General features: G+C 40.5%; 2 protein-coding genes across 3 annotated transcripts; both read left to right on the top strand.

Moving 5' to 3' along the window:
- Positions 1-12,435: 12,435 nt before the first annotated feature.
- tekt3 (tektin 3) lies at positions 12,436-19,548 on the top strand. Its single transcript, XM_042507784.1, has 8 exons — positions 12,436-12,481; positions 13,171-13,763; positions 14,447-14,530; positions 15,634-15,704; positions 15,836-15,979; positions 17,097-17,319; positions 18,834-18,988; positions 19,332-19,548. Exons 2-8 carry the CDS (start codon positions 13,194-13,196, stop codon positions 19,546-19,548), a joined length of 1,464 nt encoding a protein of 487 aa, XP_042363718.1. The 5' UTR covers positions 12,436-12,481; positions 13,171-13,193.
- Positions 19,549-28,687: 9,139 nt separating this feature from the next.
- pmp22b (peripheral myelin protein 22b) lies at positions 28,688-42,526 on the top strand. 2 transcript variants are annotated; one of them, XM_042507764.1, is made up of 5 exons: positions 28,688-28,856; positions 33,421-33,511; positions 33,741-33,834; positions 38,117-38,257; positions 40,314-42,526. In XM_042507764.1, the coding sequence occupies exons 2-5, from the start codon at positions 33,434-33,436 to the stop codon at positions 40,472-40,474; spliced, it is 474 nt and encodes a 157-aa protein (XP_042363698.1). In that variant the 5' UTR covers positions 28,688-28,856; positions 33,421-33,433; the 3' UTR covers positions 40,475-42,526. The 2 variants fall into 2 exon arrangements, with proteins under 2 accessions (XP_042363698.1, XP_042363697.1); XM_042507763.1 differs by lacking the exon at positions 28,688-28,856 and adding an exon at positions 32,647-32,782.
- Positions 42,527-72,089: the final 29,563 nt, after the last annotated feature.

The raw sequence follows: 72,089 nt of genomic DNA, 5'->3' as shown, positions 1-72,089 counted from the left end.
AAACATCATCGTAATAGTTTGAATAGACTTTAATGAGTGCTAATATGATCCTCCAGGTTGGGGATTTAGGAGGTTGCAGAACTTGAAATACCGCTAAGACATTTTTACAGCTCCACTTTCTGTGTAGTGCCCAAATTGGGAACCATGCGGCCATAATTGTCACATGCCGATTCTATTTATGATGTCTTGGCATCTCTGCTGAATGAATGTCATGCCAGTGACCCACAGTTTGAATCTGATAAAAACATCCTACACCCTGGAGCCCAGAAAAAGGTGGCAAAATTGCTAAGCAAAAATGAAGAGTTCCCACTGCGTCCATCTTTGACAAGGTTGCCAGGAAAGATAAATGAATTTCTCTCAAGCTCCACTAAATAAGTCGACAATAGCCCCATTCTACTTGAGTCCAAATTTGGGAAAAGGGGAACAATTTGAAAGCTTGTGAGGAGCTGTCAACCAGATGCCGTTGGCATTTCAGAGGGGGAAGGAGGGTGCAGGGGTTGGAAAATGCCTCTGAACAAAAAAGCCATGGTTTTAAATGCCTTTCTCCGCCTTGTGGCAGTAAATCTGAATCTTCCTTGGCCTTTTGTTTGGCCGGAGTGAGCTATTAGAGAAGAATTCAGACAGAGTGTGTGCGCAAATGAGGGAGCTTTCAGTTATATTTTATGCAAAAATTTGTTTCGTGGTCAAGTGCACGCTGTATATTTGCACAGGCAAAATGAAACTACAATTGACAATGGCACTCAAACTAGAGAAACGACAAACCAACCATTCTTACATTTATTACAGAGGTCACTCTGGGGGTAAATCTCACTTTTTCACACATGCTGTAAAGAATATTGGCATAGAAAACCACCAAAATAAAATCAATGTAAATGCTAACAATGTATCCTCTGAGTCTGATTAGAAGCTGCTAAATGGCAGCAGGGGTTACATTGCAGCAGGGTGTGTCCCCCTGAAGGCCTTACATGAGAACATGCCTTTGAATCCACCTGATATCTCACTTGATGCTCTCTGACCTTTGGCAGTGCGCAAAGAGAATGCACAACGAGGGAATGCAGTAGCCGCAGCTGTGTATATGTATGTGTACTGCATACCTGCTGTCACTGTGCAGTGCGCATACTCACAAGATCACGTCAAACTCAGTCTGGAGCATTTTTTTTCTTATCCAATCAGAAATTCAAGTTGACTGTGGGTGTTTCAGCATTAACTTAAAGGGTGAGTCCTGTATTTTTCAACCTATTTTCCCATGTTTTGTGTCTAAGGGCCTTATTTAATGACTAGAATTAACACCACACAGTTGTATGCCTTCCTTATCCTGTTAGAAATTTGTGCAAAATTTTGTCATAATCAGCATATGGATTCTTGAGTTATGGCCAAAAACATGTTTTGTGGGGTCACACTGACCTTGACCTTTGACCTTCAATCACCATATTCTAGTAAGTCCATTATTGAGTCCAAGTGGACGTTTGTGCCAAATTGAAAGAAATTGTCTTTGGGTGTTCTTGAGAGTTCACAAGAAGGAGACATAAAAGGATACAATGACCTTGACCTTCGATCACCAAAATCTTATCAGTTCATTCTTGAGTCCAAGTGGATGTCCAAATGCTAATTTGAAGTACAATCCGAAAACAAAATGCCTCAAAGCTTGATCATCGTGGGCACAGAAGCATAAAAAGGATCTTGCTCTTTAACAAAAAGGTCTGTCTCTATGGGGATCCTCTCTACAGAGTTTCCAGACTCTTAGAATCACAATCTTAGCCTGTCTGTGGCAAAAACAAACACTTTTAGTGGATGTAAACTGACTGTGTTCACAAGCCTCAAGTGGTTACACTGCAACCTATTTCAGCGCTGCTGGCTGCAGCTCCCTCGCTCAATACTGGACCAATTTAAAAATTTGTTTCCATTAGTTACTAAGACCCATGTTGGAATATACAGATACCTATTAAAAAAAAACGTCTCTTGTGCCACCTGCTTTCAGCTCCCAAGCTTTCTTGTCAGCGTTTTAAAGAGTCAATGTTGAAACAACATGCAATAAAAAGAACTGTCACATTAAACTTCCAAACTCAGCAAAAACTTTAGTAGGACCTTCACGCCAAAGAAGAACAGAAGAGCTGTTCTGTCTTAATCGTGGAAAGCTTCTCCTCTCTGAGACAACGGTGTGTTTGGAAATGCTGTTAATCATGTGGCAGAGGCAGCCACAGTCACAGAGTCCATCTGGACCAGCAGCCCCGCTCCCAGTTCCAACCCTTGTTCCCATGCTGCCAAGGTCCAGCTGTGCACAGTCTCCCATCAACACTGACAGACACCTCTTTGTGCGAGAGGACATACGACCGGCTATAAAAAGGGTACAGAGAGAACTGTGGAACATTTAACAAGTATTTAAAGGGACTGATGGTGGAGGAATATGCAGAAGGGGGAGACGGTGTGTGAAGAAAAAAATAAGGAAGCAGAGGAATTAAGACGTAAACTTCGCTGTTTCCTTCCTTTCTTTATTTGTCCTTTTGGCGCTGATGCACGATAGCACATCCGCCGGCCACATGCTGCCTCCTTTCACACCCTCTCTCCTAAGTGGCACCAACGTGAGAAATTCAGGGTGCTTTCCTCATGATTAAGGCTCATGATATTCCTCCGCCTGTAAAATGCATGATCATGAGTCACTCTACAACCATCTGAGGTTTCTATCATTCATGTTCCCTTCCTGTCCTGCCCTGATGACAAGCACAAGCTGTGTTTTCCCTAATTTGGGGTGGAGGTCCGTGTGTGAGAGAAATACACACACCCAGGATGAATAATTCAACTCCTGAGTCAGCACGGAAACATTAGACCTCTCTCCCCTTTATAAACGTTTGGACCGAAATAGCTACAATTACAAGCAGCAAGACAGTTGTAACCTCAAAGCACGTTGTTAACTCAATTTACAGAAACTTGGGCTGCTTTAAAATCCTCATGTAAGTGTAAAACAATTTGTAACAAACAATCAGTATGAGGATTTTTCCAAGGTTTTTGGGCACACAAATGAAGAAGTTAAAGGAAAAGTTTGGATATGTTGAAGTGGGGTTATATGCGGTACTTACCCAGAGTCAGTATTTTACATACAGTAGATGTCAGTCAATGCCGTTTGTCGAAAAAGGCAGATGTATAGACACAGAAGAAGAATCTTAGCGGCTCATTATGTGATATGTAGAAATTCAACAGGCAACTCCAGCTGTTTTATAGCTCTGTTCAAAGCCAGACTCCACTGACAAAAAACAGTAATTAAACATCTCTAAACACTGGAGCTGCTGGTCTACTGCCGTCTCAAGCAGCAGAACTGTAACCAAATCAGAATTATGTCGGTCAGATTTAGCTTTTCAATTTATCATTAATTTATTATTCATTTAATCGCTCCAACTCGCTCCAACTCTTCGGTAGTGATGGAAATACAACGCCAAAGCTTGCTCAAAAGTCCTTCCAAACTCAGTCTGCATCGAGTTTAAAATCCTGAGAGAAAGAGATATAATGAAGAAGTAATCAGCATAACATTTCCACTGACCTCCATGCTGGTTTCTACTGTTTACTAATCTGTTCTCCGGCCCATCCATGACATCGTGACAGAACAGAAAAAAAAACAAACAAAAAAAAAACAAAGGCATACTCATATGCGTAACAGTTCTGGTCTACTAGCAATTTGAAGGCAGTCTATCACCTATTTGAACAGGTTTTCCTGCTTTAAAAAACTGCATACATGCGCTAATTTTGGTGAATAAAGGGTATTACTGATACTTTTAGGTGGGACTTTTTATAGGTGGTTTGCTGCTGACCCATCCACACTAGTATAGTGTTTAGCTTCCATGTTGGTACTTCTGCCTGCCTCTCTAAACTGAGGGCATGCTGGACAACATCTACAGTGCGTATTGCACCGACTATGGATAAGTACCTTATACAACCCCACTTCAAAAAATCCAAACTATCCATTTAATGAAAAGCAATAACTCATTTGTTTTGTCCAGTACACATAGGCTGCAGTCAGGCAAATTTCTCTGTGTCAATTGCAAGCACTCAGCCAATCCTGATGACTCATACCTTCCAACACTGGCAAAGAACCAGTCAGAGATTAAAACATGAAGGACTTCATGCGCAAAGAGGAGTTCTCACTACCTGTGGCTGACCAGCAGAGGTGCTGTCTTGTAGCACATGAAAACACAACAGGGGTCTTCAAGCAAAGAGACTGGATTTATGAATGGTTTGAGCTGAAGGACACAGAGAGGATTACTTCACAGCTGTATACCAATCATCACAAGCTCAAAAATGATTACTTCCTCTTCATAAATCGGACACAACCACGTTTCTTTGAAATGATCTTCATGCTGTATGACAGTGAGACAGGCAGAGATTCTGATCAGTGTTTCCTCTCCTGTCCTCTCCTGTCCTCTCCTCTCCTGCCCTGGCCTGCCCTCTCCTCCGCTCTGATGCGCGCCACAGAGTGGCTCCAGTGGAATGTGATGACCACGGATCGGACAAAGCCCTGCATTCATGGCCCCTCGTCCCACTCTGGAAGTTTGCGACTGGGAGCCTTGATCACAAAGTGGGGGGTGGTCAAAGTCCATACACCCTTCGCCTGTCCTGTCAGACGCTCGCTGCCCTCCCCTGCATCACCACATGACTGTCGGCCGCCACATCAGCCGCACAGGGAGTAAAACAGTGATACTCAATTTATGGACCACAACCCAAATCTGGCCCCTAATAGGGTGCTGAGTGGCCCCCACACTTTTTCTAATTCACAGGAAGAATATAGTGATTCACACTAGGAATTGTTCTTATACTCTTAGTATACATAAAGTGCCAGAGTGTATAAAACAACATCAAAATTTAGATTTTTTTTTCATCATAAAAAGTGCCAGTGGAGGATCCCCAACATCCCTCTTGACAGAGTTCCTAGCTGAACCCCTAATGTCCTAAAAATCCTAGGAGCGTCCTAAAATCCCAGAAATATCCTAAAAACCTTGAAAGAAACTAAAATCCTTGAAAAGTCCAAGAATCCCCAAAACCCTTTAAAAACATAGAAATGTCCTGAAATCTGTAAAATGTCCTACAATCTAGAAACGACCTGAAATCCTAGAAACATCTGGAAATCTGACAAACATCCTAAAATCCTAGAAAAATGTATGGGGCTGCTGCGACTGGCCCCTGGCCTCCTGTCACTACGCAAAAGTGGCCCCCAACCAAAGCAAGTTGAGTATAGAGGATGTAGATCCCCAGAACAAGTGCTGAGGTAGGAAACTTCCTGTTATCTCTATCTTTAAAAACTCACAATAACAAGCAGCTTGGGATGCTTCCTGCATGTGGTGTGACATCATAGGAAGGATAATTATCTGAGCACAAAAGGTGGCAAGAAGAGAAATTCATCCTGGAACATCTCTTAACTACTAAAAGCCCAACATCCATTAATTTCAATGGTTGCATGGGAGATTTCAAACAAAGGCAGAAAATAAGGAGAACAAAATTAAAGCTAAATCTGTGTGTTTGTGCACATGAAAATATTACTTCGATGCTGGTTCAGAGACTTCAAACCAGATAACATATACAAAGCTCTACATACATCATCTGCTTCCTGCCCTCCTGCCTGTCTGTCTATACTTCCTCTAAGTATCTAATACAGTATCCATTTGCCTCCTTTGTGAAGCTAATATAATAGAGCCAGAGTGCCTCAGAGGCCTCTCCACTAACCTTGTATCAAACTACTAACAGCAGTTACCATGCAACCTCACACAAACATGCACAACGCATGCAAGCATGTTAATGGCTTCTTATTGCTATGCAACCTGTATGTGTGTAGCTTGATAGACTCAGAACTGTACAATGACTACAAATACATGCACAAATCTGCTTAAAATGAAAGGTGTGGTGATATCCTAGATTGTTCTAATCATCAGCAAATCCTATCAAACGAAACAAGTCTTAAATCTGAATCCAAAGCCTTATTGTTCTGTAGAACAGAAATCCACTGCTCTCCAAAATTTAGAAATAGCCCAATAAGCTTTCACTGGGTGAAAGGTTTCTTCCTTATCATGAACATGAAGACTGTATTTTATTTTGAAGCGCTGTCACACACACTGTCTTGCAGCTATAAGTACTGAACTCAAATCTGTGGTTGAAAATAGTCCCTACCAAACTCACCATGTAATTCTTTTTGAGTAATTCTTGCTAATAAAAAAGTATTTCTTTGACTGATATTACACAGATTTCATGGGATTTGTTTATAATGATGAGAATGAATGATTTTACGGTTGTATGTCTCTGTGAACCAGTCAAGTTGAAGTTTACATCCTTGTCTTTCCAGACTCACGTGTAGACATGATAGTTGACAATGCTTCATATAAAGATGTTGCTGCAAAGAAGCTACAAATTGTACAGTATGGATGCTTCACACACACACAGCAGCACAGAAGATCTACACAATCAGCACAGTTTCAAAACTGACACCCAAGATTAGTGTCACCAATTCAGTGTCTGACCAAATGTTTCTCCCTCTGTTCCTGAGAAAAGTGTTTTGCAGATCATAATGATGATAACATCTCACACTTAATTCTATCCTTTTAAACATTTGTGTGACATTTTTGTCATCCCTAGTGTATGTATTTTTGAGTTATGGCCAAAAACATGTTTTGTGAGGTCACAGTGACCTTGACCTTTGTTCACCTAAATCTAATCAGCTTATCATTGAGTCCAGGTGAACATTTGTGCAAAATGTGAGGAAACACCGCCAAGGCCTTCTTGAGATATCATGTTCACGAGTTTGCAGTGACCTTGACCTTTGACCTATGACCACCAAAATCTTATCAGTTCACTGTTAAGTCCAAGTGGACATTTGTGCCAATCTTGAGAAATTCCCTCAAGATGCCACGCCCATGAAAATGTGACTGATGGACAGACTGACAACCCAAAAACATGAGCCTCTGGCTGTGGCTGTTACTATTGTGGAAGCATAAAAATATACAACCTTATAGGTTTTATACTTAAACTAATGATACCACAAAATGTAAAATGTATGATCCAACAACTATGAATTAAAAAAAAAGAAAAGAAAAAAGAGAGAAAAAAGGGAAAACAAACATAATCTGCTATGATTGAACACTAGTAACCACTAAATACCATCACACACTTACAAGATTCTCAAACTACTGGAAACCAGCCCACACCAATGTTGGCTTTTTCACTTGAAAAATGACATCATCATCATGAATACTGACACAGCGAATTATATATGAGCCCTTTTGGAGACTTGTGAATGCTGCTTAACTGACAAAACAAAATCCAATTGTCTTTCTAGCAAATAAAGTTATGGTGCATTCCAATAGGGGGGTCCCACTTTTGTCTCTAAAGTTTTTGCATTTCTGCTGCATTTTTGCACCACCCCTACAAGAAATTTCTCAGAAAAGTCAGATTTTATTGGCCCACGAGGTCAAATTCTGACTACACCAAACATACTTGCCACGACAGGGTAAAAAAAAGGCCTCAATGATAACTGGAGGACTAAAAAGAGGTAGAGGATAGATGCATAATGAGGAGAGGTGGCTCATTGCTCCAACAGCAAACAGTCAGACCACACAGCAGCTCCGTCTCACACCACTGGTGACGACCTGAGATGAGCCCTCGAGGCTCCTGTGATTTTCCCATCTGGAGGCCCATTACCTCAGTGGGGGATCTCTAATACTGTCATCAGATTTAATGGTTGATTTCCTCCCCTGTGTTCCTCTCCAGGTGTGGCCACCCTCCTCACAGACTGCTCCATCCACAATTCATGAGAGGAAACTGATGCCAGTGCAATGGCCTGTATACTTCGACAGATACAAAGAACGCTGCAAGTCAACTTTATTGAAGTGTGCAGTTTCAAAGCACGGTGGGATTAAGAGGAAGCTGTGGTTTGACCAGGGCGCTAGATTAAGAAGGAAGCGTGTCAGGTTGACACAGAAAGTGGTGGGTGGGGGATGGGTGGGGGGGTGAAGAAGTGAAAACACCAGAGGCCGGAGAGGGAACAAACGAGGACTTGTTTTCTCTGGGTGTAAATGTTTAGAGAACACTTCTGACCTCCCTGCCTTGTCTATTCTTACCTGATAAGATGAGGGTCAATGGTGAAAGGTGAAGGATGTTTCAAGGACTTGGGAAGTCTAAGTGTGTGTGTGTGTGTGTGTGTGTGTGTATGTGTGTGTTGATTTATATGTCAAGAAATGACAGAACTGTTGATGAGTTAAGGTGCAAAGACTGCATAAAACAATCGTAATACACTGGGCTGCTATTTTGAAGCCTCAGGTTCAGCGTTTTGACCGTCACCATCTTGGATTTTTGAAGCCAGGATGAGAGCGCAAAGCTTACCTTTATATGCTAGCTGCAAGCTTGGTTAGCTTATTTTTTTCAGCTATGGTTACTGTAATAATGCCAATGCTAATTTTTGATGGTTAAAAACAGGCTAGAAATCATTACAACACGAACATCCAACTCCCCTGAAGATCTTTTAGTGCAACCAAACGGCAACCAAACCAAAGACAAAAATGTTGAAATTAACTTTCATGAACTACTAGTAAAAACAGCAGTAGTATAGTGACTCCTGGATTTATGATGTTACAGTATTTAATGTTAAAAGCTAACACTCCAGATATTTGTTTCGGTGGTTGGTTGCAGGATGCTGCCTGGTAGCTTATTCGTGCAGACTGCATGTGTTCATATTTGGCAGGCTCTGTAATGCCTGCAGCTCCACACTCAGGCGTTTACAGGTGTCACAAGGCTTTTATTTACTTTATGTGTGTTTTAAATCACCATATTTGGAGAGAACTCTGCTCCCTGATTAAAAGTGATCTGTGGTTTTTGGAGACATATATGTAAGCTCTTGTGTGCTGTCACCTGCGAACGCTGGCAGAAAGCTCAGTGTATCATTTATTTTGTCTCTTTCCAAATGTGTGCATTCTCCACATCTCTCATTTAAGTCAAAATGAGAAACATCTAAGGGCCAAACACCTCCGCCAAACCGCATGACATGAATTATAGAAATCATGATACTTTTCCCTTCCTCCTTTGGGTCACTTTGCTTCCCCAAAGTATACAGTTTAACTGCTAAGTGGCGACAATACCACATACGGAAAGGGAATCATTTCTTAAATGCTGGATTTTTCAGGCAACATTTAATCATAAAGCTCTTATTTATTGTTTTTTAATTTTTCCTACGGGTATTACAGCCTTCAGTTCAGTATCATTGCGCTCTAAGTGGAGTGGACAGCATGCTTGCCTCCTAAGACATTTCCACTATGCAGTAATTCACAACATACTCTCATGGGCCACAAGACAGGGGTGTATATATAGGCCCCTCTAACATTTCCCTCACGTTCTGAGGCCGGCGGGGAGATCGACTGGGAAACACTTTTTTCAGCGGACACTCGCAGGGGAGGAATTTCATACGAGGGCAGGCTTTTCATGCTTTTCTGGGGCGTATTTATAGCGGCTGAGGTCAGGACATGTGTGCGGTGGCCTTCTTTAAGCTGGCCATGTTAAGTGATGCTGAGGCCAAAGGGGTGGAGCAGTGCCATGTTATTCCAGTCTAAATCTAAACCTTAATGTTTATGACAATAGGAGCAGACCACGAGGTGCAAAATAACGCGTGGAGCGGCCTCTTAAAGGCCCTCCACGTTTGAATGCTGGACACTGAGGAGGTTTCAAGGCAAAAAACTTAAACCTGCAAGCCAATCACATAGCAATCATTAGAGAGCTTGAGAGCTCATGGTATGCAAGTGGACAGAACAGATACTTCACAGTTACATCTAGAACTGGAGCCCAAAGAATAAATTTGAAGGCTGATCATATCCCTAGTCTCGATACAGACCACAACACAAAAATCTAACATGATTTTGGCACCATTTAGAACAGGAATGAGCTTCAGAAATGAATATGTGTAACCATATATACAGATATTTTTCAGATGTTTTTCCTTTCCATTTTTTTAAAAATAATTCTCTTCGCATGACTTTTGCTTTACAAAACGTCCACATTAAAACACAAAAAGGACTCTAAACTTTCACTGGCAGGAGCTGTCTGCAGCTGTCTCCCCTTGTCACAAAGGTAGTGAAGTGTTCAGGCTAGTTTACCTTTTTCTAAACATCAACCCTTCAATACAAGGATGAAGGAGCTCAGTTAAACATATGAGTGATGCTCTGGACACGCGAAAGCTTCCTTTCCACTCTTCATTGACATCGATCCCACTCTGGGAATTGTCCCAACATCTGCTAATCAGCCCAAAGACTGTAAAAATACGTAACTATTCACAACATTGTTGCTAACACAACGTCAGCAAACCAATGGTCCACTGTTATTGTGTCTAGCATGTGCTTATTGCACAAAGCAATGGTTTTAGTGACCTAAGACACAGTTTCCATCTGAACCAGAGGCCAAAAAAGAGGAAATATTAGTTTACAAATATTTCTGACATTTTTCATGTCGACATGTTGAAAACAATAGTTACTGACATTGAATAGTGCGAACTTAATTAATTAGCCCAATTTAGATCATTTATTTTGAGTTTCCATCTATAAAGCAATGGTTTTAATTATTTGTTAATACACCTCAAATACCCCTGAATACTTGGTCAAAAGGGAAAAAAATGGCTCAAACATAATAATATATGATGACAAAATGTACATGTATCTAACATTTAATTTATTCTTGTTAATATGTATTTTTTATTTGGACAAAATTCAGTGATAAAGACAGACCACCAGAGTAACTCCCGTCTACAGCTCTGCTCGTCTCTGTAGTGGAAAACCAGGCTATCATCTGTCCCGCCCTGTCCCTTCAGAACAGATTAGTGTAAATGATCCTCACTTCCAATGGTAGGTAACACAACACAGATTATTATTCTGTGCTACAGGGGTTTGTGTGGACTCTTCCTGTGGCATGAATCATTAAACAGGCGACTGTAATCCATACAGACAGCTCGCTTCTCAGGGTGACGGCGAGCTATCTGATGCTGCCTGGCGACCAACTGAACTCCTCTGCTTTGGAGACAAAGCTCAGATTGCTCGCCTTCAAACTACTCCCAACATGTTGTGTTTATATCTGCGTAGGAGGCTGTTTCTAATCGATGTTATGTATCGATGTTCGCTATGTTGCACCACCATGTTTCTACAGTGGCCCAGAAGGGACAAACCAAACACTGAACATCTGGGTCTTAGCTATCAGCAAAAAAAGGAGAGCCCACATTAGCAGGTGCTGGTCTAGCGGACTGTCAGAGAAACACTTCAGCACTTGTTGGACCTGTATCTGTTTTATTCAGTGTTTTTCCATTGTCCCTCCAGCATTTCACGATGCTGCGATCGCAACAATTTACGCAAATTCAGGCAATCCCTGTGAAATCTGCACAGCCTTGCAATTTTGTCCAATCACTGCAACTTTACTGTTAATATCACAATGTCATCCTATGTAACTGAAACTTAAGAAAAAAATAATGTTACAATAATAATGATTAAAAAAAACATCTAAAAATATTGCAACTTCATTGCAACTTTTTAGAAAAGCCACCGCAAAATCAGGCATTTCAGGATGCTACAATCACAAAAACAGCCCGTGAAATCCTGGAGGGACTTAGAAAGGGACGTCTGGGGATATTTCAGCTCATAAAGGCGTCCTGAACATTACACAGTGAGGAAATTCTAACTGGGGGTTCATGCTTGGCACATGAGAAAAGTTTCAGCTGGTTGCAATCTGCAATACTCCCCACTAAATCCTACAGGCTGCTCATTTAAGTAGAGAAAAAGAACAATTTGCAGAGCAGCATCAAGTCCAACATGGTCACATAAAGAAATTCACAGCAGCACAACAGCAGAGGGATTATAATGCCAAGCATTTGTTGTATGTGCTTCTATAGATGTCTCCTATAAAAACAGAGTAAAATCAACAAAGCGGGACGGTCAAAGCGGTGGCCAATTTTATGTGTAACCACTGTAGCGGGCTAATTTCCCAATAAACTACCATATAGACAAATGAACTCGCGGCCGTGAACTCACTAACACGAGGTTTATATGCTGTGTCCATTTGAGGAAAACAGTAGAGTGGGCTCATTTGGAGTTGCAGAGAGCATATATCCAAAAAAGAAAAGAAAAATTACGAAGATACAAATCTTATCTATACTGTAGTGACATTTTTATACAGTTTATTTACACCATACAAAGTAAAAGCCACCTGCTCACCATTAATTTGAAAATCCCAGGCAGAGTGTTTCAGTAGCCTATAGCAACTGCCTCTGTGACAACAGAAATCTTGGACCGGCCAGCTCCTGCAGCCCAGGACGGTGCACCGCCACCATTGGCTGGCTGAATGAATGACTCGCAAACTTGTCTATCTATTATGCATGACAGTTTACCTTTACTGCGTTCTTGAGCTCATTTCCAGGTAAGCAGAGCTGAGAGGGAGCCAGATAGCACCGAGACTGTGCATCTAAAGAAAAGCTCTAATCATCTTGGTAAGTTGTTTCTTTTCCTGTCAGTTTATTTTAGTTTCTATTCACTATGAGCCATCTATATATTTTTAATTTTGTGAAGTACACAGCATATGAGTTGGTTTTTTTACATTATACTTGTCTGATCCATTTATCTAAAGTATCGAGTCACTGACAAGTCACAATGCACTCGTCACCATATTTTAATGCCATTTTAACAACAGTTAGTTGTTTTAGCTGTTTTAATGCATGAAATTTACAAAAATCATGAATATTTTTTAAAAATGGTTTGTTATGGATTCCAGGATTTCCATGAGTTTGCAAGGACCCATAATATTGTTTTTTCCTTGCCAGACTTGCAAAACGATTACTGCAACAATTTAATCACACACAAAATAATTCCATTAATTTTCCAAAACTTTCAATGGTTTTGTATTATTCCATAACTTTTCCAGCCCTGGAAATGTGACTGTGAAATTCCATGACTTTATAAATAAACCACCACAGAATGCACCCAGATAAAAACAGTGTTCATGAGTGGAGCTCACATCTGAAAAGTTTATAAAAACAAGGCAAATATGTACAATTATTTTGTGGGAAGACAAAGTGGTGATCGCGATTAATATTTGATCATGTGAAGAAAAGTCGAAAAGTCTAAAAATTTAAGATGATTTGTAAATACTTTGTGAATTCTTTTATGCACTGTACTCCAGGGGCAGCCCAAAGAAAGTCAAAAATGGAGTTGATTGGATCCACCCTAACAGCCACATATGCTCGTCCAAAAACCAGCCACTTCCTCCCCGCCATCTCCACCATGGCATCCAGCTATCGCAACACCCAGCCCGCCTTGACCATGAATCCCAGTGCCAACCTGTGGAGGACCAACAACTATTTCAAGAGCAGCAGCGCCATCCCAACACCCTCTTCCTTGCAGCGAGAGAATTTAGATCTGGTTCGAGCCAAGACCATGTTCTACCCATCCAACAGGACTGCGCTGTCCACCCGCTACACTCCCGATGACTGGTACAAGTCCAACATAAGCAACTACAGGGAGTCCGAGTCGTCCCGGAAAAGTGCAGAGAGACTGAGGAAAGACACCATCAGGCTGATTCAGGAGAAGGAGCAGCTGACCAGACGGTCACAGGAGAATACCAGCAAGAACATTGGCGAGCGGCTCAATGACGTCGTCTTCTGGAGGTCTGAGCTGAGCCACGAGATTGACAACATGGTGACGGAGATAGCAGCACTCACTGAGGTTAAGAGGAGGCTGGAGAGAGCCTTGGCAGAGACTGAGGGGCCTCTTCAGGTGAGGGTGGCAGGAATAAATGAGTGTGTGTTACCTTGAACTTTTCCTCTCTGGTAAGTCATATCTGAATTTCTGAGTTGCTATCTCGGAACATTTTGCAGGACATATTTACATTTCTACAAAAACAATTTGCATTTGCCTTGAAATCTTAACACTCGGGTCAAGCTTTTGTTCACTGCACTCACACAAACATTCATGCATAACACACTCTCAGGGTGTGTCACAGTACCTGTGGTGAAACAGTTTTTGACTTGTGTTCTCGGTTTAGTTGTAGCAACAGTATCTGGTCCTTCATGACACTTTAAAATGCACCAGCGCTTTAAATTTGCAGGGTTAAACAATTATTTAGGTCACCTCAGTGCCCTGGTACAGAGAGCCACTGGACATTTGTCTCACGCAGAGTGAGTCAACTTGATCTGGCTGGAGATCTCATGACACAGACACCTTGTTTGACGAAGATCATGTGGCGTTCTTAGAAACTTCTCCAGGTAGCTGTAACTGGAGAATGCAGCTCATATGTTTCACCATATATGCATAAAGGGACACATACTGCACTTATATAACATACCTGCTCACCTGATTAAATGTCACAATGAAAAAAATACTGCATATTGAATGACTTTCAATTATTCTCCTAATGTAACCATCTCAGCTTGTTTTAGTCACCATCACTTTGTCAATAGGTGTCTCAAGAGTGTTTGTACCACAGAGAGAAGCGGATGTCCATCGATCTGGTGCATGACGGCGTAGAGAAAGACCTCATAAAGGTAACGTTGAAGGAGAACATTGATAATCTACGATATGTTATGTCCATGGCCAAGAAAAAGTTAAATTTTTATGTATGAACATCAGCTACTCTTTTTTAAAGCCAGATAGGAAGTCTTAAAGTTGTGATGTCATCAAGCACAAAGTCTGGAGCTGCTCTGTAGATGTTTAATAGGAGACTGATTTAATGACTGATTTAATCAACAAGAATACAACATATATAATCAAAATACAGTCCTAGTGCATACAGGTGACCCAAACGCCTGTTCAAAGAGGTTCGTCTTAAACTGGCTTTTAAGACAAACTAAAGAGTCAGTACTTAAATCAGTACAATCAACAGGATTTTATGTGCTGTATTGTTTGCTAGTGCCTTTTATAAACCAAATCTACACAGCACAGAAGCTAAAAATGTACAGATGTGGACAAAGGGGACAGCAAAACATCGATTAGCCACCTCAAAAATCCATATAACTAAGTTAAGGCTATATTTGGAATTTTGTCAGTCCTTTACACACTAACTGATGGAGGCCGCGGCAGACAATAAACTCCCATGTTCTGCGAAGTAAAATTACTGATTTTCTCAGTGGAGTCTGGAGGCCTGAGGATAATGCCTTCAAGTTGGTCTTTTTCAGGTGGCTAAAAACGAACCAGATGTTGTAGCGTTTGCTCAGAACCATTTCCTTTTACGCAGGACAAGCAAAGGATTTCTACCTGGAAGTTACTGTACACAAACATTGTGATTCGCTCGATCTTACTGTACTCTCAGTTCTGAAACAGAAGATGTAGCCATACAGTCAGAACATCCTCCTGGGTGCTCTCAGTGCCATCTAGAACGTCTTTACCGATTCAAAGTCTATGAAGAAAGTTGAGACTTTATACTTAAAGCCATCACAAATTTGCATTTAGCACTCTAGTTTTTGATCAGGGAAAGAGCTGTTCATATTAGAAATGTATTCAGACTGTCCTAGACCAGACGAATAACATGTATGAATCTTGAATGTGGGAGAAGTTCCCCTTTAAAGCAGGAGTGTGAGTATGTGTGACCTCTGCTACCAATCTTGGAAAAGAAATAAGCTGACTTTGTTATTACCTGTATTGCAACAAGGAAGTTGAAGTCATCAAGTCCTGTCAGGAACGGATGCGGCGACATCTGGACAGAGCCATTGCTCAGCTGGCGTGAGTCTGAAAAATCAATTTATGAAACATTACTAAATGCAGGATTCTGTTTGACGACTGCTTCCCGCTGTGAAGTCTGACAGGCGTTTGATCTGTCGTTTTGTTCCTGACTGCTTGGTGGGTTTCCTCAGGTCAAACCGAGCGGCTCAGCATGAATTGGAAAGAGACATGAGTGACAAAGTGACGGCTCAGAGGATAGATGACAGGTGTCACCATCTGAGGAACACATCAGACGGCATCGGCTACTACAGAGGGATCGAGAGAGTGGACCCCTCGTGAGTTTTATGTGATCAAATATTAAATGCTCTGTCTCATCATGTAAAACATCTGCTAACAATTTCTGTTGTGTTTGTTTAAACCAGCATGTAGCACAGACTGGGCTGTTTAGTTGAAGTGTCAATCACAGAAAAGCATTTGACAGTCTGTGAGAGTCAAATTAGTTGGCTGCTGTCCTGTTTTGAGTCTACAGTCATGTTAGCAGCTCAGTGAGGCTGTTCTGAAGCACAACAGCTCTTCGACCTAATTTCTAACATGAGCATGCTAATATGCTTTCAATGACAATGCTAAGATGCTGATGTTAGGCGGGTACATTGTTTTACCATATTCACCATTTAAATTTATCATGGTAGCGTACTTACATTTGTTAATTAGCACTAAACACAAATTACAGCAGAGGTTGATGGAGATGTCATTGGTATTTAGTATTTGGTAGGGTTGGGTACGGGCACTCAGTACCTTCATTAAGGTATCAATCGAATTTACCTAGCACAAAGTAAAACTAATGCAGTCAAGTGGTACCTGAATTCAATCCTTTTTTTTGCCAGATCTGTAAAAAAAAATCAAAGTAGAAAAAAGACATCAAATAAAGTCCTGGTCCTGGTATCACTTTGAGGTTACTGGTATTTCTATTGGTATTGTAATTTTTTAAAACAATTCCCAGTCCTAGTATTTGTTCAAAAGTATTGGACCAATATTTGTCCAATACGGTCCAATTTTGACCTGATAATCGCTCTAGATGAAAAATTAAGTGATCACCAGTTATGTTAAGTATAATGTTGAGTTATGTCAATTCATTCTGAGAAGACATGAATGTATGCAGCAAATTTCATGGCAATCCATTCAATAGTTGTTGGCACGTTTGACTCAAAACCACATATATAAACCTTAGTATGATGGTAAAGGAAAAGTCAAGGGGTCAACATAGTCAATAACCTCCATCCTCTGGGAATAAAGAGTGTTTGTTAAAAATGTGATGAGAATCTGTTGAAGACCAAGTGACAAACCAAAATTGCCTTTGCTAGAGCCATGCTGCCAACATGGATAGAAAGTACGTGACAATGTTTTTGCCCAATACAGCACTTCCAAAAAGTTGTCCTTCTTTCACCCTGTCAGACTTTCTTTGCCGGACACGTGGTCCAAGTTCACAGACGACAACATCCTGCACTCTCAGAGCGAACGAGCTGCCTCACACAAGCTGAGGGACGAGATAGAGATCCTGCTGAACATCACGTCAAACGAAATGTGGAACCAGTTCAACAACGCCAATGTCGCCTTCACGAACCGCATATCAGAAACCGCTGATGCTAAAAACAGCCTGCAGACACACCTGGCTAAGGTCATCACTTTTTCTGCACGGTCTCATTTCAACCAAAGACAAGTCTTGTTTTCTCTGATCATGTGTTTGCTCTTGTGCATCATCTGACTGGCTGTTGCTAATCTCATATATTATAATATATAATTATATTATTAGATATATTATAATATATATAATATTTTTTGTTCACATTTATGACTGCGCTCAAGAAAATCCTGCGTTTGCAGTAATTCACAATTGTTGAAAATACTTGTTTAAGTTTCTGTTTCATATCACACATGCACCAGGTACATTGTATAGACTGGCCACAACCAGCTCCACCATATTCTGTCTGATCTGTATTCCACTGATACCCCTTCCCACCAACATGGAAGTGGTTCTGGAAATTCATTTTGAACAGTTCAGAGTGTTTTGACCAAAAATAATTTGGATAAGGACCAGAAAAGTTGGTTCTCAGCTAGAACAAAACAAATATCATGCTTGTTGTTTGGGGGGAAAACTGTACTAACAGAGCAAAATCTAGAAATGTTGCTACAGCTGTTTACTTCTGTTGAGTTTTGTGGAATGTCCTCCGTTGACAAACATCCTCTTTTTGCTTTGGTTCAGGGCAAAATTGGTGGAAATGCGGGCTGGTTAAAGATAGCACCAAAGTTCAAAGACACCTGAACAGAAATGGTTCAAGAACCAAAGCTAATTTGGTAGAGAAGGGGTTTGAGTGCACTTTTCTAGTTATGTTTGTGTAAAACGCACTTCTATCTTGGTAATGTAAGGAATCAGAAACAATTTTTGATTTTAAATATATATATATATATATATATATATATATATAAGTGGCTTTAAAGAGGCAATCAAATCACATGGCTCCACCTTCTTCCATGAGTGGGTAACTAAATTTGCCATTTATCAAGAAGCGATCATGTGTTGTCTACTAACAGTACCTGTGCTATATTCAGCACCATCTGCAAAAAAGTGGGCCAAGATGGCGTCGTGTGAGATAACTATTGTCTGTGGCACGGCTTGTAGTGGATTATGTGCATGTTTACTGTAAAACATTCCTGAGAGGAATGGTAATAAATGCCCTTTTCATTGCTCGAGCCAAATTCTACACTGGATCCCATTGTCCCCGGAGTTAATTGCTGGGGGTTACACTTTGAATCCACATCAGCTGTTGGATGGGTTTGCACACTGACAGCAGCTGTGATGCAAGGCACACAGTACTTAATAAACCTCAGGCACTGTCAGTTGTGAGGAGTAGTGATCTGCTATAATTGAATTACATCAAATGGGTCTGGACAGAGCAGGCCACTGTGCAGCTCTTAGCTGATTCAAAGCTTGCACTGTTTACTTGTTCTTTACATCCATGACTGAGATTCTCATTTTTTCCCACTATTGAAATTGTTCCTCTTTCATCCTAATGAATACCCTCTACACCAGCTGACGTCCTTTTTCCATGAATGAGACACTCAGCTGTTGCTATCACGTACAAATTGTTTTCCCGTCATTTCATTCTGGATTTGTTTTGTCTCGTCACGCAGACTCTGCAGGAGATCTTCCAGACAGAGATGCTGATTGAGTCTCTGAGGAAAGCCATCAGAGACAAGGAGTGTCCGCTGAAAGTGGCCCAGACCAGGCTGGAGGAGAGGACCCGCAGGCCCAACATAGAGCTCTGCAGGGACAACCCACACCACAGGTACTGTAGCTCTGGTATGGCATGTAAATCAGTCCCTTCAGGGTGTTGATGTTGCAATCCTAAGCCCATTATCAATAATCACAGTTTCCCTCAGAGAGCTTTACAACGTATGACATCCGTCTGTCCTTTGACCTTCAAAGCAACCAAAAATAACTCCCAAAAAACCCTTTAACCAGCAAAAAAACCCCAAAACAGTAGAAACAATATTCAGCCAATAATTGCATTCTGTGTGAAATTATTTCACAGTCTGTACTTCAAAGTGTCACGCAATGGTTCTCATCACTTCTTTCTTTTTCCTGCAAATTTAACAGTGCGCTGCCTCTCTTTATCTTTTCTCACTTAGACTCGTGAGTGAGGTGAGAGAGATCGAGGACACCATTCAGAAGCTCCAGGAGCGACTGATGGAGGCTGAAAACACTCTGCAAACTCTGGTCAAGACCAAAGTGACCCTGGAACACGACCTGTCCATCAAGGCCAACTCACTCTTCCTGGACCAGGAGAAATGCATGAGCATGCGCAAGAGCTTTCCAAGTATGCCCCGTCTGGTGGGCTACACCTAAATCAAGTCTTAGAAAAGGGAACAATATAACTAACTATGGTTGTTTTAAAGGTTTTGGAGTGATTTTGAGGGTGGTGTGGGTGATTTGAATGTAAACAAAATGACTTTACACGTACTGATGTCAGAATCTGATTATAAACAATACATTATCTTAATTCTGAGTATTGTACCTGTAATGTATTTAAAAGATGTATAAAAAGAAAGTGTAGTAAATTTGGTGATGAAGTTGGTGATTTGGTGATTTTGACTCAAATTACACACATTTTACATGGTAAATGTACTGCATACAATTAAGCGTTAACCTTGAAAAACACTGGAAACTCGTGCTGCCCCGAGTATGAGTCTATCGTCCATGAGTAGATGCATACTTCCTTCTGCATGGTGATACGGTTGGTGGGTGTGGTGCGGCAGAAAAAATGGGACTACTCACAACAAGTTTTTGTTGATTATTATGAGTAATCAAGTCATAGTGTTGGCTACCAAACACACTAGTTTTAAGGGTACTGACCAAATTACGTCGGTAGTAACAAGTAGTAATTCACGTTAAATCTTGAATATCTGTGACTGAGAACACATCTGGGTGAGAACACGTGGTTTAGACAAAACATGGAAGTGCTGCGAAGTGCCTTAAGGCCTGGAAGCCAGCCACAAAGCTCTGAGGAGCTACGGGGTTCAGATGGGAGGCAGAAGCACTCCGAAGCTGGTAAGCCAAACATGGCGCTCCACAGACGCTCCGTCAACTTCCCAGTGAGCCAAAAACATATCACTGTAGTGCTGAGCTGCCACAGTACTTTCAACATCTGGTCTATTTTCTTTTCTGTTAATTTAGCATACTCTTGTGTCAGTACTAGACGAGCAGACAGACGCACACAAGCTGACAGACAGAGAGAAGATTAGCTCTTTGTGTGATTGCAGAATAGCAGAACTGCTTTTTAATCTGCTACATCAACCCTCCACCTTGTTAAAAAAATACATTTTTGTTATTACAGAGAAAGTAAAGTCCCCCAAAAAGGTACCATTGGGTACCAGTACCAAATTTCGGGTATACTTACTTATATTGGTATGAGTTAGAATTTGAACGATACACAGCCATACCTGGGCATGATTTATGGAAAGAGTCACTGCTGTTGAGTTTTTCAAATGTGTTTTTTTGGCATCTTGAGACCACAAGCCGAGAGTTCCTTTATATTGGAGAGAAGGCAGACACCTCTACGGCCGATATTTCCAACACTCAGAAACTCATACCAAAATGCTCTAGACTGATAAATAAAACTAGGAGGAAAAATAAGTATTTTTGATTTGGGGGCGAACACTCCCTTTAAGGCCGTAACAGAAGAGGTGCCTCGACAGTCAAAGGGGAGCATAGCCGTAACTACAAATAAATACTAATTTTCTCTCCATTTCCAAACTAGAGAATGTCGATTTACAACATAAGTGTTGCTTTTAACACTATGAACAGCAATAATATGGTGCAGTGTGACGATTCATCCAAACCACAGGTCTGTTTTTACACCGTGTTGGCGACAGGCCACGGCCCAGCAGGGCTCAACAACAGCGGTCCTGGTACCACATGTGACTGTAATCTCCAAACAAATAAACGTGGATTAGCTTGTTCAACACCTGCCGTCTCGAGACGAGGACAAACACACACGTCTCTGACGTCTTAGTCAAACCTGTCAGCATACACTGACCTGAATGTCACGTTAAGGGGGCGGTGACATGGAAGAGACTGTGATTTGAATCCTAGTTTGGTGCACACAGAAATATGGATTGTGACAGACTTTTGTGTTTACTATCCTTCTTTAATGAGCCATCACCTCACCCAAAGGAGGAGCTCTGCAAACAACTTCAAGTAATGTACAAAACCCCACACCCATCTTACAGGACTCGAGCCCCATACCACTCACTTCTCATTGGCTTCTTTTCTTTACCCTTCATCTCCACCCCTGTTTCCTCATGGCTTCATGAAGGCATCTACACTCTTACAAATAAAGCTTCCAAAAGGGTTCACCCTGAAGGGTTTTGTAAGATTAAGAATTCCATTAAGCACTAAAACCATGGTTAGTGGGAAAGAAATCAATGGGTATTGTAGTGCATAACTATTTTAAGAGCCCCCCGCAATGGGTTCTAGATGAAATCCTTGGAATATTAGTCAAGTTACATTTATTTATAGAGCACATATAAAACAACAAAGATTGACCAAAGTGCTTCTGAAGTGTTCTCAATAGAACTCTCCTGGGTAGGTTCTAGATGAAACCCTTAGAATATAAAAAGGTTGTTGATAGAACTCCCCAGGAAGGTTCTAGATGAAACCATTGGAATATGAAAAGGTTGTTGATAGAACTCCCCAGGAAGGTTCTAGATGAAACCATTGGAATATAAATGGGTTCTTGTTAGAATCCCTTAAATGGGTTCTAGATTAAACCCCCTTGGAATACGAAAAGATTCTTGGTAGAACCACCTGGGTGGTCTCTAGATAAATCCCCCCTAATACCTAAGGGTTCTTGGTAGAATCCTTTGGGTGAGTTCTTAGAAGGTGGAAAGGTTCTGGACAGAACACCAAGAGAGGACTTTGAGTGAAACTATTACACAATAGAATAGTTTTCTATAAAACCTCTTGTAATTCTTGGGTTCTTGGTGCAACTTTTCACAGATGGTTCGAGGTATTACCCTTTACATTGGGTTAGATTCCTATTAAAGTGTTCCAGTTGGAACCTCAAAAGAAGGTTCAAAAAAGGCTTCTCTACAGGAACAAGCCATAGAAGCCAATATGGTTCTAGTTAGCACCTTCATTTTTAAGAGTGTAAATAGTTAACCCTGCACATTTAATAGTTTGATAAAATTTTGTTTATTCAATCAACACCTCTCAGAGCTTGAACTAACTCCGAACAAACACGCAGGCTATTAAACGCCTCGACCCAACCCCTCCGCTGCTACTGCACTTCCCGCGTAACCTTTGGTTTCACTCAGGAATGTGCCTGAATACTATTTGACGTTAACATCTTCTGTGCAGCAGTCAGCACGTCTCCAATCATTAAATTGATCACTGCTATCAGAGTGAAGGACAGATCACATCACAAAGCACCAAAGGGATGAGACAGAAAATGTCTCAGTTTGACAGTCTGCAAATGAAGTGAATGGAGGTTGGAGGGAGACGCTGCTTGGACCAACAGTAATCAGAGAAACAAGGTTTATACAGATTTTTACCAATAAATTTCCATGACAATGAGACAACTTTAAAGGCGATGCATTCTCTGAAATGACAATAGATACTCCTTATCGGCTCCTTTTCATTACTATATAATAGTTTTTCAAATATATATTAGTTAAAAAAACATTATGAATTCAGAACTGGATAAGAACTAAATATTTAAATATAATTTGGAAAATGCTAATTGTAAGAGGGTGGTGCAAAAAGGGGGAGGCATGTCAAATCATTTTTGACCACTAGGGAGGAACATATGTTTTTTATTTTGGCTTAGGGGAGTGGTTTACAACATTAAATGGTTCTATTTTCTATTTATTTTGCCGTGGATTTTGGTCTTTTCTTTTCTTTTAAAAATTGGCAGATTTTTAAGATAAAGTTTTTTTTCTTTAAACATTTTTAGTTATTTTTTAAGAAAACATGACTTCCATATTCCACGTTTCCTTAAAAATTGGCAAATTTTAAAGAAAAAAAAACTTTTTTTCTTTGACCATTTTTAGTGATTTAGAAGAAATTATTTTGGCAATTTTTGCCAAAAATTAATTAAAAATAACCAAAAATTACACAATTCATCACAGCCAAAAACTGTAAAAGCATAAATTATTGTTGGTTTTTCAAATTCCTGACTGTTCTTGAATACATCACGTTATTATACAGGGTTGTGAAAGAAAACTTTCAAACTGAAATTGCTATTTGCAAATTCCATGACTTCTCCAATTTTTTCATGACCGCACGAACCCTGGAGATAAGAGCAGTATCTCATGAAATCCGGTAAATTTTTTCAGTGTCTTCAAGTAAAAGCATGACGACATTACTGGTGTGAATAGTTTCATTATACAGATTCCTAACAGGAGGGAGGGGGTGACCATAAAGATAAACCACTCAGTGCATGTGTGTGTAACTTGCACTTTGATTCAGGTGTAATGTTTTACAGCTGCATTGTAAGTCACAGTCACAGTGAGCGCTCTCCGCTGTGCAAACACTATGTGTTTGACTAAAACCCTCAGCAGCAAGTAAATCTCAGAAGGTCTCTGCCATGGTTTCCTACATGTGGGGTGTGTATTTGTAGTCGCACTCCTGTGCCCGGGCACATTCCTGAGCCCTAGTATCGCAAAGAAAGGCCCCCTGTTGTCTATCTGACATCAAAAGACTCCCTGCTCTCATCACCTTGTGATTAAACACACTGACAGATGGCACAGAGTTGTGGGTTTTCTACCCCTTTCTATGTTCCAGCTTCGGCTGAGAAATACATGAAAAGTCAGTTCACTTGAGTGGAATGACCCTCTGTTTCTATGTCTCTTTGAGGTTACAGCTCTCTGTTTGGATGGGACACAAATAGGCCTTCCCATCTGACCTCCTCTGCCGCCCCCGCATATGGGGAATGTACTCTGGAATTCTCCCTGCAGTCCAAACATATTGGCGGTTTATTCTTAACACCCGTTCTTGTTATAGATGCCCTGTGCCCTCTGTTATTTTATGTTTCTTACATACCGGCATGCCATACTAAAGAGCTGATCGCGGATCACTTGAGACTGGTGTCAGTCACCGACGGTTTCTTAGTCGGTGCTGTAATTACAAACTTGGACTGAGTGTGCATCATTGAAGAGGAAAAGTTGTAGATGTCATGGAAACTATTTGCTTTACTGGAAGTTTGCCAGTTTAACAATATATTGCCACCATTGATTACCCTATTACAGGTATTTAATCATTAAAGTGCTTCTTAATAGACAAATGAAAAGCTAATCTGCTGCTGACTTAGGAGAGGGTAGTAACAATTCACAAGAAACGCACAAAAGTAAAGCTGTAATACTTTTTACTTGACTACATTTGTCATTTTTACCTTAGTTACAACAACTAACGTTTGACCATGATGCAATGATGATGGCGCAAACCCAGACCAAGAGGCAGCTTCCAGCGACAATCTCTGGCCACATTCAGCCATACTTTTTATATCAAAATCCAAAAAAGACAACAGTTAAATGAAGTGCTTTCTGTGCCTCCCACAAAAACACTGGAGCCTCCAAGGCCACATTCAGACGAGAACAGCCCTACTAAAAAAGAAAAAGTCTTTCCTTAGCGTTTTTTTTTAAAAAGCTCTGTGTATATGGTAACCATCCATCCATCCATTTTTTTCCACTTATCCGGAGTCGGGTCGCGGGGGCAGCAGCCTAAGCAGGGAAGCCCAGACTTCCTTCTCCCCGGCCACTTCGTCCAGCTCTTCCCAGGGGAACATTTTAAGAAAAATCCTTGTGTGCACAGATCCACAAAAGCATCGAAAACGCTGTAGTATGCATGCCAGGCCAGTAGTTGCCGGTGTAACTTTGTAATGACACACCATAGAAGAACGCCACGCGCATGCAGTGCAGTCGTGACGTCACCGTTTTCACAGAATCAGCGCATTGCCAGTTACGTTTTCAAAAGTTTACACTATAACCAGGTCTCTAAAGTTTGCATTTTCAGGCCCCTAATACGCTGTTGTCGTGTGAACGAAAGGCCAAACTGCCACAAAAGTTTAATGTTCTATGCAAGAACCATTGCCATCTAAACAGCCCGTAAGATCTAACCTCCTCATTAACCTTTTCAAGCATCAAGCACGCTGCTCATGTAGGCAAAAATGAAACTAGCTAGGTAATGTTAGTTTTCATGTGTACTAACAGCAAGTGCTGTTTTTCATTAGTTTGCACCGACCTGCACGCCCTAAAAAAGTATTGTAATGTAAAATAACTGAAGCACTTTGAGCAATTTTTAACTCTCAACTTTTCAGATCAACTTTTTAACTTTTACTCAAGTAGATTTCTCAAATGATGAAGCCAGGTATTATTAAATTGAATCCTCTCCAAAGCAGGCCACATCTTCCTTAAACGAATCCCCTAATCCAGCTTCAACTTCAATGCAGAAAAAAAACACAATATAAACTTCAAACGAGCAATAAATCAAATACTAAAGTATGTGCATGCAAAACTGCACGATCAACATTACATAAAACAGAAAATATCCAATTATAATATTCAGAAAAAAACAACTGGGATAATACAGTCATGAAAAAATGTGTCTGGGTTATAACTGATGGTAAAAGAAAATATCTACATGACCTAAAACTGTTTCAGGGGACGATGGGATCATGGCTTTTACTGGAATATTGAGTTCAAATCCCTGTTGTTATATGATATGGAACATTTATCGCTTCATCTCCAGTCATCTCAAACTGCCACAGAGCTCAGTTTGGCCTGAACACTAAACATTCATGGGAACCAGCTCTTCCTGCCGCTTTTGGATCTGTGCCAGAACTCTGACTTTTCTCAAGAGGCAGTTTGGCCTCTCCGTCTTTGGGCTGTGAAGTTACTGTAAGCAGGGATGTAACAAGAAAAGAGGAGGAATCCGTTGAGTAATCGGCGCAGCAACTGTTACGAGATACAGAGAGGAAGCTGGAGACAGACTGATAAGTCACATCATATTCGATGTGGTTTTCCATCCCAACTGCCGGCTACACATACAACAGCTCTGTGGTCGTGTGTGAATGTCAGCTGATAACCTGCTCACACGAGAAATCTTTGCCTCCTTAAACTTTTATCCAATCACCATCATATGCCTCAGACATTCTTCACAGTTGAGATAAGCCAGAGAAGTCGTAAATGCTACCCAAAGTTCAGAGGTCAGCCACGAAGATGGAGAGAAGACAGAGGTCTTATGGGTCATTTTGTGTGATTGAGTGGAACAATCCATAACATTGATCTGTGGTCCAATTCTTCACATTCTCTGTAGAAAGAGAAGTGGGTGGAGAAGAGAGCGACACAGAAGCCAGGACAGAGTACTGCAGTCTTTCCTGCTGAATCATAGTGGGGTGAGGATGACAGGGAGTTCTGCACCGACCAAATTTATTAGATTTTTTTTATTTTTTTATTTCATTATGAGGAACCATGGAAACAAGCACAGCACAATAAAAAATGGAAGTGGTCAAAAGTGCAGTTTTTCTTCATCTATTTTTCACATTTTCACGGTCCATGACCTTACTGTCGCGCTCATAATCGAGCCACCTCTTTCCCCATTTGTAAAGCGAATGTCATGAGATAATACGTGAATCATGGCCGTGTGATTTTAGTGATGCCAGAATGACACGGAGCTTTTAGATCCTTCTAGATTACATGCTAGTGCCAGAGTTTGCTGACAAGCTTCAATTCAAAATTAGAATGGAAATTATGCAATCATGGACATTTCCACAAATAGTGAGCTTTTGGGCTTAGAATTAAAGGGTCAATCCATCCACTTTTTCCTTGTTTTTTATAGATTTAGGGCTCTATGGATGATGCTTTTCTGTAGGCCTAAGTGGAATATAGCTTTGCCCTGGTTCCCTCATTAAAACCTTTGAGATTTTTCCATTGGATTTTGGATCATTGCAGAAATAAGCTCTGTACTTCCAACAGGTTTTATTAAGCAAGATAATCTTCACAAATAAACATCACTTTCGGTTGCCTTTTCTCCAAAAGGCTGTACAGTCGTGTTCGGCGTGATGACGTCCTGTAGTTTTTGCCATTTGTTATCAACCGCCTTTTATAACACTTACTGATGGGTATTTTATTGTATGTATTTTATGTCACTGAAAAACATTTGAAAGTATTTTGAGCTTCTGTTATTTTCTCAATCACTCTGAATCAGGTACATCCAAACTGAAGCTTACATCTCTGCAGTGTTACCTTTATTATGATACCGAGATTATTTGTATAGATCTTGTAATTGCAAACACATAATCGTATTTGGGCATTGAATTGTCAAGCAGAGGCATGACCTAGAGGACTAGTAAATAAGAGGTCAATCATTTATGAGCACAGATTTAATAATACTGCAATGACATGAAAACTTTGGTGTGATTTAAGAGTGAAACCCTTCACTTTTCCACTGGCTTCATTTAATTATTTTCTTGTTAACTTGACCCAAAGACCGTCTGTGCTCACATCACAGGCAATCAGTTGTGTACTAAGTCTATTTTAAGGGACAAGGCTCACTTCACCCCTTTGTTGTCATCCCTCTGTGTCTCGCCTGATTAAAATGTGATGACAAGACGAGGGTTGTGACTAAAACTTATCAACGCACAAACAAACAGACTGTATTTACCTCTCAGCTTTTTTTTTTAAGCCCGTCTGTATCCCCAATTTACTTGCCCTCCTTTGTGTTCTCATATCCAGTTTGCACACTTCAGAATGTATTATCATATGATTTCTGTCTCTTTTAAGAGGCAGTTCACCCCAAACTTAATTTGTCCTCTTATCTGTAGAGCTATTTATCAGTCTAAAATGTTGTGTGAGTTGCCGATTGTTGGATAAATTGGCCGTAGAACTAGAATTAATAATAATAATAATAATTTTTAAATATGAATAAAAAATAAACTGTCAACTTGCACATAGTATTTTAACCAAAACAACAGCCTTTTCCTAAACGTAAGTGACGGTGACCATTCATAAAAAACTTTGCATTTGCATTCTTTTTGCATCTCCAGCACCTCATTTCAAGGTATTTTGTGCCCACCAACAAATATAAATATATATTCACAGATACAGCTGCTGACATTTTTCAAACTTTGGTGCTTTGAGCACCACAAGCCAAGTGCCATTTATTTCCATTATATTAGAGAGAGGGCAGACATCTTTACAGATGTTTTCTACAACACTCAACAGCTCACAGCAAAACCAACTGGATCAATAAACAGCACTACAGGTGTGATGCAAAATATGGACTTTTGATTTTAGGATGAACTGTCCCTTTAAAAACTCTCATATATATGCATGTGAGTACTGTACGTGTGACTTTGTATCACAGTTTGGTAGATTGGGGCCAGAGGAGTCTGACGTGAGTCGACAGAGGGGCAGTCCGACTCAGACACGGCTGCAGTAGGAGGAGAGCTATTAAACTACTGCAACACAGTGGACAGCGGCACTTCACATGCTGATGACAGGACACGAGGACTGATCACCTTTGACCGACAGCTGTCAGAGCGACACATACACAGGGCACAAACGCCCCGTCAAACAGTGACGCACCAGATAGGCCTTCAGTCTGACCTGCAAGGAGCCTCAGCTGGATCCCCCGCCTAAAGCTGAACAATATCTGCTGTGAGTATGAGCCATTTATTCATCACAGCTAATGGATTGTGGATTGAGCCAAGATAAGTGAAATTGCACATAATGCAATCAAGTAAAGGAAAGCCTGTCACATTGTTTTAAAATCAACAAGAGTGGAGTGTAATTTCATCAAGGGCGAGTGCCCATCTTTGTCTTTTTGCTACATTATCTCTAACGCTTCTTCGTTTTACAGATCTTGCGGGAATTAATTCGGTAGAAACAAAAACATCACTTGTGATCATCTGTTTTAACACTCTTCTCAGCGTTGGTATGTGGATGGAGTTACTGTAACTCAACCACTCTCCAGATTCTACCCCTTGGCCGAGGTCCTATCTGTGGTTTTGGTATGCACTCTCACTGTCCGCCGCGCTAACGTGAAGATGCCATTTTAACGACGGAGGTGAAATGCTAGACGCCGTTCCAGATGTAACATTATTCAGTATCAGCCTGAATGTTTGTTATGCGGAGAGTTTGGCTCCAACCCCGGCTACACAAACGCAGTAAAGTTAACACTCCCATGTCCACTCAGCCCACTGATTGTCAGTCTATACAAACATTGACATATAAGGGATGGGGATGGGGAGCGCATCAATAGCTACGCCACACTTTTAACAAGAGCTCTCCTCTTCAAGTCACTGTAAAGTTTACCGCTCATGTGATCAGGGTTCTGATCATCATCAGACCTCATGATTCAGTAAACATCAGAGCTACGCAAATGTAAATATCAGCCACAAACAGAACAATCATGTCAGACAAAGAGGCACTTCTACGCAGCTCGGGCTCACAGCGCTGCAAAGCTCTCACTCAGCAGCACTTCATGGCTGTGATCTGGTCTTGTAACTGTCCCTTTCATGTGTGCATGTTGACATGAGCCCCGCAGAAAGGCCTCTGTTTTCATTGGAGTGTGAGAAACACATGCAGAGGGCGTCCAGGAAGTGTGAGCTAAGTGAGTGGAGAATAAAGAGTGGATGTTGACAGGGGTTATCTGAGGTCGGGCAGCTCCTATAAGCTCTTCTACCAGCCAGCTAATGCAAAGAAAGCATGTTTCATAATGTGCTGCCCGTCGAGCAGCAAGCAAAATCAGCGTTTGACATCTTGCAGAAGTTAAAAGGATAGTTCGTTTTTTTTTAGTGGAGTTGTATGGAGTACTTATCCATAAAGCGTTTATTACAAAGAGTATATGTCAGTCGGCATGCCCCCAATTTGAAGAAGCAGTCTTAAGTCTGACAAGGAAGCTAAGAAGTGTACTGCTGTGGATGGGAGCCATATACAAAACAAATTTTAGCCACCTAAAAAAAAGTCCCACTTAAAAAAACAATACCAGTTGACGTGTATTATATATTTAGCATAATTACACTGTTTTACCTCAATGTTGGATAGTCATTTTGAGCTGGAAAATTCAGCTGTTATATCGCTCTCTTCTAAGCCAGACTCCATTGAGAAAAACAGTCATTTTAGCACGCTAAACACTGGAAATGCTGGTCTACCTCTGCCTCGATCTGTTAGTTTATTTGTCAAATTGGGTGTCTTTGGTGTTAGCTAAGATTCACCAAAGTCATTCAATAACACAAAAAAATTAAATGATCGAAGCAGCAGTAGACGAGCTCTGGTGTTCAATTAGCTAAAATTTCTGTTTTTCTAAATGGAGTCTGGTTGCTTTGACATAGATGGAAAACCAAAACTGTTAACAGCTTTCCTGTTGAATCAGATTGTCTGACAGAAGGCAAAACAGTGAAAGGCTGGTAGCTAGAATATGTTTTGTTGATGACCTCCATCCATCACTCAAACCTGTTTCTCCAAACTGAATGTAATGGCTGTAATGTTCAACCCTGATTATGGATAAGCACCTAATGCAACCTACCCTAACTATCCCTTTAAGGAGTATAAACTTGATGATTTGTGAACATAATATATCCAGTGTTATCAGAAAACTATGAAATCAATCCACCAAGCTAAATTATCACTGACAGCTGGTTGATCTTGTCTCTCTTAATAACCGTGCAGAAGAAGAGCCAGAGGGAGGAAGAGATAAGGAAGTCGATTCATACTTCCAAATATTTACACTTTTGACCGCTCCCTCTGTTCCCTCCTGGAATTCCATTCATTGCAACACCCATCTTTATAGGACTAACCTCCTCTACATACAATACACATTTACAACAGTACAACAGGGGGCTGCAATCCCTTGTCAGGGTGGAACGCCATCTCACTCCGGCTGAAAATGAGTCACGTCAAACAGAGGAGAGCCCCAGATGCTATCGCTCTCTCTGGTGGTGTGCCGGCTATACCCATGCACACTTTCACACATACTGTGAATCATGAGGCTGACTACATGATGACCAGAGGGAAAAGACCAACACTACACCACTGTTTCTGTTTGTAGTTGTCAAGGCAACGAAAGGATGAGTTTACAGGGAAATATAACATTTTGGAAAAAGTCCAAAATACCTTTCTTGTAGTCTCATCTATGCTCATATAGCAACTTAAAAAAAACCCAAAGGTTTACACATAAAATTGAAACAACAATGACCAAAAAGAGTCTGAAATAAACTTAAATTTTTTAATTTAGTCTTTTAATTTTTAAAGACTAGAAAATTACTACAATAAAACAATAAAATATTTTTAAAAAATGATAAATATAAGTCTAGGGGGAAAACACATTCAAAAAAAGTACAAAAAACAGTGATTGGAAATAAAAAATAAGAGCTTAACATAAAACAAAAAAAATCTACTATACTATAGACATAAATACAATCTTATTCATTAAAGACCTGACCAAGATATCTTGATAAGCTAAAACTGCCAGTTATCAAATGTGGAAGTACTCTCTAAGCTTTCTGAATTGCTATATTTTAGAGGGAAAAAAACAGTAGTCCCATCTGCCAAAAGACTAAACATGGTATCAATGAACTCATAGCAGGCTGAGATTTAAAAAAAACCCACATATTTGAAGTATACAAAATTATATGGAAGGCATTTCATAAACACAGTGTGCCTTTTTCTTATTTTTTTGTTTAAAAAAAATCTGTCTTTGACTATCAATAAAAGTGGAATTTTTCAAGGGATCTAAACACGTCAAAGTTTTACTATTAGATACTTGCCCAAAGTATGTATATATCAAATTGCAAAAGACTTTATACCAATCAGAACAATTTTTGTGTCATTTCCTCTTATCATACTAAATTGCCAAAAGTAAATGACATAGATGAGTTAATAAAGTTGGAAAAATCTTTTCTGAAATATATGGGTTAAAATCAAGTTGTGTAAATTGCTTTACAACTCCAAATTTTGTTAAATATATAACCCAAATGTTGTTATTTAATAATATATACTGTATATCTGTTATAAAATAGCATTTAAAATGAACATATCTGTTATAAAATATAATCTAAAATGTATTTCGACTATACTCTTACTTTATATACATATATGCAAATTCTATCTTGACTGAGCAAGCAACATCAACAAAAACAAAATACACAGTGCAGTGTAACTTGTACCAACAGCAATTTAAGTTGGAAACAGTGTCAGAGAGAAGAATATAAAAAAACCCTCGAAAGCGGATCGCTGAATTTAGTTACCACGACAGCCAAACAATGATCACACAGCTCACTACACATACAGCAAGTCAGTAACTAAGGCAACCCATGCGCTATTACGCACGGCGCATCTATATTGGGAACCCTGGCCGCGGACCAGAGGGTCACTCCATGACGCAGCGACGCACGCAGGGCGTTGTTCTTCCATAATGAGACACTTTATAACAGAACGTCAGCCCCTGGCATCAATCTAGTCTAAGAGCGCCTTTTAGGACTGAGGGACTACCGCTGCTGGACTCTTTTGGGGAAACACTTGCTTTCTTGCGAGCCTGAATCTGTTTTTTTTGTGTGTGTGGAAATACCAGCTCACTGATCTAAGTAAGTGGACTTTGGTCTTTTTAAAACTTCCTTATGTTCAGCTGCGCTCTGAGTGGACGATTAAAGGAGGAAACGCGCTTTTCGCTGGGATACCCGCCGCTACATTGCGCACACAGACAGGAGGACAGAGCTGTCATCTCAAACATTATTTGGCCGTTATTTTATTATATAAATACATCTAAATTAGACGGAATTTTACTTTGATAACTTCTTTTAAGTCGCTTTTAATTGGTTTTGAAATCATGTAGAGATCCGCGCGCATTATTGAAATCATTTCCATTTTGTTGATGACACACGCCGGCATTTTAAAGCCATCTTAAAGGAGCGGAGTCAAGTTTATCGGGCACATTTGATTCTAACAAAGTAAATGAAAAGATACACCTAGCGCTTGAAGTCAGGTTCATCCTGTCGTCAAATATGCTGTACATGTAAATCAAATTTTCCTGCATGCAAATATTAACAACGACTTTCTCCTAAATGCGATCCTATTGTTATGTACACGTAAAGGTGGTGGACCCTGCCATCCGATGAAGTTTCTATCCGTGTTGCTGCAGCGACACACCCATGTCCCACTAACTTCTCTCTCTCACACACACACACACTGATAGACACTGTCTCCTCTTCTCATTAATGCCCAGATCGCCTGCAAAGATGCTGCTCCTACTACTGGGAATCATCCTCCTGCACCTCGCTGCTCTGGTTCTCCTGTTCGTTTCTACGATTGTCAGCGTAAGTGTTTTTTTTTTTCTGTTTGTGTTTTTCTTTATTCAGATGTAATTTTAATTATTAAATACATTTTTAAAAAATCACTACTGAAGCTTAAAGGCATCTTAACCATGTAGAATTTGACTTCATAGTTGTGCTTTAAGAATTATTACCATAAATATTCATGTGAAACTTTTCCTCTTATTCATTTTCTTTACAAATTACTGACCAAGTTGTGTGTTGTTGACACCAGGTGTGGACGTCAACTGAAACTGGCACCTCAGACCTCTGGTTAAACTGCTCAACTGTCAATGGAGGATCCCACTGTGACCCTGCAAACACTGGAGGTCAGACTTCTCCGTGACATTTTACTATTTTCCCTTAATATGTAGCACTAAACTACAATTTAAATCATCCGCAGTGACATTAATGGTGGTTTGAACTTTGCAATATGACTTGCTGAAATGCAACATTCACTGTGTTGATGATGTGGGTGTGTCGCGGCCTCCTCTGGGACTCTGGTGCCATCTAGGGCAGAGAATGTGGCGGTGCTGTTTTTTAAGTGCCAGCTGATAGGCTGCCGCTGTATAAATAGTCATGGTGTGATGTCCATATTCAGGTCCCGTGTTGGGAGTACCATAGTGACAGGAGTTTGGTAGTTGTGGAGGATCAGGGTGGGGCTGTGGGGAGTATTTAAAGTTTTAGATCTATGTGTGTGCATGCCTGTGACAGTGTTTGGATGCAGGGAGACCTTGGACCACCTCATAGCAGAAAACATGGCATGCTGATGGCGGGTCACGCCCAGTGTCAGATCAGAGTGTCCAGTGTTAGTTTGCAGGGATCATTGGGACAATTTAAGGCAGCAGCTGCAGCATTACAGATTAATTTAGACAGACCTCAAGTTTAAAATAAATAAGCTAAAGAGGGGTATAAATTCTGCTGTTTTTCAAGATCTTACAACATTTCCACTGTCCTAAAATGAATTATTTAGCAATGAATTCATGTGAGATCACTATTGGGCAGCTGTATGTTTTGCTCCTAAATGTGCTGCCACAGTGGTGCAGCCTGCATCTGGGTGATGTCATTTGTCTAGAATGAGCCGTGCTCAGCCAGTGTGTGTTTTGTCAGGAGGCAGCAGCGCCTGCACACTCTGCCAGGTAGCTACATGGCGCGGCCAGTTTGTTTGACTTTGCTTTCATTAGTGCACTGACGCACCGTGTTTATTTAAGAAGGCGCGTGTGCCCGCGGTCTGTGCTCTGGCTTTGGGGAGATGGAAGATAGTGAACTTTTTTTTTTCACGTGGGCGCCAAGCTTGCGTTCAGTGGAGCTTTCTGAAGTTTTGCTGAGCAATCAAGTTCCTTCTGAAGTGAATCATAAACAGACATCTGTCATAGTTATTTTTAGGGCATTTCTGAAACTTCTGAGTTTCCTCTTGTCGTTGCCGTGGTTGCAATAACATTGGCTGGGTTTAGTTTTGATGACGCCCCAGTGAGAGATACTCATGTCATAGTTATCACATGCTGAGCTTGATTTAAATGGCACATCCATGCAGCCAGGAAAATTACTTCATAGAATTTACTCGCTCTAAAATTAGCCAAAGAAGAAGAATGTCTTGTGCTAACACAGACCTACAAAACATAAACATTAGGGGTGGGGTAAAAAATCGATACAGTATTGCAATGTTTTTGTGGGGCAATATTGTATTGTTACACGGGTGTCAAATATCTTTTTTCTGATATAAATTATTAATATTACAAATACAAATTAAACTGTGGTTAAACAGTGAGATGAACAGTCTGATCATTTTATCTAATGACATAATGCAGCTGCTGACAAAGTTTTCCCATGAGGGCATAATTGGCAGCTGAAAAAAGGTAATAAATTGCAATATATTTTATCAAAATACTCAGCATGTCACAACACTTTGAAAATCACAAAAATATTTTATTGTGACTTATGTAACTTAAACAGAAGCCCAATAAACATCAGCTCTTTCTACACAGATATTACACTATAGGGCCAATAAAAACTCCCTTCTTTAATCCACCTTTGCACTTTTACACAGAATCAAACAACGGTGGCATCATGCCGCTGCATTGTGTGATTTTAGATAGCATGCCGGCATTGCAGAATCAAAAGAGGCGTGACTAACACAACAGCCTTGGCCTTTTGAAATATAACTCGTCGATGGTCCCCTCTAAACAACAGCATCAACGGCATAACATGTCAATAACAAACGTTTACCATCCCTGTTTTATGGCGCCTGATCTCTTCTTCTTCTCAGAGGCTAAGGAGCTCTCAAATCTCATTGTTTTCCCAATAAGAGAAAATTTCTTCTTTTTTGAGTTGGCTGCTAACTGCTACAAGCTGCTTTTTAAATCTCCTGGGGTGGGTCGCACGCATATCACATGTTCAAAACGTTACAACCATTTACTATTCTAGCAGGTTACCAAAGGTTTAACTTGTACTTGTACAACCGTTTCAGAAAACATAGGTTTCCTGATATAAAGGTATTACAAAATGATTATTATGATTATTATTAGTAGTAGTAGTAGTCGTAGTAGTAGTAGAAATAGTAGTAGAAGTAATGACCCTTAAAGAAATGGAAAAAAGAGGAGATTCCTTGTTCAAACAAATGTTTTGTTTCTATAATTGAAACTAAAAGCCACATTTTAATGGATTGATTTGTGAAAAAAACAATCTCCCTTTTAAAAAAAAAAAGTAAAATAAAGGTGTACTGTATTGTAAATAAGTGAATGGATTTGGTACGTTAACCTTAAACTTTTATATCAGGGTATACCTTGAGACTGGTATACTCCTGCAACTCTATTGCCATCTGTGTATCGATATGGTATTGCAATGCTATGCTGTAACCCCCACCACCACCACCACCCCTAGAATTTACTTGCACTAAAATTAGCTATTGAGAAAAAATCTCTTAGGCTCACACAAACAAAACATAAACATTTTTTTTTGTGGTGCACTACTCTGCAGCACAATGGGGTGTAAGACCTAAGAATAGAAAGCAGAAAGCATCAACAGTTAGTTTCCTGTTTGGTATTCCAACGAAAAGCTCCACTAGCTGCATTGTAATACCATAATAATAAACCAAGGCATTCAAGTGAATTTCTGAATATGAGTCATACTTGCTTATCTGTGATATTGTAAGCCTTGAGCCGCGCCCTCATAGCTAGGAAATGCCTCATATCGTTTCCTACAACTGGTCAGCGAAGGAAGGAAGGAGGACAAGATGTCTGTTTATCAGGAAGCAGTGATGTATTGTCTGTATTTATAGGGGAGCACTATTCATAGGGCAGGGGATGGAACATTTCACCCATTTCTCACAGTGTTATCACATAGTATTATGTAACATCTGACAACAGGATCATTATTATGGAGTCTAATTGTTGCTCTGGTGTGGAACTGTGCTGGAGATTTGCAAGGTGTCGTGTTTCCTCTCATATCACATCGACCCAAGGCAATAATTATCAGGACATACTGAAGGGCTGTTATTGTAGGTAACCTGACTCCATATTGGTAAGCCTGTGCATGGTAGAAGATGCTGTCACCCTTTAAATCTATAACAGAGTTGTGTTTCTCCACAGAAAATGCATGATTCTTTGATAATGTCCAAAGATAGAAGAGTAATAAATATGCAGGGTGATGAAGTATTTTCATCTTGGCCAACTGTTAAATTGTGGTCAGTCAAAGTCATAACACAAAGTAAGCTGTCTTATTACTTACTGTAATCATCCTTTTTGATGCAAGGGCCATAATAAATTATGCATTGTCTTTTTTTCCATGTTGTAAGTGCCCCCCATCAAACCACAACATATCATTCATTAACATAATGCAAGAGAATCAATAAAGCACAGATGCTTGAGAACACGGCATCAGAGATTTAAATGTCAGAGTTCAGCATTGGCGTGCACACAAATGGCGCCATAATAAATTTTTTTATGGGCTTGTTTGGAATATTTGCTGGGATAGGACTTGTGCAGCGGCTGCCAATGCTCAAGCAGACTGAGGTGGCTGAGTACCTGGCGACATGGCTGCATTTTATGGCACCAAAACGCGACAGTAACAGCAGACGGGTGCTCAAGAAACTTGAGAGGCCAAGGAGGCAGCATGGATAACACTCGGACAAGAAATAGACCCTGCTTGGAAGCCCTGGGATTCCTGGCATGGTGGCACGAATGAAGCACAGACACAAACACACAGCCACGCACTAGCACGGATAGATGGTCTTCCCTGTCAATGCAGGTGTCTAATGGGTTAATGGGCTTCTAGCGTCCTGGCCTTGGAAGACTAGCAGTAACGATCGATGTGGTACATTTAGTCATAGTTCCTGCTGTTAGGGGGCGCACAGAGCTTTTAGGAACAAGATACCTCAGTTTCATTATTATAGATCCATTACAGATTCCCAGAAGTAAACATGTTCTCTGACGGAGGATGCTCAAATTCTGCCGAGACAAACCAGCAGTCTTTGACATTTTTTAAAAATTTTTTCAGTCTCTTGACACTCTTTCTTCTGCTCTCATTAAGCCAATTCTATACATAAATTATGCTTTGGTTAACGACGACTGTGGGTAACTGACGACCTCCTTCTCTCTTCTCCCCCCTCTACAGAGTGGATTCAGGCAGTCCAGGCTCTCATGATCCTATCCATCATCTTCAGCTGCCTGTCCCTGTTCCTCTTCTTCTGCCAGCTCTTCACCTTGCAGAAGGGCGGACGCTTCTTCCTCACTGGAACCTTCCAGATCCTTGCCAGTGAGTTCAAGCCTCCTTTCACACTTCCTCACAAATCCATCAAGATCAAATTGACATTACACTGGTATATTTTTGTCCAGCCCGTTCTCATTCCCAGGTTGTCAAATACCGATGCTTTGTCACACGCCTTGGCATCTAAGAGCGATGCACACGGTACCCTTTAGCATATCTGTGTGATGCACAACTGCAACACTGTGGTTAGTGTTGTGTTAAGATCAGGTAAAAAAGAGTATGTTTGGGGTTAAAGTAACTACATTTGTTTTGCAGCATAACGACGATAATGTAAATACTGCGCAATGATTGTATGTTAATTATTAAATTAACATTAATTAAAACAACAACGACTTGTTATCACACAAGACACAAACTGTGATGTCCTGGGTGAAAATCTCCTGGGTGAAAGGTCGTGTCTGTGTGATATGTAAAAAAAGATCATATTTTGGGTAAAAAATAATTATGCAGTGTAACCTGATGTAAATATTGCATGACGATTGCATGATGATCACACTTCAGTGTTTTGGGTAAAAGTCCATATTTGTGTGACACAGGATAATACAAAAATTATGCAAGGTAATACAACATTAACGCTGCACGATGATCTTTTATAAACTCAGTAAAGTTAAAACAATGTAACCTGACGTAATCACTACACGAAGACCGTGACGTTGCATAAATTTGCGTTAAAACAGCAATGACTTTTGGTTTCACTCAGGACACAAACTGTTGTCTCTGCGGTAAAAATTCTCCTGGGTGACAGAAAAAATGGTCATGGGTTATAATTATGCAGTGTAACATTGTGTTAAAACAACAGTGACTTTGGGTTTCACATGGGACACAAACTAGTCTCCTGAGTGACACAAAAAAAGATAATGTTTTTGGCTAAAATATTTATGCAATGTAATATGAGGTAAATAATGTGAGATGATCCTACATAAATCGCATAACGTGACGTTAAAACAACATTCACTTTTGGTTTCACAGGGGACATGTCTCCTGGGTGAAAGTCAGATTTAGTTTGACCCATTCACCTCCTCTCCTTCTTACTCTTCGTGCACTTTCTTGCTCTTTATGCTACGTCAGTTGCACTTAACATTTAAAATGCCACAAATTGGTCAGTGGAGTAATTTAAAGCCTGATGTGTCGCAAAAAAACCCTAAAGGGTAAAGGTCGATATCACACGCTGAGGGGCGTGACAAAGCGCCACTATTTGACGCCCTGGGAATGAGAACGATCTGCTTCGGCGAGTAGCAACACAAAATGTAAAAAGGGAATTTTACTGGATCTGGTATGACTATGCATTTGTAGTTTTTCTTTGATTGACTGATCAAGCAGATCAGAAGTTGGAAAGACCATTTTTCAGCATTTGTGCTTGACAAACATCCACTTGACAATCAGCTAAATGACTAATCTCTTCAGCACTACTCTGATTAGCACAGTAACACTTGAGTAGTCTGAAAATACCCCACTCTCCACAAATCCTCCTACACAGATAAACCAATAGCAGATGCTCACACTGCATCGACTGTGGCAGAGAATTAAATTAGGAGAGTCTGAGCCAGTTACTAATGGTTTAATGCTTCACTTGTCTATTGTACTTCATGCCCTTTGGCCAGAGAGCAGCTCCACTGCCAGCCCATTGTGTCCTCTCTTGGCAGCCCTTTCCAACATCCTAGGTTTGCTCTCTGTACTGTGCCAGCGCATTGCCTGGCACCCAGGTGCCCACTCAGCCAAACAGGAATGACACCGGGCAAAACGCCAGCCGCGCAAGTTGAAATGTCAGGGAGGCTGGAAGCGCGGGGGTGAGACAAAAACATCATGCCGTGTCAGACAAGGGAGGTGGGCAGAGCAGGAAAGGCTCACGAGGGCTGGCTCGGAGATCAATAAGCATGAAACGCTGTGATCTAGTGTGGAGGGATGCTTTCTGGGAAACACTGACCCCGCTCGCCTCCTCTGCCAGACAGAGTTCAGCCCAGGACAGAGAAACATGATCTGATAATTGAACAAGATGATGGCCAGCATTATCCGGCGCTGACTTTATTTCCCCTCCTCCCTGCAGGTTTGTTCGTGATGAGCGGAGCCATCATCTACACGGTGATGAGTCCGGACTGGGTGGATGATAGATACTCCTTTGGCTACTCCTACATCCTGGCGTGGGTGGCCTTCCCTTTGGCGCTGATCAGCGGACTCATCTATGTCATCTTGAGGAAGCGAGAATGAGCCGTCACTCCATCCCAGTGTTCCCAGTAACCCCCTGCCCAGCTGCGAGTGTCATCAGCCCCCCTCAGAAGTATAAGTTTTGACGTACCAACGGCCCCTGGAGCCACCAGGCCAATCAGATCACAGTGAAGGGGGGGTAATACCAAAAAATCAACAAGCAAACCAACACAAAAACAACCAATACTGTCTCAGTTAAAAGATGTATATAGTATCTATGGTTTAAAACCTATTTATAACACTTTTTACATATATGTACATAGTTGTTGTGTTGCTCTGTCAATGGATGAGCTTTGTTTTAGCTGATTAAGTGCCTCAGTGTTTGTTTGTAATGATGAAATAATTAGATTTTGTTGTGTTTCTTTCTTTTTTTTGTTTTGCCAAAGAATTAGCAAAAAAGAAAAAAAGTTTCTTCAAGTATATTAACCAAAGTGCATGTATAGAAATAGAAGGAGCAGAAGTTTCGTTTTTTTTTTTTTTTTGGATGGGCTTGCTTTATAAAAAGAGTGGTAACATCCATGGACGTAGCATAGCCAAGAAATATAGATTTGGTCCTTTTTTCTATTTTGTGAATTTTCAGTGTTTTTTTTCTATTTCTTATTTTCAACAAAAGATGGTGCTATGTATTTATCATTCCTATTACTGATAGCAATCTTTACAACACTTTGTTATTGTTTAGAGTCAAACAGCCATTAATTAAAGTGAGAATCAGACAGAGGTACACCTGTACATAACAGTGCCTGACTGCTTCTTTAGGGAACACAGTCTATTTCACATTGCAGTCTGATTTTCTTTTTTTCTTTTTCTTCATCAGCTACTGTAACAGAAGTTTGGGGTGGTGCACTGATGAAATCAAAAGTGGAATGTCAGTATTATTCTGCAAGTTCGTAAAGAGTCGGATTACAGTGAAATTACTTCATATATAAGCTTTATTTCGCTCTAATTGCCTTAATTGTCCTTTATTCTGATGTCCGTGTTCAAGCCAAATTGCCTATTTAGTAGAATAATGAAAATAACACTGTGGGGCATTATAGCCTACGAAAAAAACATTTAACATTACTAGAGAGAAAAATGCCACTGAGTTGAAGCCATATAAGAAGAGGATAGGAAAAACATATTAACTCTTTATGTGAGAAAAAAAGGACAGAGAAGTTTGCAGTGATGATACAAATGTCTGTTTCACATACTTGAAGTTTGACATGCTGCAGTCTCTGCCCACTACAAGTTCTACTGTATAAAAAAAAAAAGCTGTTTATGTGTTGCGCATAACAGATGGTGATGACAATCTAGCCTAAAATAAAAACTACTCTCACATTATCTAATACTGTGTATTCCACTGTTACAAGGGACTGGATTCACGCTAACACTTGCATGCAGAGGTTCATTTTCTAGGGTTGTTATCCTGTCTGCCTGTAAACTCTCAAATCTCTGGGCTAAAAAAACTGCCAGTAAATGCGAAAAGACATTAAAATGGAAGCAAATTTAGCGTGGTGTGTGATGCATATGCTTTGAGGTGAATCAAAGATGCCCGAAACTGAAATGCAGCCTGTAAATTCCTGCGTACAGTCGAGCTGAGCAACCTTACAGTATGCCACCACTCTCTGCTAGATCAAATAAGCTGCCTTGTGCATGCAGTTGCAAATGCTACACACACCGGGGCAAAGGCAGTTATTCAAAACACGCAGCTCGTGTTTCAGCGTCAACGGTGCCTCTCATAGCATGAGAAATAAGAGGACTTGGATGTGCTTGCGAACACTGTAAGCAAGGGTCTGTCCTCCACTTGACATCTCCTGTAGCTTTCCAAAACAGAGTGGTAGATTAAAGTATTTAATTCAGAGCTTACACTAGCTAGTCTGCTGTGTTTTTTTTCTTTTCAGCATGATGCTCATCATTGGGTTCAGTTAGAAGAGATGACCTCTAATGACAACTGCCCTGCTATTTTGTGTAAAGCGACGATTGTCTTTGCCATGTTTACACCTAAACTTCCAAAATGCTCTTGATAATACCAAAGCTACTTTGAGTTTAATCATCATTAAAGGATGTTTCTTACCACCACCATGGAGCTTTCATTGTGTCTTTCAGTCACACTACATGTGCACACACCAACAAAAACATGAAAACCACTGACAGGTGAATTGAACAACTTTGATTGTCTCCTTACAATACAATGTTCTGCTGGAAAACCTTGGGTCTTGACATTCTTGTGGATGCCAATAGTCAAAGTTCCCCCTTCATGGCAGCATCAACAGCACTCCCTGATGGCCCTCTAGCAGGACAACGTGCCATGCAACATCTCGAAAGTTGTTCAGGAATGGCTGAAGGAATGTGACAAAGAGCTAGACATCAAACTGGTCACCACATTCCCCAAATCTCAATCCAACTGAGAGTTCGTGGGACATGCTGGTACTCCAGATGCACGGTGGGGCCTCTTTGGATCAGACTTGGCTATGACATTTCGAGACATGTACATGGACCTTTGGGGTGTCTGCCACCAGGGAATTGGCGGTGGTCCCGTAGATTGTTAAGTGGGGTATCTGCACTTTCCACAGATGCTCCTTTAGATTAGGATTTGGGGAATTTGGAGGCAAAGTGGATGCACTGAGGCCTTTTTTCACATTCCTCGGGTCATTCCTGAGTAGTTTTTGCAGTGTGGTGTGTTAGAGCCCAGTCTTATCCAAGGAGGCCCCATCATGGATCGGGGGTACCTCTGGGGTACCAGCATGTCCTACAAGAGCTCAATCGAATCGGGATCCAGAGAATGTGGATTGTGGAATGTGGAATGTGGAGAATGTGGCCAAATCTCCCTGACTGCAGAGGCCAGCAGGACAACACGCCAAGTCACATCACAAAAACTGTTCAGGAACGGCGGCAGAGTATGGCAATGGGCTTAAGACATCAAGCTGGCCTCCAAATTTCCCAGATTCAAATCTGATGGAGGATTTGTAGGACATGCCAATACCCCAGAGTTACCCCCAGTCCATGGTGGGGCCTCCTTAGATCGGACTTGGCTCTAACGTATGTAGACATGGACACAGGACCTCTGGGGATGCCCTGTCCTGAGCCCTCTGTCACACTCTTGGGCAGTGAGGGGGTGTAGGTGCTCTGCAACAGCATTTGGGTGGGTAGAGCTTGTCAGCTGGCCTCGACATGAGTGCCATAACCCAAAGTTTCCCAGCAGAATATTGCATTCGAAAAAAAAATTTCAACCTTGTTCACGACACCTGTCAGTGGTTTCAGTGTTTTGGCGGATCAGTGTATGTACATTTCTGATCCATTTTTGGTGAGGCAGCGTGTTTATATAATGAACCGCTACACAATTTACAGCTTACACATAAAGACTAACGGTTTGTGAAGATATCTATTCCTTTTAAAGACAACAGTCGGTCCATACCCAGCGCTGAGCTGATGATAGGGAGCTTAATCTCCAGTCATGAAAGAGTACTCTCAGAAGGAGGATTCTTGTTGCAGGCCTGAGAGGTCACAGCCTCCCACTGCCTCCCCCTCCTGACATACTCGCACTGGGTGAAATGGGGACACTGCATTCTGGTCTGCATGTCTGTGTGTGATAATCTGTGTCTGAGAAAGTGTGTAGATCTGTGTGTGTGAATCTAATTTTCCCCTATGTCACAATCATATCTATGTCTAATTTATCTTGATTAAACAAGCACAATTCCACCTATATGATCTTTACATGCTTGTAGGTGGTTTTTCAGGCCCTGTGCAATACCGCCATCTGGTGGATGAATATAGTAACAGCAACACATTTTTTATATGACCCTCGGTTAGCAAACACTGCCTCTATGTGGCACAATACAAGCACTACAGTTATCCACCATGATAATCTGGATCAAGTGGAAGACTCTCAGTAATGTCTCCCTTGGGCTCAGCTGATCATTTTTTCTTATTAAAATGTGCTAAACCTCATTAATTCTATATATGATCATTAAGCATCGTCTCAGCTTGTTTGTGAGGGTGGATCTTCCATTAGTATGCACTGAAGTGATAGAGAGAGGTGATTTCTCCTACTTGTCTGCTCTCAATTACCCTTCAGTCAGTCTAATGAATGCTCCTCCTCCGGAGCCATTATGAAGGCTTTTATGGCACAACACATCATTAAAGAAAAAAGCGGAAGATTAATTAGTCTTCTCCATTTGATAAATTGTTTGATAAATTCAGATAAAACAAGATAATATCACAGGGTTTTTGTATAGAATGGGGTACGGGACGAGGGTCAAACTGTGGTACAAACACATCTTTTAACCTTGATCTGTAGGTTTTCGTCAAAGCTGGGGTTCGCTTACAAACAATTAAAAACATTCAGATCTGGAGGACGTACAGAAAAAGTCTACACCTGCTGAGCTAATCAGCAGCTCCAGAGAAACACCAAGAGTTAGTTCAGACCAGATAAGTTAAAATTAAATAAGGATATTGGTGCCAAATTAAAAGAAAATACAGCATAATGTTTTAGGAACAGCATGCCTCTCTATAGCCTCAGTGCTATTCAGCATATACTTTATCTTACATGTTTCTGGAATAAAAGGGACGACCCTCATTTTTTCACTATATATTAACTAATTTGATGTTTTAATGATGGTGGTTAAGAGCAAAATCTAAAACAAAACCTCCCATAGGTGTTAATTTGGGTTGAGATCTAAGATGCATCAGTTCAGTGACCCCTCGTGCCCTGTGTGGAAGAATCTGCACATTATATGTTTATTCTTTCATTTATTCAGAAATGTTCCTTTAGTATGTCATTCGTTTCTAGTTTGTTTTTTAAACCTAAATATTGATCTTACTTTGCTTGAATCAGAAATAAATATATAAAAAAAAAAAAGTGAAATATAGCTGCAAGCGGTAATACTGGGGTTCAAGCCAGTGTCGATCAATACAGGTTCAACGCTGCAAAAAATCAAGACCTTTGCCAGTTTACGACACCTGCATTAAAGATAAGATTAAGTATATTTCAAGTACTTATGTGGAAATGTCCTGGACGTTTTGTGATGATTGGCCCAATGGTTGTGGTGACAGGTCTATTTATGTGCTGAGTGACGCCGCTTTTGAGGTTCATTGATCAATATCTTCAAAACCTTTGAGACACCAAAAAGCTTTTGCTAAATTTTGATATGCTTGGCCCAAAAATGTTCCACAGAAAATCTGGCAGTTTAGGAGATGATGTCAAAAATATTTTTCTAAAAATTGTGGGTGGGCTTTAATGGTTGTTGAGGCTTTATTGTGGAACACACTGAGCTAAACTTGTCTGCTAAATGTCAAGTCAGCTGGACTTACAGTGTGAGGGGAACTGGCTTTCCAAAATTGTGGTTTTGGGCCCTGGGCCCTTAAGCCTCATCAAGCAGATTGGACTCATGTTTGTTAAGAAGCATTTGGTCTGATCGTTGGTGAAAATCTAATGTGTCTATTTAAATGGGAACAAAAACAAAAGGTTTTCAGCAATTCAGGCTTAAACAAGGTTGGAAATTGGCATCAGCCACCAGCCAAATGCTGGTAAAGACTGCAAGCGTCTGCTAGATCTGCTTCACTCTCCAGCTACTAAACAATGGTAATCTATTTAGTGGCGGGTAGATTTTGGAATCCGCCAGCCACAGCGGCAAATGGACAAAAGAGTAAATTTCAAACCCTGAGTTTGAACCACTAAAGGCAAGTATAATGCATGAAAGCAGGATATAACTGACTGGAGCTGACGCGAAAACTCACTCCTGTCTCTCTAATCTGCATACCTCTTCTTTAAAATCTAGACATGTCTCACTAAGTGAACCTTTGCGTAAATTAACATTCATACTCACAAACACAGTGACTATAAATGTGTGTTGGGACAAAGCAGACAGACACCAGACAAATTCATCACGTCATCCTGAACCACCACCAGTCAGCCTGGAAAGAATCGCCCAGTCGCCGTCGCATTATAGTGATGATGACAGATAAACATCCTGTCACAGCTCGCCATTTGATTGAAGCACCGCCTGTTTTTTCGGCACCTCCAGTAAACATCATAAACTCCTGGCTTCAGTCTCCTCAAGCTGCACACGGTTTAATTGTCATTTGGTAGGTGCAAAAAGAGTGACATAAAGAGAAGAAATCACAAAATCAGTGTGTCTATCAAGTATTGACTGATATGCATTATTACCTCAGAGCTTAATCGGTGTCTGGGGGCTCCACACATCATTGTTTTGCCATCAGAGGGTCAAGGACAAGCTTTTAAAACAATCGCTTTTCCCATTAATGCCTTAAAAACTCCCCCTGTCTTGTCCCATCCCACCCAATGTCACCGTCACCTCCTGCACCCCCTTTTTTTCAGTCCGAGCCTACTGGGAGATAATATTTTCTAATTTCTGGAACACATTGAGGGGGGTGCAAACAGAAGGTCCACCTTAATCTATCACAGCTCCACCAAAGGGGTGCAGGGGTGCGCGGTGACAGGCACAAAATCGCAGAGCCGGTGGGGAGGAGGGCAACAGACGCAATTAAGGCTCATGAAATGCAAATGCCGCTTTACGCGAGGGGTTGGGGCTGGGGAAAAACGTCTCCGTCTCTCCTGGTCGTGCTGCCATCTGCTTGCCATCACCACCAGTGGAAGAACCTCTGGGTCTTGGTAATTTGTAGCTTTAATAATTTTCTCCCTCAGCTGGAGAAGAAAGAGGGAGATGGGGATGAAGGGAGCAAGAGGACGTGCAGCTGGCTAAGATTAGATTTAGATTAGCTGGTCAGATCACACGGAGATCTGACCTCTTACACTTTAGCGCAGGCATAAACACACTAGCATGTTCACACGCAAGCATGCGTCACATGTGCAGCCCCGCTCTCGCTTCCACCAGTACTTGCCTACATCCCATCAAAGTTGACCCTGATCCGAGGTGTACTTCTGGTCGAGCGGGTCCATAAATCCCAGAGGATGTCTGGAGGTTATTTCGGAACATGATCCCTGGCCGCTGGGGGCCGGGCCGCAACCCCATGAGCAATTCTGGGTCCTAACTTTCCCTGGAGCGCAGTTCGTGAGGTCAAAGTGGACACAGTGTGTTTTTTTTTTTTTCTTTTTCCCTGATGACACATCCATTCATTTGTCATGTGCAAAAGAACAGCCGTTTTGAGCCTACACACACTTGCTAACACCCACCATACCAACCGATTTCCAAGGTCAATACCGGGCCAAGGTCAGCGCCACACATACCCGACCCCTGACCCTGCGGGCGTCCATCACGCTCAGGAAATAAAGCCAAGATTGGCAGCTGATGTACTCACGGACTAAATCAACTTCAGCCTGTGCCATACATCAAAATCACTTCCACCGACATGCACTCGCACTGAGCGCCTAATCATTTTATGCTATGAAAGAGCAGAGAAGATGGACGGGAGCTTTGTGGTGGATTTAGCGCAGGCAGTGGAGTGGAAGTGCGTCTCTCCGTCTTTAAATGTGGTTTAACATCAGCGAGTGCACCTTCAGCAGCTGGGGAACATCGGTTAACATACGACTGCCAACAAAATGGCTCCTTTTCTGCCTCATGAAACTGAAGCAGCACTTGTAACACTTTGACGAGACACAAATATTTGAGACTGGAGGTTTTCTTCAGAGATCAGCACCTACATTTACATGCATTCCAATATTCTACTTTTATTCCCAATGAAACAATAGTCTGAATTTAATACAGGTTTAGTAAACAGCATATTTTGTCCCTGTCTTCCTGTCCGGGGTTTTCGGTTTACGACAGAATTTGTGTAAAAATAAATGAATTAAAACCTGAGCTGACGATAATAGAAGTCATCAGCATGCATGATATGTCAAGCCTACAGTATAGGTTTGAGCAGTATGATAAACTATCCCAACACTGTAGCAAGAAACTAGTTGTTTTAACTTAACCCTTTGAACCGTAGTTTGATTTCTTTGAGTAAAAAAGAAGAAAAGGCAATGACCAACTTGGCAAGAAATGTCCCACAAATTGCAATAAATTAGTAAAAGGTGACCTGAAAATTAGTTTTAAAAAACAGGCGAGGTTATTAGAAAATTATCCCCCCGCAGAAAAAAAAAAAAAAATCCATAAAACTAGACTCATAAATATTATATTATATTATATTTAACATTATGTTACAGAAAAAAATGCATATACATATTTTGGAAAAAGCTACTTGAGGTGTTCCACTTTTCCATATTTTGATGTAATGTAAGATGTTAGGGCACGTCAATCAGAGTATGCATGGCTGCATGTAAACCAGAATATTAGTGGAATACAGCTACGTATGTTAACAGCTTACAAGGAACATTGTCTTTTTCAGAATAAGGGCAAATTTAAATTTAATCACTGTTTTTGACAGCACAACATCTGCAGCATAAACACACCCAGTATGGATCATATGTGTTGTTGCATAAATGACCAGCACGATGGCCTCCTGCCACACAACACAGTCAAAGCATGTGCCTGCTCTGGATTTTCATTTCAATGAAACCCGCTCTGGAAGGGGCGCGACAGGAATCTCTCAGCTCTATATGGAGCAAATAACACAGGCAGTGTGACTTTGTGCATGGTGTGAGTATTAAATGCTATAATTACGATGGCATGGTAAGTGGTTGCAAGTGGTAAATGGTTGCAAAACTGCAAGAAAGTTTCAGGGCTGGCATCAGGCTGCTGCGTTTAATCTCTGCAGACAGACGGATAGACAGAGACACGCAGATGGCTCTCATGAGGTCCAGTAAAGCTTCATACTGGTCGGATGGACGGCAGTAAAAGCTCTCTGAATGGTGTCGATGAAGCATCATAAATTCCCCGGGCAATAACGGGGCCTCCTATGGGAATGGGGCACACAGCAGCCAAGTAATTTGGAGCTGTGCTGCATTTAAAACTTTGAGAGCCCCATTCATGGGGGGGTTATTATTTTATTTTACAATCTATTCATTCCACAATACTATAGTGCACATGCACACATACATGCACGTGCACACACACACACAAAAAGACTCTAACAAGTGTTTGTACACAATAGGATGTCAGGGATTAACCGTTAATCAGTTAACTGTAGAAATATTTTTGACGGTTTATGCATGTCAGTCTATAGGTTTTTGCAGAGGTGTGATGTAACAAAGTAATAATACTTCATTAGAGTAATTAATGGGAGTACCTGAAGCCTACTTTACTTTAGTTTTTATATTTCTGTGAACTTTCACTTTTACTCCGCTACATTTCCCCTAAGCATCTTAGCTACTTACTGCAACATAGGAAAGGGAGGGAGGGCGGGAGGAGGGAAAAAGTAGACGGACGAAGGATTTAAAACTGGATTTGTTTTTCTTCAAATGTAAAGTGTGCTCTTTTTAAAGGTGGTCTATGTGAGATGTAAGCACCTAACATAATGATTTGTAATTCTCAAAAAAAATGTGACTGCTGGCTTTTTTGTCACCAGCATTTAGTCATTTACTGGTAAGATATCTGTACTTTTACAGTATAGGTTAGAAGTACAGGTTTCAGGTACATCAACCACAACTGGGTCTTTATCTATTACAAGAAATGCTCTAATATCCTCAAAAATTCTCAAAACATCCTGAAGTCCTGGAAATGTCTTAAAGTCCTAGAAACATGTATGGGGCTGCTGTGACTGACCCCTGGTCTCCTGTCATTTTGCAAAAGTGGCCCCTAAACAAAGCAAGCCGAGTATCTCTGGTGTAGTGTCTTGTCATGCAGTTGAGAGTATTTCAGCAGCCTCTCTAGCTAAGAAAAACAGCTAAAATTATACTAAAATTGTACATAATAACACTTTGTATCCTGTTTTCGAAGCGTTTGCTTCAGTGCCAAGCATGAGCTTTGCTGCCACTATCTGGACATTGTCTGTGTGAAATCTCTTCTTTCTTCTGCAGTGAAAAAACTGTCTCAGCCACCAACACAAAGCATGTCCTCAAGCTCTTAAAGGACACCCTGAGATGAATACCCAAATGATTTATTTACAGCTCTGAAAGGCACATATGCAGCTCCTAATTATGATATCACTTTCCTTTTGAATAATTGAGCTGAAAAGGCTCCAAAAAAGAAAAAAAAATCTTTCTGTCCTTAGAAACACAGAGATTCAGACCTAAAGGCTAATGAAACTGTGATTAGTAAACCTAATTAGTCAGCTACTTTCCCAGCTTTTGCATGTCCTGAAATCACCATTCATGTACATGGAGTAGAGACAGGGTGATTAGTGGAACAAAGACGGAGGCTGTAATCTGCTCTCAATGGAGTGTCAGCCGTGGCCCATCAGGAGATAGCGGGGCCCGGCTGATAGCGAGGGGACTGTCGGACTGGTAAGTGCCCGTGTAGCCGGGAAAGCTGAGGAATCCCAGGACAAAGGAGCAGGGTCGGGGGAAGATAAGACAGGACGCAGGGGCATGAATATCCAGCCGTACTGTATTATGCATTCATGGAAACAGAACAAAGAGGAAATATATAGTGTACTCTGCATGCATGCAGTACACAAGCCACAAGCTTCACACACCAGCGCATTAAAATTAAACTCTGTGAAGTCCAATCTGATATCAGTTCCACACAAATATCCCTAAACACTATTATATATGCAGAAAGAAATATTAACCGCAGAATACAGTGAATTATTTTAATCTTTTAACTCAGAAACCAATAAGAAAATGCAAATGATGTTTTGATTTAATATGCACCATCTTAGTAAGTAAATAAATAACCTTGCTTTACAGTGGTATTTATGTCTGAATTTTGCCCATATTTGGTATTATATTATTTTTTTACGTTTGCTGTAACAATTTTAATGAACAGTGGGGCTTCAACAAACCGTTATTTTGATTATATTTCGATGATCTGATGATTATTTCTTTAATAAAATAGACAAATTATTAAAGATACAGTGGGTAACCTTTTTCGGGACAAAGGACTATGACAAAAACACATGTTCCTCATCCCACCAGTCAGAGCCGTGGAGTCTCTAATGCAGCTAATATGTGTCAAGATTCTGTCACTGCATTATTTCCCGCTTCAAGTGTTTTCAGAAACATATTTTAGAGCACTGTTAAGGTGTAAAATAAGAACGTTTTGCTCCAGCCGGTTGGTGGTGTTTTCTTTCAGCTCAAATGTTTTAAACACGGCAAACGGCTCACATTTTACAGCTGAAGATTTCACAGAAATATGTTCCTGAAAACACTTTAGGTAAATAATAGGCAATGCAGTAACAAAGTCTTGACTCATATTTGTTCATCACTGCAGTTTGACAGTTGAAGTTCATGGCGTGATTGACTGCTCCACTCTGAATGGTTGTTTTCCTCAGTCCGTGATAGATTATGGCAAATGCCATTAGAAGTACGAGGAGTTTTGTCAGACTATCTGTCTCATGTGCTAATGTGTTGATTTAGTGAAAGTTCAAGCAAACATGACAAAAATCTATTTCTATATAAGTTACCAACTACAGCTTTAAACCAATGGAATTTTGGAAAGTGGGCAGATAATAAGCTATTTAAATAATTGACCAACTAATTTATTAATTCATTTGAATTTTTCTTAAAGAGAAAAAAATTCTCTGATTCCAGCTTCTTAAATGAATATTTTCTGATTCTTTACTCCTCTATGACGGTAACCGAATATCCTTGGGTTATGGATGAAACAAAACAACTGGGGACATTATTTTCGCTTTGGGACACTTTAAAAAAATCTGGCATTTTATAGAAGAAGAAACTCACAGATTAATTAAGAAAATAATTGACAGATTTATCAACAATGAAAAACTCATTAGAAGAACCCTATTTACTTCATTTGAAAAATATTTGGTGGTAGATGATGACCGAACAGTTCAAACGCAAAACTGTACATCGTTAAAAAGATAGAATCATGTTAGTGGCTTCACAAGGTAATATTTACATCCCCACAGCCTATATAAATTATAAAATAATTAAAAATGATAAAAGTCTATAGGATTATACACTGGAATGTTACATCAATGGGTTAAATTGAGTGATAAAATACACACACAAACATGCACAAACACACAGGCCCATGCTGAAGTTTCAGGATATAAGTTTCACGTTTAAGTTTTCCTTTTAAAAAATCTAACAGAGGATCATTTATCAAGGAGACATGTTGATGGGCCACAGTCTGCATGTGCGTCTGCATCTATAAGTGTGCAAAACCTGAAGTGGTCTGCAAAGGACTGTTGGTTTGTGCAGCCCTCTGTTGGCCTGACCCTCTGAGCCTGCATAAAACCCCTCAGCCCTCAGCCCCTGAAACACTGTTGCACTTGCAGTTCAGCGCTGTAAATCACACACACACACACACACACACACACACACGTACGTACGTCTGGATAATGTTCACACTGCCACCACTCACACAGGCTTTTCTGCAGCCTCGTGCAGCACTGGGAATTTTGAGGACACCCCCCCCTTCAACACACCACTCAGCCCCTTTATGCTTTCTTGCCTTCTCCTTCTATTTCTCCCCCTAACAATCAAAGGCCATATGGCAAACATATTCCTACGGTTCATTGGCTTTTACGGCTGTTGTTTAAAGAATGGGCCGTGGCTCGACTGGGGGGTGTTCCGGGGGCTAGTGTGAAGGGCAAAATAATATAGTCTGCCCTCAGTCCATTAGAGAGCCTTTATTTCTATTAGTCCAGTCACTGGGCACTGTGGGACCATTGAAAGAACCCCCGGTTAATTAGGAAAGAAAAACATAAGCACATAACGTGTTTTAAAGCAAAGTGGATGCTGCCGATTTCTTTTGCATCTCTGCACCCGCTCGCCGGGCATCAGTCCTTTAATGCGTCATTTGATCACTTCACTGGAGCTAATTGCGCTTCACCGGGAGATTCAGCAGTCATATTAAATCGACGGCCAAACAAAAACTGATTACATTCTGCTTAAAGTGTCTTAATCATACATGAAAGTGACTTTGGGTTTCTCCGAGTGCTTGCAGAAAGGTAATTTGCTCTGCTTCAAAAGTTAATGGTCCACAATATTTGGCACAGACAGCAAAGTGCCACCAAAACACACTGGAGGTGTTAACACGAGGATATTTGTAGCAGTGTTTTTCTTCGCTGACAGGGAGCAATAATTCAGCAACATTTGGAAACATTAAATCGTTTCCACTGATCCAGAGCAGAACCTCTTGTGACAGACTAAAGTGTCAACTTTCTCAAAAACGAGTTAGAGGAAAACTAAACACAATAACAAGGAACTCAATCTCCAAGGCGTTTCATGCACATTTGGCTCATTCTGCAAGGTGGACTTTAGAGTCTCCTTTCTGTCAGCGGTGGCTTTTTACAGCAAGCTGTAAGTCACTCGGACAGCGTCCTGAACCCTGCGGCTGACCTGCATCTGGACAGCATCTGGGGTCACCGCAGTCACCCTGACAAGTGCTAAACCATCTGGAGACTTCCTCCTTCACTTTGAGGGGTCACTGAGGAGGGGTGATGAAGGGGACTGCTACAATGGAGGCCTGAAAAGCTCCTTTTACACTGGCCATTCAAGGCGTGAATTTCACGCCGTTATGCCGCCTCACCGATCTGTATGAAAGGTACAATCGCAGAATGGGAGGACGGAGTTGTCTTGCCTTTAGTTCGCCCTTTTTCACCAAAATTAGTGCATGTATGCAGGGATATTTTAACCCTGAAAAACCTAGTTCAGCATCAGTTTTCTTGTGCTACATTCAGACACATCTCTAAAGCTGTTTCACAGTTTGAAACCAGAGCAAATTGGTTTGATTTCTTTCAAAAATGAGAAAAAAGGCAATGATCAACTTGATTTAAAAAACTTCCCAAAATTTGCAAGAAATTAATAAAGGATGATGACAAAAATGACCTGAAATTATTGTTAAAAATGAAACAGGATTTAAAAAGCAGCGGATAGCACTTAATAGTCAACTCAAAGAAGAAGAAAAGGGGCCTTAAATTTCCATAAATTGGGAAAACAAGAGGTCCAAGAGCTCGTTGTCCTCCAAGCATAAGACAAGATCATATGTCAAACCATGTAACAAGGACAGGTAAATGATTGCTATTGTCATATTATGCCATTGCTATTGTTTAGAAAGTACTGCCAGCGAGTATATTATAGACAGAGACAGATGCTGTTGCGTTATGTCCCCCATTTTTTGATTCTATGATGCCAGCATGTTGTCTAAAATCTCACATTGGAGATGAACGATTGTTGTTTGATACTGCGTAAAAATGCATGGAGAAGGGACTCTGTAGCAGCCCTATAGTGCAATCTCTGTTTAAAAGGATATAAAAATGGGGGTGATTTAAGAAAGAAGAACAGAGTATTGGCTGTATGTTTTGGAGAAGTGATTTTAACTGCTAGTGATTATAATACAGCATATTCAGCAGTATGGGAGATTAAATACTCTCGCAAACCACTCATCGCTAAGCACTTTAAAAATGAGAGGCCCTCTATTGAGGAATCCTCTGTTGTGGCTTGTTAAGTACTCTTGGATAATGGAAATGATTCGATGTTAACTGTTACTATTCCCTTGTGGCATCCATTCCAAAAACATCCTCCTCTTCCTCTTGAATTCCTCTGATTTTGTCTGTCTCTCGGCTACTATGGCCAAGTTGAAAGGATCTCTCTGTATTCAGATATGCAAACAGCTTCTGGTGAAGGGTGAGGAGTCAAGAGAAACATTCCTCACCAAATAGAAAACAAGTGTCCTTGAGAGAACATGATACTTTCTCTGCTGGCGAGTGTAGCGCTCAGAGAAGAAAAAAGGAGATAAACATCGCCCCGACAAAAGGAGGAGAGCGTTGAAGAGGGAGCTCAGTGCCCTACACTACTTGAAACACTTGAAAGAGTTCGCTGTGGAGCCCTGGGGTGGACTCGGCACTCAGGATGAAGGATCCTGCTACAGGAAGTAAACAAGGCGCTGAGAAAACACAGTGAAATGTTTTAGACTCAGAGGATGGATTGGGGATAAAAAGGGGGTTTTTCACCAAAAAAAGGGGAGGTTGTTAATCAAGTTGCGAGGGAGGATGGGATTGCGAAGGACAAGAAGGGATGTGAGAGCTGAAGGAGTGATAATGGATTACAGAATCATTAGTCTCAGGTGAAAGCTGCAGGACACACCAGGACGCTGTATAGAGAGCTAATTGCACCATGGGAGGCGCCGTCACTGAGGGCTATTGTTCTGTGGCTGCTGCGTCTCACAGGCTTGTAATTAAAGAAATCATTAGGATCGAGACGCACAAAAGGATGGCATCTGACAGCAAATATTATGTCATTCCTCAAAGTCAGTGAGGGAAATTACATAAAGAAATTGAAGGTAGATAAAAGGAGTATTTGAAATATATTAGATTTGTCTAACCTTTGATTTAATGTTATGACACAAGAACTGTCTTTTACAAGGACGTCCTTTGTAATGATCATGCGCACATACAGAAAGCGTTAAGGCTCAGTATTATTAAAAAAAATTAAAATAAATCACAGACCAGTACCCTTGAACTGATACAGATAAAAAATTAAGTACTTCATTTCAAGGCTGCACAATAAATTGAATATTAATACATATCATGCTTTTGGCTTCCCACAATTTTACATGAGTATGACTGTTGTATTGATGTTTAAAATAAATGCTCCTCACAGAGAGGACTCCACAGCATGCCAAATGAAGCGCTTCCTAAACTTACAGTCAGCCCCCACTTCTGAAGAGCTGCTGAATGTTGCATGTGCAGAGGCATAAAACAGAAATTATCTGAAACCAGCATTATTATCTGTTGTTTGGAAGTCTTTCAGATTCAGCAGAGTACATTTGTGTCTGCGCCGCAAAGCAACACAACTAACTTGTTAAAACACATGTCAAAACATCACAATCGGCATAAAGATGAAAGCATGAAGACCACAAAGAATAACATCTACAATGTCAACTCACCGAATCCCCGTCCTTGTCCAGCGTCAACTCAGACATCTATGACAGTGACGCCATCACCACTGTAAAAAAGAAAAAAATTAAAACATCAAAAATACAGCAACGTTTATCTATTCACAGGACATGCAATACGTTTAGGTGAAGAAAAACCTTCTTAAAAGACTGATTTTGATGCAAATATTCGTATTTTAACTGGAATGTAACACAACACGAAAGTGAAAGCACTGGTTTGTTTATTTAAATGTGAAACTGTCATTAAAATATTTTGTCCCTATAATCAATGAATAATCATGATACAAAATTGTGATCTCAATATTGATCAAAATAATCAAGATTATCATTTCAGTCATAATAATACAACCCTACTTCATGTGGTGCCTTTTTTATGGACTTGCGAATGCAGTGCAGCTCTCCCTGAAGTTTTCTCCATGTTTATCATGTTGCTCATATTCACGGTTTTTCATGAAATAATCCATCTGCATTTTATGCAGTTGTTTTAATCAGACACTACAGTATAGTGTCATTGGTGGCATCTTAGCTCGATGAACTACAGACTGCCAAATACTCCTTGCTTAACTTCAACACAACACAGACTGAATGGGTTGTAGCTGCATCAGTAGTGAGCCAATCACGCATCGCGTTAAACTGAAGATTAGCTGTGAGTAAATCTATACAAATAGTCATTTTTCTCTAAATCTGAATACAAGAGGGACAAAATGCAGGTATCTTTGACTGGAGGAGTTTCCATGCTACTTGGCACTGTTTTTTTTTGGCAATTAGCAGATGTCAGCACTCATTTATGCTCAATGTTAGATACATACGCAGTCATATATTGAGTCCATTGTGCACGTTTTTTGAAAGCTTACGGAAACAGAGAAGTACCACCAGAGAATGTGGGGCAGTGTAGTATTGCACAAGTGAGATACAACTTTGATACATCTTTGAATGTCTGCCAGCTTTTCATATAGAATAGACAAAAGTGATGCTTTCTCCATAAAATAAAAGACATGTCGCAGAATAAAGGGGTAAGTTTTTTCTGCTATGGCAACTATGATTGATAAGCCCTCAACACAATCACAGAGAATCACTACGGACAGGATTAGGAGTCGTTGCTGCCGCTCATGTTCTTCAGTTGTGTGTAATCAATAGGAGCTCTTGGTTCATTCACTATTGAGCTAATGGTAAATGTGATGGGACCCTGGGAAGTGCTTCTCATTAACAGAAACTAGCTTTTAATGATGTCCCGTCTCATTTAGGCTGATGATAAGAATTGATCCTTCTGCCGCCCATTGACTGCCTACTGTTTGACCTTTGGACCCTGAGTACAGTAGTTAAAATGTAAGCCCGCCAGAGCGTTTTTATAGGAGGTCGCTCTGCATCTGTCACTGCAGGCCAGGGATACTCAACTTGCTTTGCATAGGGGCCACTTTTGCAAAATGACAGGAGGCCAGGGGCCAGTTGCAGCAGCCCCGTATGTGTTTCTAGGATTTTATAAAGTTTCTAGAATTTTAGGATGTTTCCAGGAATTTAGGACATTTCGAGGCTTTTGGGACAATGCTTGAATTTGATGACATGGGTTTTGGGATGTTCCTAGGATTTTAGAAGGTTTCTGGGGTTTTATGACATTTCTTGAATTGTAGTATGTTTCTAGGATTTAAGGACTTTTCCCAGTTTTTAGGACATTTCAAGGATTTTATGACGTTTCTAAGGTTCTAGGGCGTTTCAAGGATACACTGCTATGATTTTAAGTTGCTTGTAGGATTTAAGATGTTTCCAGGACTTCAGAACATTTTATAGGATTTTTTACATTACGGGCTTAGCTGGGACCTTCGTGCGGGGGATCATCCACTGGGACTTTTTTAATAAATAATCTCTATTTTATGCACTCTGGCACCTTATGTATACTAAAAGTACAAAAATAATTCCCAGTGTGAATCACGATTTTTGAGTATCAAGTTGAGTATCACTGCTGTAGGCACGCACATACAGCAGGAAGAGGTGGAAAATGTGGAACTGGCATAAGGATATAATGAGAAGTGAGGAGAGGGAAGGTCAGCGATAAGGCTAATGGTTGATGATGAGGGTGAAAGTGATGTGACGATGTTGCTGATGTTGCACTCTTTGCCCTCTCTCTGCCCCGGGGCACTGTCTCCCAGCTGATCCCACAGGCCCTGACTATACCCTCCTAGACACTGCCCCTCTCTCCCTGGTGACCCTCCATAGCCCGCAGGCAGGAGTGACAAATGAGTGACAGAGCGAGCACCTTGTTGTCCGTGTTCAGGGACCAAGTGAAGGTGCTCGGTGGTCATTATAGACGACCAGGGGCACTGCGGGGGGAAGCCCCAAATGATCTCACCTCTGTGCTCTCAGCTCACCTCTTTATATGCTAATGACTCTATGAAGCTGTCTGATGTGCTAATTTGTAACAGCTTGGCCAATCAGCGGGGAGCTCTTTGGTTGCCATGGTGCCGCTCAGCAGGAGCGCCCTGGTACCGGGGTGAGTTCGAAAGGCGGCAGGTGGACAGCAGGGCCGTTTGGTTCCTGTCTTGTCACCTCATCTCTGTCATCTGGCTGTGGGCACCAGCTGAGTCCCGCTTCCACATGTCGAGACCCTGAGATAACCACCACGGAGAGGTCACTTTACCTCCTTTAGATCTGCAGGCTGCCCCCTTTAGTGTTAAAACACCAGCGTCTGATGTCAAATAAGGACAAATTTGTAGTACCAACATTTTCAGAGAGCAGCACAGCAGGCCTGAAATGATTTTTTTCTATATCTGATTGAGATTAAATTTAATTAAAAACTGCATTAAAATGTTTTCACTGCTAAATTTTATTTATACAGAAAACCATATTGAGAATTCAGTCACATTTGCAAAGGCAAGAAATAAAACTAAACCACAGATAACAAGATAAAAAGGCCAGTGAATTAAAAAAGACACTTTAATATACTTAGATAGTTTCATCCTTTAAGCCCAGCAGCTCAAGGTATTTTTTTCCCTAAATACGCATAAAATATAAACTTCCAAGAATAAGAACATTTTGTATGCATGTATGGTGGGATATATTTCTGTGATGGCAAGACAGTGGGGTCATTTAAGGATAAGTACGGTGGCTGAAAAGGACAAGCACCCCACAACGGCCCAGCTAAAGACATGAGACCAATACAAATCCACATATGAAGATCCAAGAAAAATACACTTATAAAAGTGCAGTCAGTAGAGCGCAGATCGCCGCAACGTGACTGCCCAGACAGATTTGGCCATCTAGACAATTCTTGTAGACGTGCTGCAGGATGTTTCAGATACCTCCCAAAAATTTTAAAAATACACAGCCTGTCTATACCCGCTAACAGACACCGTACGTAAAATATAGAAACAATAGCATTATGATGATTGACTGCATCTGAACAGCCAAAATTTTTTGATCCATGTCATTAATAACTGGACTTTGAACAGTTTTAACAACAAAGTAGGATTTATCAATGATAAACACATTCAAAACAGAACCATTTAACTAAATATCCTGCTGGAGCCATGATGAAGGCCAAAATTTGGTTAAGTTTTGTAGTGGAGTAAAAAATGTGGCTCCTACTAACAGTCAATGACAGTATAAAAACAGTCAATAAAACAACTTTTTCAACAATTATGAATCACCGCAACCGTAAGAGATCCTTCACTATACAGTCTTAAATGTGCACACAAATATTAGGCTGATTGTTCCAGTAGTTTGTGAGATTAGCTTGTGTGAACATATAAAAACACACAAATCAAACGCATAACCCCCTCCAGGCTCACGCATAGCAGAGGATAAAGGGCAGCATGATAATGTTTCGAGGCTTCCAATATTCATCAGTAAACACGTAAATAATCACAAAAATAATGTGCAGATAAAACACTCATTTTTGATTGCCACATTTTAGCATTTGCTAAATTTTCAGCTTATTTTGAAAGAAATCGTGAAAGCCTGTGAGAGTTGTATTTTAGCCTGTAGTGTGTTTAATTGCTCAGAAATTAAGGCTATAAAAATCAGGTAACATTCACAGCACACACTCACAGCTGTACTGGAGTTAAGAGTGCCCACAAGTCAAATGCAAATTACAGTTTATTTCTTTCGAGAAATCCAGTAAATCACTCAGGGGACATTTGGGACATTTGGATGCTAATGCGAGTAAGCAGAATGAAAGAGGTTATCCCCCACTTTGAGAGGCCGCAAGTGCCCTAATCCACAACAATCACCTCAAAATGAACCAACTTTCCACTGGAGACAGTGGCTCAACAATGAGACCCGGCTTCCTTTCAAAGTACCATCAAATCAGTCATTCTGTCATTAATGAGCTGTTGTAAAAACACATTGTCTTTGCCAGTGGGAATGAGGAAGGGTGAGGGGGAGAGGAGTCCCCATTCACAAGAAACATTCGCTGTAAAAAGCTCTTTTCTGCCCTCCTCCGCCTCCTCCTCAGGTCTATACTTCCACTGCTACCAATTAGCCATCCTGCTCAGTAAGAAGGGACATAATTGGGCTGTTTGCCTGTTAAAGGATGGGCCTGCTGGTGACTCCAATGAAGCTTTTGGGTTCTTTTCAGGAAAGATGGAATTATAAAAGAGACAATAGCATTAGGTTTCCTCTCACACCAAGGCAGCCCTTTGCCCACTAAATTGCCAGTTAAAAGAGGATAATGGCAGATTGATTAGACCTAATGGACTAATTTTTCAACTAACACCATTTGCTAACAATTTTTCACTCTTTTCAACATCCTCTGTGCTCCTGGAGCGAAGAGGGAAAGTGCTTTCATACGCAGTAAATCACACACAGTGAGCCACATTAGAGCCTTTACTTTGTGCAGCAGTTAACAATACAGTTTTGTTTCTGAGAAATATTGCCACTTCAACCTGCAATTACTCTTGAGAGTGACTGTTGCTTGTTGATTGCCAATTAAGTAAAAGCTAAGGTTAAGTCAGGTAATTTGGGACACTTTTTTGGTAGATTACAGGGAAAAGGACTCTGAAGACTACCTTAAGAGTTACTTTTAGAACTTGTTATGGATCTCTGCAGTATTTTTATGAAGAAAATATCTTGCCAAGTAAAATACTTTATAACCTTTGGACCTTCAGACACATCAACAACCCCAACCTCACTCGGATTACATGTTTAGGTAAAATGGGACTGACATTTGTGCTTGCTAGTGTGCAACGATTTTTTATTGTTGACTTTTGTGGCTAACATGGACTCTCTGCATTATCTTTAATATTTTTAAGTGACAAAAATACTTAAAACGTCAATATGACAGGGAGGCACACATTAAGATAACTTGAGTTTTTCTGGCACCTGGTAGACTAAAACCATGCCGGTTTCTCTTCAGAACTAGAAGTACCTCCTGGCAGGTGTATGCCACCGTGCACCAGTCAAGTCCCAGTTACAGTTTGCATCCTCGTCTGTGAAAACGTGGAAAAAAACTAAAGTGACTTGTGAAAATATTTTGATCCTAAGTCAAACTTATATTTAAATGCCACATCCTACAACCATTTATGTTGTTATTATGGTTTTAGCTATTGCACTCTTATCGCCAACAAGAAACAAAAACAGTTAAATTGAATTGAATTGAAACAATCAACCTGCCACATGGCTTACCTTGGAAATTATTGGACAGGTAATCACTTGTCCAATAACTTCCAAGGTAAGCCATGTGGCAGGTTGATTGTTTCAATAATCTCTTTGTTCTGCCCATCCTAGTTATCTCAGACCAATCAAAATAACTGATGTTTAAATTAAAGTAAATTTGTAACAACAATAAATCACGTTTGGTGATCGGCTGGTAAAATCTGAACAGCCGAAGATGTAATATCTCATTTGCCCCATTTAATCTGTTGTTCAATATTACCTGACTTTACCCTACATAAATTTAAAGTTACATTCTTGAAAAAGAATAAACTGTAATTAATAGTTGATGGATTGTGAGCGGTTATCACCTGTGCTTCAACCCAAAGACAGACCTTGCATAGATTCTTGAGCTGGTTGAATGGGTTTAGAGCCCCCATCAATCTTGGCTACGGCTTGTAAAAACTAGTCTGTCAAAACACTTTAAACTTGGCACGGCCATAGAACAGCACGAACAATTTGCACTTATCAGAAATTAAAGGGCATAGCTATAGACGTTAAGGAATGTCAGCACGCTGTGGTTGATGGGGGCAGGAAAAACTAAATGAGGATCATTAACTGGAAATAAAACTCCTGCAAGTAGGTACGTGCCACACAAAGGGGCATTTCTTTGGGCTCATTTTTTGCGGCTTCAACCCTACAAGAGAAGATGGCAGTATAAAATTCTGATGGGACTACGATGCATCAGCCAAAAGACCCTCAATTACTCAGTCTCACCTTTACCTAAAATGTCTAACAACCCTGGCTAACCCATGTCACTCATGATATATATTTGCAAAATTAGGGCCCAATTAGAAGTAATGGGCCTTGCAGTGTAAAATTTATTACCATGCGGATTTGATTAAGCACAGCAAAGGCTGCAGACTGATTGTTATATCTGAGAGCTTCAATGCCAGTCAGTGTTTTAAAGCAGACGTATGGCTTCATAGAAAGGATATTTGGAGAATTGCCAACTATGGCAGATCTCAAAAAAAAAAAAAAGAAAGAAAAGAAAGAAACAAAGATATTCTCACAAAGCAGTTTGCCTAAATTTTGCCAGAGCACTTCAGGACAAATCTAATTCATCATTAGCTTCGTGTTTCAGCATGTGTTTGGGCCAGTCTTTAGCTCTATTCACACTGGACTAGTATTAGCTAGGGAACTCTAATAATTTGTAATAACTGCAAATGTCGTCTGTGATCTTAATTCAGTGCTAATCTGCTAAATCCGTCATTTGTCAATTAAATATTCCACTGAAAAGTACCTACAATATCTTAAAAAACACAGAGGTTGTGCATAACATTAACACTGTGCAAATCAGTAATTTGTGGTAGATTATTGCACCTTTTTTCTGCTTCTTTCCTAGTCAAGCATCAATTATCAACAATTAAAAATACGTTTTTAATCTTGCTTGTTAGCAGAAAAAGCAAGCTTAAATCAATCAGATGACAGAAATCTCAAAGATGATGAGATTGATAATGTGACTATGGGCCTAATGCAAGAGGCTATACACACACTTTGTTTGGATCCAAGATTTGTTCATATTTTGTTGGTACGTATTGATTTCCGGGAATCCCTTTTATCATTTTTTTGCTCTTTTCTTAGGTGGGAAAGCATTTTTCGAGGGTTCAAGAGCACTAAGATAAGGAAAAAACCAATTTGAGGAACATAAAATTATTAGATTACTTATGATCCGGTGGGATTCATCGTTCACCAAACCTGGATAAAAGCAGATGTAGATGGTTAAGAACATCTGGTGTGGTGTTTATTTTTTCTTCTACCAGAAGAGAGGGTATCATATCTGGGGAATAATGTCAGAAAATTCTGGTAAAGTACAAAATTCGCTTATACTGTGCAAATGTGCAGCACGAAACACATACAAGGGGGAGACTGAGGTCCCCAAGTGATACCAGTCCAAGCAGGAAGGGCCTTTGAACCATGTTTGACTCGAAGAATGCAACTGGACAAAGCTAATGAGTAAAGCTAAAATTTGTTAACCCACTGTGGCACTGGAGGCGGACAGAGCCGTGTGACCCACCGTCAGCTGTGTTTGGTGTCCCCGGTGCACAGGTTAAAGATTGATGCCGGCCCTAATCCCCGTCTCCTCCCACACGCACACTCACTTTCTCTCCCTTTGTCCCCGCGACCCAAAGCAGAATCAAAGAGTGCATTGAGCAGACCTGGAGTGCCAGCACACCCCATTGCACATGAAAAACTGATAGGTTCCTTTCGGGCCATGAGAGGTAAGCCCTGAACTTTGTGGTCCGCATTGTCCACAGTGCACTTTGACACAAGGCAACAATAGGAGCCCTATCTCCAGCTATAACGTGAGCTCAGAAGAAGGGGCTGAAAACCATTCAAGCCGTCATTAACCCTTCTGGAAACCAGAGAATGGGGTAGTTCCACCGTAACACCCTGTCCCATACACCTCACACACCACCCTCCCCAACAGACCCACTACCCTCCAGCGGTACGGCCCCCCTTTGTCCCATTGTGCCGTGAGTGATGGATTCTGGCGGATGGGAAGAAAATGAGGGCCGCAGAGAGTTTCATGGCCCTGATTGGCAACTTTGGATATTCAGACTGTCAACAGAGAAGGCAGGAATAACTACGGTACACCTAAATGGGCCGGTCCCAAAGGAAAGAGGGCAAGGGGCACAGTGTTGACACATAATCGTAATGATAAAGAAAGAAGTCCCCGTAGAGAAAGCCTGTGTGCAGCTTGGCCTTTTCTCTGGTGGGTTAACTTGATCTCCTGTGAATGCTGATGGAGGATCATGCAGATATTTTGGGGGCGTAGAGAAGGTGTCTTTACGGAGGCCTCTTTTGAAGCACGGGAGCATTATAAATGCTAAATACCAAGCCGGACCCAGATGATCACCATAGCCTGCGGCAATCAATAAGTGAATGGAGACCAGGTGGTGACGGCGCCATTCAGAAAGAGAGGAGGAGGACCAGGGTTTTACCAAGTGGGGCTGGAGTGAACACACAATGGAGGGTAAAACTAGGAGATCATAAAAGTGATTGCATTCATTGAAGGCAAAGCTTTGATTAAGCACAAGACGAGATGGAGAATCAATATATGTGTGTAGGATCTTGGAGCCCTGAGGGTGGACATAAGTACAGGGGAGACAAAACCAACAGTGATTGATGTCACTGCTTTTGCTCTACAATCATGTTATCTAGCAACATTTTTAAACCTTTTTTTGCTAATTCTCAATACCAACATATGGTGTCAGAGGTTTGAAAGCATTTAATTCTACTGTAATGGAGCACTGAATCCTAATCCTTATCAAATCTGTTTAGGGTGTAGTTTTTATCTACATCCACACTAATTAGTATTAATTTTAACCCTTAGGGCCCGCTTTAATATTACACACACTCGCATCGCTCTGCGCACAAAATGCATTTCTCAAAATCAGGTTTTAAAAATATATTATACATTAATATTAAACTTCTTTTTTTAACATACATCAGTCCGTACATTCAAAATATTCAGTAATTTTCATAATTATAACCCTTTAAATGCCAGGGTTGTTTTTTTGCATAATGCCAACATTTATGACAAGTGTGCATGGTGTGTATTTTTATATAATTCACCCTTTTACATTCTATTAAGCCTTTAAGTTATGCATAATGAAGGGCGCGCCACTCTAAGTTACAGGTTATCTGTCCTCGGCTTCTCCGTCCGATCCACCTCACCCTCCTCCACCCTCTTGCCCAAATATGGTCACTTGTGGCTCCAAAAAACCAAGATGCCAACACTCAAAATGCCGAAGTTGAGGCTTTAAAACGGGACTCCACAAACTAGTGGGTGACGTCACAGTAGTTCGACCAATACGTAAAACAATCTATAGGTATGCACTCTGCCAGGTGAGGGAGCAGGGTGTCCTGCTGGAACTTAACTGAAACTGCCACATCAGTAAAAGGCGTTAGGCTTTATGGCCTTTACTGCTGACAAACACCAGGGGGCGATCAAGATTAAATACATTACACTTCAGGGGAACTGTCATGTTATCAATCTCTATATACAGTCTTTGGTTTCACTCGAGAAGACGCAGCACTGTTTTGTGTCTTGTTGAATGTGTAATAGAAAACTGCAGTAGTACTTTCTCTAACCAGGGATTTTTGACCAAGTACACAACAGCTTGCATATAGCATATTAACCATACGACTGCAGCCAAGTTTCATTTGGGCCACTGTGTAAGTTACTTAAGGAATTAATGTTTATTAGCTACAGCAGATATAATCTGCCGCTGGTGATGGTTGTCATTTGCACCAACATAACGTCACTAATCACCAAATAAAATTAAAAATTGAGAGGCCTGCTACTTCAATGTTTTTTAATGTTCTGATGCTCAAGTCATTAAACATGATTAAAAAAATTGAACTGAATCCAAAATACTTAGTTAATATAGTACTTTCATTTGTTTTAATTTCCAAGCCAATTCTAATATTCATGAAATAACACGATGAATAATCCAACACGATCACAACCCACCTGTGTGCAATATGCTTGAGTCATTTTAACTACACTAAAAAATATTCCACCTGTTCTTTGAACAGCCTAATATATTAATGACTCTGCTCTGCGCACCATGTGATCCCAGCTGCTTTGCCATGTCTAATGTGATCCAGGTACGGGCTTAGCCTTCACTTAACTGTAATCCTCGCACACTTGATACTTTCTTATACTCGACTGTAATGCAAACATCATGCCGAGGCGCGTAGAGCTGCTTAATGTGATTGCAAAAGGAGGGGTAGGCAAACATTAAAAGATAAGCTTTGCCCGTAAACCGTTACACATTAATATGGATCAGGTGGAATCCACTTTTCTTCTCAGTCAACAGAGCTGCGTCCCGTGAAAAGAGGAGTGCAAGAGTATTTAACTTCCATGCTGATTGAGGAACAATATGAAACAATAAACCCAAGTGTTTCTTATTTACCATTTGGGCTTAATGTGTTTTTAAGTGTGCCAGCGTACTTAAAAGCAGCTCTACCATATGCTGGGGTGCCTTGTTCTAGTTAATCAAATGATAAATCACCAATACAGAACAGCTGCTGTACACTACGGACACAACGACGCTCATCTGGATTGATTTAAGGAACGTATGGGCAGACTGTACGACAGGAAAACAGCCACTGTATGAGCGAGAAAGACATAAAGAAGCATTTATATGTAACAATTTATTTATGTTAAAAATCTTATATCAAGTCACTTAATTATTCTTTCTTATCGAGAAGCAATCTGTAAATGTTAATCGTCTAAATGGCTGCTTGTACACCGAGTACAATCTTTCCTCACAATCATTTTTTATGTGTTCAATTATAATTGAGCACTTTCCCTTATTTCATTTGCATCTGCAATATCACCCCACACTGATATCCCCTTTGGATTACATGCTTTTTAATGAACTCAACATCGGTGGGAATAATCATAGTCATTTTCATCTGCTGAATGTTAATCATATATTGCTGCTCTGGCTTTAATTACTGCCGTGCTGCAAGCCGCTGCATTCGTTAATGTTATTAATTAGCATATTATTCTGAGTAATGTCGGGATTTTCTCAGCGGTGGCAAACAAATGATTATACTGATTATGTGCGAAAAACTCAGGATTCAATACTGTGAACATGAGTCCTGATTTCTCTTCGTGTCTTTGCTGACGCAGAATGAGAATCTCAAATTAATTTCTGGTGTGAGGCGTTCTAACGCACAATTATTGGCTACTGTGGCTTTAGTATGAGGGTCCATGAGTGGGTTTCGCTCAAGATTTTGTTTACATTCAATATTCTCAAAGTGTAATGTGTCGTGCACATTACAGACGACAACAAAGCTTCACTGAAACTGGAATTGGAGCCTAAAAGTCCGACAAACGTTGAATGTATCTCCTACCTCATGATATATTGGCTTTTGTTTCAAAGTTTTGGAGTCTGTGTTGGTTATATTGGATTTATGATTTGTGTTTGCAGAATAAGTACTTGTTATATTCAAGTAAATAACAACAACTAGCACAGTCACTAGTCGGTCACAACAACACCACCTCTGCATTTGTATTAAACCCTTTTTACCTCTTTCAGCTTTCATCCATCCAGGAAGAGAAACCTGGTTTATAAACAGTAAAACAATATCAGAGATTGATACAAACCTTCAACTTGCATCACTTTTAAATTCAAACTATGTGGATACTAAGTATAAAATACATCTGAGAAGGTATTTTCTTTTGTTGTGTCTTTTTGGGAAAAATATGAAAAGATAGAGATCCACACACCAGGAAGCTCCCTTTAAAGGATTTTATTCAGCTATCTTTGTGTCTTAGACAAAATACAACTATTGAACCTTCATATGAATTGTCATATACATTTTTTTGCATATACTCTGTGTATGTTCTCCGACACACTTTTATTTATCTACACACACGTGTGTATAATCCTTTGAAGATGCCTTTTTTTATACACTATATATATTATGTATTTTCACTATGTTGTATATCTGTATTTTTTACTTCACTCAAGATTGAATGACCTCAGCTATCTTTGAGTCACGTGATTGTTGACATATATTTCAGATGGCTGAGGAAGAGCATTTTGGCTAGAAATGTCACTTATTTTCGCAGAATAAAATCCTTTAAGGGGAGCGTCCTGCTGTACGGATCTCTTTTCACATTTTGGTTTACCTTGGATACAGCACCCACTATGGGATGTGTGTGTCTTATTTTTGAATCTCTTTCTGGGGAAAAAAAAACAACTTGTAACAAACCCGTAACTTGAATTACTTTTTAATATTATTACAATATAATTTTAAAGTTGGTGAAGTTATTCTTCAGCCACTTGTACTTTGGCCAACAGATACTTTTAGAATTTCCCTGAGGGCTTAAAGGTGGGGATGCATTTTCATCCACGGTGAGGTTGAGTAATTAATACAAAAATTATAATGCTGTGATGGACTATTTCTTTAAACTTTCTTAGAATGACTTTGCACACCCTGAGGGAAACACAAAGTCATTCAGCTGCATGAAACTCGCAGCGTTTGTCCTTTTATTAACCTGGTCTAAGGATCGCTTCACTTTGAACCTCGGAGCTGTGGGTGCTGATGAGCCAAAGCTCCCCCGGTGAGAGCGTAATTACAATCCTCTCCTATTTCTAGCCTCTTGTGTTTGAGTTATGGGGTAGAATTTGAATAATCTATCATTTAGCTACCTGGAGAGGGCTGCGCTTTGTGATTTGATATCAGAGTTTTTTTCATGTCCGCATGGAAGAGGAGGCGAAGACTTATTGTAAGAAGCCTAGTTATCCTGAAGTCCGTTGCTCCATCTCCTTAGAAGAGAATGTACTGGCATTTGCTCGGATTTATCTTATTTGCATTTCAGACCAAACTACTTATTCCTCAATAATGGAAACGTATAGATATAGAGCACATACAAGGGGATAGATTCACAGCAGATCAAAAGAGACATGCTTTTTCTTGCAAGCAGTTCTTTCCTCTGAAGCTACGTCGCTATACTCCCCTACAAGCCTTTGCAGACGTTTCAGAGCCCTCCGTTTTTTTTTCTCAAAACAGATTCAGAGACAGTGATCACATGTCAGATGACACCGAGCAAAGACTAAACAGAGACGACTTGAAAGCTGAAAACTGTCGTGACTCCTGCTTTTTCAAAGAGGTGTGACTGTCTTCTCTCAGCACCTCGATTGAACAGAATCTAAAACACACTTCAAACAATGTTTTGCAAAGAAAGTCTGCATTGATGTAAAGCTGTGTTATGTTTCCCAGGTAACTGTGCTGTGTGTAATTTTTGATAATTCTAAAAAACATAGCAGAAAGACTAACGCTGCAAACATGCCCTTAGTCCGTGACTTTCAGCACAGCGGTTGTTCACTTCAGTAAGCAGCACAGACAGGGAGCGTATAATAAACACTGGTAGGGAATGATAAGATTTGTCTCACTTTAAAACTGTTAACGCTGCAGGTTTACAGGAGCAGAACATGGCGGGAAGGCAGCACTAAATGTTTCTAAAGCTTTATGATGAGTTTGGGGAAAAGGAAAGAGTTGATGCTTAAGAAAGAGTTGTAAGGAAAACGTAAAAAAAGTCCAGCTCGTCCACATATCTCCACCTCCTCATGCACACTTTTCGATTTTTTATACATTTTATAATTGGTTTGGTATTGGTATAATTGGTTTCCACTATTGAAAAAGTTGCTTAAAGTAGATTTAATGTGTTCTACGTGTTTAACCCTTTGAACCCTGGAGTGGCATCAGTTACCTTGTGCTGCTTTCAGATGCCCTTTGCATTTATTTAAACCTGTGAGGCCTGAGCAATATGTGCAATTTATTTCAAAAACATGGGAAAAAAGGCAATAAGGGAGACGGTAAAGTAAAAAAGCCGGGGAAAAATGATAATCATCATATTGATACTTACATACATACATTATTATAAGATTGTCAAATTTTAAGTCGTTTTGCCAGGTTATTTCATTGTTTTTTTTAACTTTCTTTTTGTTTAGATACTTCATTTTTTCAGTTTTTTAGTTTAAAAAAATAATCATTTCAGGTAATTTCTTGTACTTTACATATTTATATATTGAATGCACTACTGCAAAATACCAGCCCTGCAAAAGTAGCCTTGTATATTCTTTGTCCCCATTTAAAACAATAAAAAACATGAAATGACAGTAATGAGAATAAAAATGCAGGTGCCTCCCTGCCAGCAGTCACAGTGCTAAAACCACAGCACGCCGTTATTCTCTCTGGAGCAAGTGAGCTACATGAAGCCAGAAACCACCGCAGCTCCCAACAGATTTAGCAAAAAGGTTCTGAAATGCTCGCTGAAACCACAAATGCATGAGGGTGGAAATGTTTCTCTTCCAGTTTTTGACTTTGATTACATTTGGAAAATCGTCGGCTCTAACTCTAAGTTACATTTGGCACAGAAATTAGTCGAATTCTCACACGTGGACGTAGTGAGTCAGGTTTGAGCGGAAGTTTGAATCACTACTCCTGCTTTCTCTGAGGTCTTGTCACTAAGGATTCACTCACGCTCCATCCAACCATCCATCCATCAACCCATCCGTCCGTCCGTCCATCCACTGAGCCATGAGTCTTCTTCGTTATCTGTTGAATGCTTGCTTCATTTGCCTGCTCAGCCCTGCCTTGTTTGAGGGGATTTGAGGGGCGAGATTGCTAATCCCAACTTTGAACATGAATCAGCGTCCAGGGGGAAGGCCTCCTGGATTCTCAGCCTCTTTCTTATGATAATGGTCCAATCAGTATGGCCGGAATGATGAAAATGCCAGCCAGCTTATCTCAGTGGGACAGCTTGGCGGAGGGGAGGGAGGCCTGTCAGAAAGACAACAAGAACCTGTTTTGAAATAAGGAGGGAGCAGCTCTTATTTCTGCTTGCTAGTTATAGCGGTATCTGTGCGCTGTTTTGCCTGCGCGTGCACATTTGTGTGCCTGCGTATGGTGTCAGCTGAGGTAAACAGGATAAAAACGTGCTTCGGTATGATTGTGTGCGTTGGTATTTGCATTTGCCCAAATGCATTTATGGGGGACAGGAGTGTTGGATGCGAGTGTGTGCGCACGTTTATTGATTTGTGGTGTTTATGCTTAAATATGTACTTTGCTCAGGTCAATGTTGCATTAGACTCACATTCCTGAAACTAATAAGTGCTGACCAGAAGATAACCCTTTCTATTTGAGGACTGAGCAAGCTACCGAAGCACATGCAGCTTGATCAACACAAACTTGATAAATGCATTAGTTTGCTTATTGAGCGGTCAGTGATATTCGTACTTCATACTTATAAGGTAATGAAAATAATAACCCAGTACCAAGTATTGTCAAAATGTCTCCACTAAAACCTGCATTTTTAACCTTTTGAGAAACTGAGCAAATTGGTTTGATTTCTTTTAAAAAATGGGCAAAAATGGAAATGATCAACTTGGTAAGAAATGTTACATAAATTGCAAGAAACTTTACTCAAAATTTTGCTTTAAAAAGGGGAGAGGATTATTAAAGCATAATCCAAAAAATGTCAAGAAACAAATCTTTATAATTATAATAATTTTATATTTAAAATTACGTTGCAGAAAAGTATGATAAAATGTATAAAATAAACAAATATTTTTTCAGCAGTTTTT

Source organism: Plectropomus leopardus, chromosome 19 (genome assembly GCF_008729295.1).
Source record: "Plectropomus leopardus isolate mb chromosome 19, YSFRI_Pleo_2.0, whole genome shotgun sequence".
NCBI lineage: Eukaryota > Metazoa > Chordata > Actinopteri > Perciformes > Serranidae > Plectropomus > Plectropomus leopardus.
The sequence above is the reverse complement of the archived record's forward strand: the minus strand, read 5'-3'. Positions and strand labels throughout refer to the sequence as shown.

What these genes read in the sequence shown, in the direction of transcription:
- tekt3 (XM_042507784.1), top strand. Translation starts at nt 13,194, where the DNA reads ATGGAGTTGATTGGATCCACCCTAACAGCCACATATGCTCGTCCAAAA. An exon ending in AGACTGAGGGGCCTCTTCAG is followed by an intron (nt 13,764 to 14,446) that starts GTGAGGGTGGCA and finishes CTTTGTCAATAG; the next exon opens with GTGTCTCAAGAGTGTTTGTA. An exon ending in TAGAGAAAGACCTCATAAAG is followed by an intron (nt 14,531 to 15,633) that starts GTAACGTTGAAG and finishes TATTGCAACAAG; the next exon opens with GAAGTTGAAGTCATCAAGTC.
- pmp22b (XM_042507764.1), top strand. Translation starts at nt 33,434, where the DNA reads ATGCTGCTCCTACTACTGGGAATCATCCTCCTGCACCTCGCTGCTCTG. An exon ending in TGACCCTGCAAACACTGGAG is followed by an intron (nt 33,835 to 38,116) that starts GTCAGACTTCTC and finishes CCCCCTCTACAG; the next exon opens with AGTGGATTCAGGCAGTCCAG. An exon ending in AACCTTCCAGATCCTTGCCA is followed by an intron (nt 38,258 to 40,313) that starts GTGAGTTCAAGC and finishes TCCTCCCTGCAG; the next exon opens with GTTTGTTCGTGATGAGCGGA.